The 72089-nt window shown below is 38.0% G+C and overlaps 2 protein-coding genes across 2 annotated transcripts; both read right to left on the reverse strand.

Annotated features, from left to right (window-relative positions):
- Window positions 1–11659: 11659 nt before the first annotated feature.
- On the reverse strand, window positions 11660–12253 carry LOC121972810. Its single transcript, XM_042524436.1, has 2 exons — window positions 12169–12253; window positions 11660–12015 (listed from the first exon to the last, which is right to left on the reverse strand). The coding sequence occupies exons 1-2, from the start codon at window positions 12251–12253 to the stop codon at window positions 11660–11662; spliced, it is 441 nt and encodes a 146-aa protein (XP_042380370.1).
- A 35717-nt stretch (window positions 12254–47970) lies between these two features.
- On the reverse strand, window positions 47971–48390 carry LOC121972811 (mannose-specific lectin-like). Its single transcript, XM_042524437.1, has one exon. It carries the CDS (start codon window positions 48388–48390, stop codon window positions 47971–47973), a length of 420 nt encoding a protein of 139 aa, XP_042380371.1.
- Window positions 48391–72089: the final 23699 nt, after the last annotated feature.

Genomic DNA, 72089 nt, shown 5'->3' on the forward strand with positions numbered 1-72089 from the left:
TGCTACACACTCGCCCATTGCTATGTACTCGGCTTCAGTAGTAGATAAAGCAACATAGTGTTATTTTCTACTAAACCAGCTGATAAGTGATGATCCAAGTAATTGGCATCCACCACTTGTACTTTTATGATCTAGTTTACAGTCGACATAATCTGAGTCAGAGTAACCTTTAGTTCAAAATTAGATATTATAGGGTACCAAATTCCTACATTTGGCGTGCCTTTCAAATATATAAAAATTCTTTTTACATTAGTTAAGTGGGATTCCTTAGCATAGATTTGGTATCTAGCGCACATACTAACTGCAAATAAATATCAGATCGACTTGCAGTTAAGTATAAAAGACTGCCTATGACACTCCTATAGTATTTTAGTTCTATGGGTTTTCCATTTGGGTCATTGTCTAAAGTTGTGTTAGTTGTCATTGGTATTTTTATTTCTTTAGTATTTTCCATTCCAAATTTTTTAAGTAATTTTATGATGTATTTTTGTTAGTAAACATAATTTCTTTCATTTATTTATTTAATTTGTAATCCTAAGAAATAAGTTAGTTTACCTACTAAGCTCATTTCAAATTGTTGTTCCATTAGTGTTATAAATTCTTGCAAAAATTCTGAGTTGGTTGAGCTAAAAATTATGTCGTCTACATATACTTGGGCTATAAAGAAATCTTGTTTGACTAATTTGACAAAATAGAGTTGGATCAATTTGACCTTGGTTGAATCCATTGAAAATTAGGTAGGAGGTCAACCTTTCATACCAGGCCCTAGGTGCTTGTTTAAGACTATACAAGACTTTCTTTAATTTAAAGACATGGTTAGGATGATCTAGGCTTTCAAACCCAGGTGATTGACCTACATAGACTTCTTCCTTTATTAGCCCATTTAAAAAGGTAGATTTAACATCCATTTGATAAAGCTTAAATCCTTTATGGCCTGCATAGCTCAGTAGTATTCTAATAAACTCAAGTCTGGCTACTGGAGCATATGTTTCATCATATTCAAGTCTCTCTACTTGACTAAACCCTTTAGCTACTAGTTTAGTCTTGTTTCTAACAATTTTCCTATTTTCACTTGGTTTATTTCTGAATACCCATTTTGTTTCTATTACCTTTTTATTATCAGATAGTGGTACTAAGTCCCAGACTTCATTTCTTTTAAATTGAGCCAGTTCTTCCTTCATGAATATAATCCAGTCTGTATCAAGTAGGGATTCTTCTATCATTTTGGATTCAATTTTTGAGATTAAGGATATTTGACTTAAGTTTCTAAAGGATGATCTAATCTGAACTCTTAGGTCTGGGCCACCTATAATTTGTTTAATTGAGCGGTCTAAGCTGACTCTTATTATTTTAGGCTCAATTTATGTTTGTTCATTTTCTTGTGATTGATTCTGTTCATCCTCGTATTCACCTATTGGGTTTTCACTTGCTCCCTCTAGATTAGTGCTAGCTCTAATGAAGTCTATTGGTTGATACTAAGGTTGAGTTGAGTTAGATTCTTTTATAATTTCGTTGAATTTTACATTAGTTGTTTCCTCAATTCTTAGAATAATTTTATTATAAATTCTATATCCTCTATTGTTTAGGGAATATCCTATAAAGATTCTATTTTCTACTTTTGAGATAAATTTTTCTAAGTATTCCCTTGTATTTAATATGTAAACAGGATATCCAAATACCTTAAAGTATTTAATATTTGGTAATTTATTATAATAAATTTCAAATGGGATTTTATCCTGTTTCTTATTTATTGTTGTTTTATTTTGTACATAGCAGACTATACTAATAGCTTCTGCCCAGAAATATTTTGGTAATTAGTGTTCATTAAGCATTGTTCTAGTTGCTTCTTGGATAGTTCTATTTTTTCTTTCCACTATTCCATTTTGTTAGGGTGTATTAGGACACGAGAATTCTTAATGGTACCCATTTTTTAAGCAGAATTTAGTAAACCTGTGATTTTTAAAGTCCCCACCGTTATCACTCCTAATCCTTTTGATTTTTAAGTCTTTTTCATTTTTAGTTTGCTTACAAAAATTACTAAATATTTCATCTTTATTTTCAAGAATTTTACCCAAGTGAATCTTGAGTAATCATCAATTTTTACTAGACAATATAAATTTCCATTAACAGATTTTATCCCATGTGTGTCAAATAAATCTAGGTGTAATAATTTAAGTGTTGAATTAGTTGGTTTGTTTTGGTGCGGGAAGCATCTGACGATCGAACCCTAGTTTTGATAATGGCAAAGGGATTCAAAGTTAAGGTTATTTATTATCTAATGTGCTTGAATGAGTTTGCAGGAAAGTCCTAACTACGGTTAGGCAGGAGGAAAATCCTAAGGGGCGATAAACTTAGGTCCTAGGGGGTGGTAACCCTAGGTGGAGGAAAACCCTAAGAGGCGGCAACCTTAGGTCCTAGGGGGTGGTAACCTTAGGTGGTGGAAATCCTAAAGGGGGGGGGGCTAACCTTAGGTCCTAGGGGAAGGTAACCCTAGGTGGCGAAAAACCCTAGGGAGTGGTAACCCTAGGTAGAAAGTCCAGTTGATCTGGAGGACCGGACTGGCATCAGGTATGCTCTTGTGAGTGGAGTAGGTGAGGATGCGTTCCTTGCGGAGGGAATAGTAGGCATCGGTTCAACCTAGGGTTTTTGGCTGGATATTCGAAGTCAGAATCGGACAGTACGGAGGCTGTCAAATACTTCTTTTATTATATTTATATGTGTGCTAACTTTGTCTTGCAGGGCATGTGGGTATTTTATGGACTAACATATTTTGTAGGGACTAAAGTGTATATTTTACCTCGGATGAACAGTATCCAAGGCGTCTCCATGTAGCTTGGAGGTGCCTCGGGTGCAGAAGGTGAGCTAGCTCCGCAGAGGAGCTGGAGGTGCCTCCATAGGACTTGGAGGCGCCCTGGACCGGTGCTTTGAGGTGCCTTGGACTGGCCATGGTGGCGCCTTCAAGAGGATCAGCAACGAAGGTTTTAGCGCTCATCCACGCGGCTGACTCGGCAACCTGAAGGCACCTCGGACAGGCTTGGAGGCTCCTCCAGCAGGCTATATAAGGGGTCTCTACCAGCAGCCTTAAAGGAACAATTCTTAAGTGATCCTTCTAATGCTTGCTACTAACGAGACGCTCCGACCAAGCTATGACAAGTCCCCGACGACCTGGAGCTACAATTCTAAGATTTATTGTTGTCGGTATAAGTTTTTCAGTGCATTTAATTGTAATCATTTATTGTACTCTTTGTGATATTATAGTTGTTGCCCACCGAAAGCGATCAATGATCGTGGGCCTTGGAGTAGGAGTCGCCCAAGGCTCCGAACCAAGTAAATCTTGGAGTCTTCTGTGTGCATGTGCTTTTGTTCTAAATTTCCGCTGCTTAACTCGAGTTTTTCGATTACGAAACACGTGAAAGCCACGAGCGCTATTCACCTCCCTCTAGCACATCTTGATCCAACAATTGATATCAGAGCGGGGTCGATTCGAATAGGTGAAACCACCGTTCAAGCAAATTTTATCGTGGTCTTTTCAATTTTTCGGATTCGATTGGAATTAGTATAATTGCTACATTCCAATTTTTTTGAATCATTTTTTTTCGAAGTTGGTGCAACACCACTCGAGTTCGTTTCTCTTTTATTATACATCCCGCACTGCTAATCCAAGACCAAGTCTTGGGACATATTTTTTCTATTTTTTTTGTGTGCAAGTTTTAAATGGCCCAACAAGAAGGCTACGACATAGTCCGACCCCCGCTCTTCTTTGGCGAAGACTTCGGCTATTGGAAGGGCCGAATGGAGTCGTACTTGTAGACCCAGTTCGAGATGTGGATGATCGTCAAGACCGGACTTGAACTTCCAACTGACGGCGCCGACAAGCTGATACCTTGTAAGAACTGGGATGCAACACTAATCAAGAAGGTAGAAGCAAACACCAAAGCAACCTGCACCCTCTAGTGTGGCCTAACAAAGGAGGAACTCAACAGAGTAGGACCTTTCTCAAGTGCAAAGGAGCTATGGCAAAAGCTAATCGAACTACATGAGGGTACATCAGACACGAAGGTAAGTAAGCGTGACCTCATTCTCAATAAATTATATAACATTAAGTTGTAGAAGGGTGAAATGGCAAGCCAACTACACGCCCACATACAAGACCTATTGAACAGACTCCACGCAATCGGCCAAAGGGTGGAGAACAGGGACGTTATAAGGTATGCACTCAATGCCTTCCCTAGGAATACCTTGTGGGCATCCATGGTAGATGCGTACAAGGTATCCAAGGACTTATCTTCAATTAAATTAGATGAACGTAACTGTTCTCTGAATTTGAATTGCATGAGCAGACTAATGCACGCCCGGTCGAGAAGGGTATAGCTTTGGTTGCAGGTACTGGCACAACACGCGAACCGAGATCGAGGCGCAGAACCGAACCGGAGTCAGAAGAAGAACCTAACTCAGACGATGAATACGACGAGCTTATGGCTGAACTCATCAACTTAGTAAGGAAGCTCTACAAGAAGAAGAAAGGCTTCAATAAGAAGGACCTCAAGAAGGCAATTCAATCCAAGGAGGCTCAATCGAATTCGAAGGTGAAGTTCGAAGTGACCTGCTACGGTTGCAATCAGAAGGGGTAGATCAAAGCCAACTGCCCAAATCAAAAAGATGCAAAGAAGTATCAAAGGAAAAAAGAAGTCTTTAAAGGCCACCTTCGAAGAATCCTCCTCAGAAGATTCCGACGACGAGCGTGAGCAGACGAGTTTCCTCGCATTTACGTCCCGAGATCAACTCAACGAGTCCAAATCAGAAGCAGAATCATAAACAAGCCACGGATCCGTATCCGTTTCATAAGGGCCTGACCCCACTGTAAGTATCCCACGTTTACACAATTTAGCTAATTACTTAATGTGCAAATTAGCTAAATCCAATATTCGGATTAAGTCAGTTCTAAAGGAGGTAACAACCCTTAAAGAAGTGACTAACTCCGAATCCTTGACTAAATCAGTTCAGACTGAAAATTCAACTCAAGTCCAAAAGCTTGAGGAAGAAAATTCCAGCCTGAAAACTCAAGTCAAGGATTTGAAGAAAACGTTGGAACAGTATTCTTTAGGCTCCAAGAACCTTAACCTAATTCTTGGAAAACAAAGAGCCATTTACAACAGATCCGGATTAGGATTTAAAACCAAAAAGAAATATCGATCCTATTTATCTTTAGTGAACAAACCAAATAGAAAAGTAGTCCAAACGTGGGTACCTAAGTCCAACTTGGTTAATCAAGTTGGACCTGGTCAATATTGGGTCCCCAAGGATCAAGTCTATTACCTTGATAAACCATATCAAGGCTATGATCCAGGGGGAGCCAATAGAAAAACTATCTATATTGTTAAATGAACTTGCTTGATGATTGTTTTCCCTGTTTATTTCTATACCAGTTTAGATTTAGGTTAGATAAGGACATAGGTTTAATTTACACTGTAGTTAAACCTAGGAGTTACTGTAAGAAGTTTAAATGTTTAATTTCTTTGAGCGGCTCTGTCTAGAAAGTGGTGGATGATCCCATACCCAAGAAGGCTTAGTGCCTTGCCACTGCTTGGGAGCCAATCCTTGAAATGAATATTTAATCAACTTCGGTAAAACCTGAGTCTAACTTCAACTGTAAACCAATCCTTAGAAATAATCAAAATTAAAGATAATTATCTCACAAAACTACTTAAGATTCCCTGATTGATAACTTAGAATCAGGTGAGATGGATCTAGGTTGAACCTAATTAATTAAAGAAATCAACTTAATTAATCAACTTAATCAAATTTAATCAAATAAATTAATCTAATGTAATCTTTTAAACTTAACTAAGTCAAATATTCTTTCAAAACATATTTAAAAATCTTTAAAAAACTTATTTAAAAATCTTTTTAAAAATTTATTTAAAAAATCTTTTAAAACTTCTTAAAAAAATCGTTTAAAACTTATATAAAAAATCTTTTAAAACTTATTTTAAAATATTTTAAAACTTATTTAAAAATCTTTTAAAAACTTATTAAAAATATTTTAAAAACTTATTAAAAATATTTTTAAAACTTATTTAAAAATCTTTTAAAAACTTATTTAAAAATCTTTAAAAAAACTTAGTTAAAAATATTTTAAAAACTTATTTAAAACTCTTTTAAAACTTATTTAAAAAAAATCTTTTAAAACTTATTTTAAAAAAATCTTTTAAAACTTATTTAAAAATATTTTAAAACTTGTTTAAAAATCTTTTAAAATTTTATTTTAAAATCTTTTAAAAAACTTATTTAAAAATCTTTTTAAAAACTTATTTAAAAATCTTTTAAAAAAACTTATTTAAAAATCTTTTAAAAAACTTATTTAAAAATATTTTAATAACTTATTTAAAAACTTTTAAAACTTATTTAATAATCATTTTAAAACTTATTTAAAAATGTTTTAAAAATTATTTAAAAATCTTTTAAAACTTATTTTAAAATCTTTTAAAACTTATTTAAAAATCTTTTAAAAAATTTATTTAAATTTTTTTAAAAACTTATTTAAAAAATATTTTTAAAAAAGTTATTTAAAAATCTTTTAAAACTTATTTAAAAATATTTTTAAAAACTTATTTAAAAAATCTTTTAAAACTTATTTAAAAAGCTTTTAAAAAACTTATTTAAAAAATATTTTAAAAACTTATTTTAAAATCTTTTAAAACTTACTTAAAAATCTTTTAAAACTTATTTACAAATCTTTTAAAAACTTATTTTAAAATCTTTTAAAAACTTATTTAAAAAATCTTTTAAAAATTTATTTAAAAATCTTTTTAAACTTGTTTTAAAAAAATCTTTTAAAAACTTATTTAAAAATCTTTAAAAAACATATTTAAAAAATCTTTTAGAAAATTATTTAAAAAATCTTTTTAAAACTTATTTAAAAATCTTTTAAAAACTTATTTAAAAATCTTTTAAAAAACTTATTTAAAAATCTAACTTGGTTTTTAAAGCTTTTCAAAGTTTAATTAAATATTTTTTCAAAAGCTTAGTATTTTTCAAATGCTTATTTAAATTTATCTGAGTACTTTTCAAAAGCTTTTCATTACTTTTCAAATGCTTATTCAAATTTGGCTAAGTTTTTTTTTCAAAGGTTTTCAAATCTAGCTTTATAACTTTATTCAAACTTGGTTTTGATTTCACTTAGCTAAAGTTTTACAAGAAAATTTAATCTAAAAAGCGAAGTGTTTATCAAACTCTTTTTACCCTCTATTTAAAAGTTTTTACTATCTTTTTTAAGCTAGGTCATCTTTTCAAAATAATTTTTCAAAACAAACTAAGGCCTATACTTATTTTTCTTTACTCTCTCTTGTTTATTTTGATATATGGCAAAAGGGGAGAGTAAAGAAAATTCAAATAAAAATAAATTCAAAGAAAAGAAATTTTGAAATTTAAAATTCAAGGGGAGCTTTTATTAAGAGGGAGTTTTTGTATCTTCTATTTAGGGGGAGCTTTATATCTAAGTTATGCTTACCAAATTTATGCTTATGATAGTGATGCTTTATAAACATTTCTTTATTATATCTTTTTGCTTAACTTTGAATTTCAGTTGCCATAATCAAAAAGGGGGAGATTGTTAGTGCGGGAAGCATCCGACGATCGAACCCTAATTTTGATAATGGCAAAGAGATTCAAAGTTAAGGTTATTTGTTATCTAATGTGCTTGAATGAGTTTGCAGGAAAGTCCTAACTGCGGTTAGGTAGGAGGAAAATCCTAAGGGGCGATAACCTTAGGTCCTAGGGGGTGGTAACCATAGGTGGAGGAAAACCCTAAGGGGCGGCAACCTTAGGTCCTAGGGGGTGATAACCCTAGGTGGTGGAAATCCTAAGGGGGGGGGTAACCTTAGGTCCTTGGGGGAGGTAACGCTAGGTGGCGGAAAACCCTAAGGGGTGATAACCTTAGGTCCTAGGGGGTGGTAACCCTAGGCAGAAAGTCTAGTCGGTCTGGAGGACTGGACTGGCATCAGGTATGCTCTTGTGAGTGGAGTAGGTGAGGACGCGTTCCCTGCGGAGGGAACAGTAGGCGTCGGTTCGACCTAGGATTTCCGGCTGGAAATCTGAAGTTAGAATCGGACAGTCCGGAGGCTGTCATACTTCTTTTATTATATTTATATGTATGCTAACTTTATCTTGTAGGGTATATGGGTATTTTATGGACTAACATATTTTACAGGGACTAAAGTGCACATTTTGCCTCGGATGAACAGTATCCGAGGTGCCTCCATGGAACTTGAAGGCTCCTCGGGTGCAGAAGGTGAGCTAGCTGCGCAGAGGAGCTGGAGGTGCCTCCGTAGGACTTGGAGGCGCCCTGGACCGATACTTTGAGGTGCCTTGGACTGGCCATGACGGCGCCTTCAAGACGATCAGCAACGAAGGTTTCAGCGCTCATCCACGCGGCTGACTCGGCAACCTGATGGTGCCTCGGACAGGCTTGGAGGCTCCTCCAGCAGGCTATATAAGGGGTCTCTACCAGCAGCCTTAAAGGAACAATTCTTAAGTGATCCTTCTACTGTTTGCTGCTAACGAGACGTTCCGGCCAAGCTACGACAAGTCCCGAACGACTTAGAGCTGCGATTCTAAGATTTATTGTTGTCGGTATAAGTTTTTCAGTGCATTTAATTGTAATCATTTATTGTACTCTTTGCGATATTATAGTTGTTGCCCACTGAAAGCGATCAACTATCGCAGGCCTTGGAGTAGGAGTCACCCAAGGCTCCGAACCAAGTAAATCTTGGAGTCTTCTGTGTGCATGTGCTTTTGTTCTAAATTTCCGCTGCTTAACTTGAGTTTTTCGATTATGAAACGCGTGAAAGCCACGAGCGCTATTCACCCCCCCTCCTCTAGCGCATCTAGATCCAACAGTTTGTGGGTTGATTTGGTGTGCTTTTTTTGTTGACAAGCATTACAAAATGTTGAGTCTAAGTTATGTAGTTTTGGTAGTCCTCTAAATAAGCCATTTAGTTTGGTGAGGTTTCTAAAGTTGATGTGGGACATTCTCCTATGCCACAGTTAGGTTTTCTCTTTTTGTGTCAAGTGACACTTAAGTGAGGAGTTGGCTAGGTTAATTGTATAAATATTATTATTCCTAAGTCCTTTTAATCTTATTGTAGGGTCTTTCATATGTTTAATTAAGCATTCAGTGGATGTAAACCTAATCTTATATTCTGAGTCACACAATTGACTAATACTGAGTAAGTTGAATTTGAAATTTTTAATAAGGAGTACTTTATTAATAACGAAATTGGATTCTAATTCAATGTTACCTATTCCAATTACCTTCAGTTTGCTGTTGTTTCCAAAGGTAACTGTTCCTAGTCTTTTGAAGGTTAACTTTGTGAATATTGTTAGATCTCCGGTCATGTGTTGGGAGCAACCACTGTCCAATATTTATTTAGATTACTAAAAAAAATTAGGAGAAACAAAATTTCAGCTTAAGTGTGAACTTATTTTAACTTGATTTATTTTAATTTTAATTTAATTTAACTTAATTTAAATTTTATCCTTATTCATCTCACCCAGTCTAAATTTTCAGAGAAAGAGATTCTATGGTTTTGTGAGATGAGTTAGGTTGAATTTCAAAGTTTGGTTTAACTTGTGTTAGATTTAAGTTTACCTTTGGGTTCAACAAATATACATTCTTTGGATAAAATTCTAAAGCATGGTAAATCACCTGGATATCATTAGAGTAACTACGTCTTTAAAATTTTTAAATAGTCCTATCCACTGAACTTAATAACAAAACCTTGGTTTAACTAGTTAGGATTGGTAAGGAGTAGCTTCAGTTAGTTCCACTAAGCCAAATGCACCAGGTCAAAATCATATTTTCCTAGACATGTATAGACATAGTTTCCCTAACCTACTATCATCGAAAACTTCTCCAGTGCTATTTTTCAAGTTAAATTTTTATCTATTTTAATATAATCCTAATTACCCTGCCAGGTAAACTGTTGTTTTGGAGGTGCTAACTAATTTGGAGTCTCCCCCTGAATTATTGAACTTTTAGATTTAGGTTTTAGATTTATGTCAATTATTTTTATAGTTATAATCAACTTGATGATAATTTAAATTAGCTTTGTAGTTACTTGATTTGAATTTATTTTTTCTATTTGAGTTTGTATTGCTTGATTTCATTTTACAAGCAGTGGCGGATCTAGGAATTCAAGCATGGAGGGGAGATTTTTAGGCGTAACAAGAGGCGGTATCCTCTATCTCCACTGGTGGAACCCATAGTACTAGGGGTTCCACCTCCGGCAAAGGGGGGAGGGGGGTGACCGCCGATGCTAAGTGATTTATTCAGAAATGAATCCTTTTCAGTTATCTTTACATCACTTGTGCCTTTGTGGAGTTCTATCAGTTTGTCCCAGAGCGTTTTAGCATTCTCGAATGGGCCGACGCGGTTCAGGTCTTCCTTGGTAAGTCCATACTAGATGATGTTCATGGCCTTGAAGTCGATCTGGGCTTTTTTCTTGTCTTCTAGATTCCATCTTTCTGGTTCAATCAGTACTTTTGTTGCTTCGTCCATCGGTGCCTGGTATCCTCGTCGAATTGTGAACAATTGATCGATGTGGGTCTTCAGGTACACCTCCATTCACTTTTTCTAGTACGGGAAATAATCCCCGTTGAAGAGGGGAGGACGAACAGTGTTGTATCCCTCATTTATAGTGTTTGCCAAAAATTACGACTAAAAATAGGTATGCAACGAAAGAATAAAGGAGGAAAAGAAACAGAGAAACTAAGCACTAACACAATTAGTTTTACTTAGTTTAGAGTCTTCAACGACTCCTACTCCAAAGCCTGTACTCTTCGAATGTTTTCATTGGGCAATTCACTAATAGCTCGAATGATTACACAAGTTAATACAAGAACTAAAAGCAATGTTACAGACAACAAAGAAAATAAGAAAGTCTTGATCGTCGATTGTCGGAGGAGCTTCACAGTATCGTAGGAGCTTTTTCGGAGCACCACACAAGAGTAAAAGACGTAGCAGTTGATTTCTTGAAGCTCCTAGTTGAAGGCCTTTATCTAGGCCCATTTTGGGTGCCTAGAACCCCTCCGGGTGCCTGAACCACGTGGCTCGACCAGTCGACATGCTCCACCTCAACTTCTGGATGAGTTTTCGAGTCCGGACGCCTGGACCAACTCGGGGCGCCCGCGGCACCCGCTCGGGCGAGATGGTCAACGCTCGACCACTGATGACGACAAGGTTTTAAGGTTGCTTCTTAACCGTTTGTGAAGATTGGGGTTTAAGGTTGCCGCTTGACCGTTGGTGAAGACTGGGGTTTATAGTCACCGCTCGACTTCTAACTTGGCCGATCGCTCAAGAGTCTGGAAAACTTCCATTGTTTATTTATGTCTGTCCTGCATTCAGAAGGCATATACACAAGTACACTTATATTTGCTCACGTACCTCTCACCCAGCCTTATAGGGTTGGAGATGATTTGCACTCCATGGCCACTCGAGTTGTCTTCCATCTTCGTCCTCCAAATAGTAGGCCCCCGAACGGAGTTTCTGCATAATTTTGTAGGGTCCTCCCCATGGTGCCTCGAGCTTGGTGACGTCGCCGACCAGCTTAATTTTCTTCCATACTAGATCTCCAACCTGGAAAGACCTCGGGATCACCCTTCAGTTGTAGTTCTGCCTCATCCGCTGTCGGTATGCCATTAGCTGGATAGTGGCTTTATCCCATGATTCATCCACCAAGTCGAGCTCCATTAACCTCCGCTTGGAATTTTCTTCATCATAGAGTTGCACCCGGTCGAATTCTACTCCAACCTCTATGGGGAGTACCGCTTCTCCTCCATACACTAGTTGGAATGGTGTTACGCCGGCCGCCTCTTTTGGAGTCGTGTGAAATCCCCATAAGACACTCGGGTGCTCGTCGACCAAGCTGCCCCTGACGTGTTCGAGCCGAGCTTGTAAGCCTTTAAGGATCTCCCGATTTGCGACTTCCACCTGCCCGTTGCTCTGGGGGTAGGCCACTGAGGTGAAGGCCTGCTAGATGCCATAGCCTTCGCACCACTCCCTGAACCTCCGACCCACGAAGTGCCTCCAGTTATTCGAGACGAGCAGGTGGGGGATACCAAACCGACACAAGATGTTATGCCAGATGAATTTGATGACCATCTACTCACTTATCCTTGCAAGTGACTCGACCTCCACCCATTTTGGGAAGTATTCCACCGCGACGAGCAAGAGCCTCCACTGACTAGTTGCCATGGGAAACGGTCTCAAGATATTCATGCCCCATTGGCCGAACGGGCAAGATATCGTGGATGCCTTCATCTCCTCGGTTGGTAAATACAGGATATTGTGATACCATTGGTAGGACAAGTATGTGGCTACTGTCCGAGTGGCATCCTCTTGGAGAGTTAGCCAAAAAATCCAGCCAGGAGGATCTTTCGAGCAGTGAACAACCGCCCAGATGACTTCCACAGGAGTCAAGATGTACTTCTTGGAGTATATACTTAATATCCTACGAGCACACACATTTGAGCATCGACCTTGAGAAAGATCTCTTATAAAGTTGGTCTTTGATTAAGGTGAATCATCTGGCCCTCTTCTTTAATAGTTGCGTTGCCTCCTGGTCGACCGGAGTGTTACCCGATCGGAGGAATTCCTATAGCATTGTTCTCTAGTCGCTCGAGAAGACCACTCTCTCCATCCGGTTGATGTGCACTACCAATGAAACTTGTTCGATTGGCTGGTTGATCACGACCGACGATAATGAAATAGCTAACTTAGCCAGTTCGTCCGCTACTTGATTGTCTGATCGGGGGATTTTCTGTACAGTGACCTCTTGAAAATTTATCTTTAATTTCTCGAAAGCTTCTACATATAACTTGAGTTAGGAGTTGCTAATCTTGAACGTCCCTGATAGCTGTTGGGCGGCCAATTGAGAGTTCAAGTGAATGAGGACTTTTGTGGCTCTGACATGTCGTGCTGCTTGTAAGCCGGCTATCAAGTCTTCATACTCAGCTTCGTTGTTGGTGGCCATATAATCAAGCCAGACGGAAAGTTGCATCCGGTCTTCTCGTGGTGAAATGAGTAGAATGCCGATTCCGCTTCCTTGTTGGGTGGACGAACCATCAACATATATTCTCCAAGTCCAAGTTGCTTCTTGCTTGGCGTTCTGGACTTCCGTGACGAAATCAGCCAAGACCTGAGCTTTGATCGCCGTTCGGGGTTGATATTGAATATCAAACTCACTTAGTTTGGTTATCCATTTGATCATTCGCCCGGACGCCTCCGGGTTGAGGAGGACTCTTCCCAGGGTGATGTTGGTCATCACAATGATCGGGTGAGACAGGAAGTACGGGTGAAGTCTCCGAACGGCTAACAACAGTGCATAAGCCAACTTTTTAAGACAGGTGTAGTGGGACTCAACATCTTTCAATATATGACTCAGAATATACACGTGCTACTATTCAGGGTCGTTCTGCTTTACTAATGCCGAACCAACCGCATACTCGATGGTCGACAAATAGATCTAGAGTGTCTCTCCAGCGCTCAACTTAGCTAATACAGGCAATGAGTTTTGGTAATTCTTGAACTCTTCTAACACCCGATCACACTCTACATCCCATTGAAACTTTGTAGCTCGGCGTAGAACCTTGAAGAATAGATGACTTTGGTCGGATGACTTAGAGATGAACTTGGATAGTGCAGTGATCTCTCCGGTTAGCCGTTGGACCACCTTCAAGTTGTGGGGCAGGGACATGTCTTGTAGCGCCTTCAGCTTACTTGGATTTACCTTGATACCCCGTTTGGTGACAATATATCTGAGGAAATGTTCGCTGTTAGCGTCGAACAGACACTTGCTCGGGATCAGCTTCATCCCGTATGTCCTCAAGGTTCGACATGTTTCTTCGATATCTACACATAGATCAGCAGCTCAGATTGACTTTATTAATATGTCGTCGACGTATACCTCCAAGTTGCGGCTGATCTGCTTCCGAAACACCTTGTTCGTGAGCCTCTAGTAGGTGGCGTTGACGTTCTTCAATTTGAACGGCATGACGTTGTAGCAAAATGTTCCGTCGGCCATGATAACGCTAACTTTTCCTGATCTTCTTTGGCGAGCGGCACTTGGTGATGATAGCTTTGATATGCATCGAGCATGCAGATCAGCTTGTAGCCCACCATAGAGTCCACCATCTGGTCTATCCGGGGCAGTGAATAGAAATCCTTTAGGCACGCCTTATTCAAGTCGCGGAAGTCGATGCACACCCACCATTTGTTGCCTGGCTTGGAGACTAGCACGATATTAGCGAGCTAGCTCAGGAATTGGACTTCCTGGATGTGGCCGACTTCTAGTAATTTCTCCATTTCCACCCAGATGATCAGGTTCTGCTCCGCGCTAAAGTCCCTTTTCCGCTGCTTCACGGGCTGAGCGTCTGGTTGGATATGAAGCTCGTGCTAGGTGATGTTCGGTAAGATTTTGGGGAGCTCGTGGGTCGACCAGGAGAACATGTCATGGTTTCGCTTAAGGCAGGTAGACAGCTCTGCCTTTTTCTCATTTTCCAGATCGACGACAATGAAGGTGGTTTCTTCTAACTGGCTTAGGTGGATTTGGACCTCTTCCTTTTTTTCATAAACCAGCGTAGGGGGCTTCTCAATGATGGCGTTCACCTCCAGGTGCGGGTTTTTTCAAGCGGTCCTCACTTCTAATATGATCATCTCGACGTAGCATCGCCGAGTGATCAATTGGTCACCTTTAACTTCTCCCACCTTGTCGTCCACCGAGAACTTAATCTTCTGGTAGTAGGTGGATGTTACCACTCGGAACTCGTTGAGGGTCGGTCAGCCTAAAATAATGTTGTAGGCTAACGGTGCGTCTACCACAATGAAGTTTGTGGTCCTTGTCCTCTTCAGGGGCTCCTCGCTGAGTGAGATGGCCAACTTGGTCTGGCCGATTGGCAACACTTCGTTGCTAGTGAAACCATAGAGCGGGGTTATCATCGGTAGCAGTTCGCTCCGGCTGATTTGCAACTAATCTAATGCCTTTTTGTATATGATGTTCACCGAGCTCCCTGTATCAACAAAAGTTCGATGGATTGTATAATTAACAATTACCACTCGGATGATTAGTGCATCATCGTGAGGAACTTCCACTCTCTCTAAATCTCTAGGGCCAAAACTGATCTCGAGTCCTTTAGCTCTCTCCCTACTGCAGCAAATAGTGTGGATCTCGAGTCGCCGAGCATGCGAATTGCTTGCTCGGTTAGAGTCTCCACCAATCGGCCCACCGATTATCATTCCTATCTCTTCCCAGGTGACATTACTCCTTTATCTTCCTCCTGCGCCGACGGTTTGTTCCGCTCGGCAGAGACTCGGGAGAGATTTCAATTGCTCAAACGCTGAGGTCGATGGTGGCGAGGTTCGGCTGTTGTCTTGTCTTCTTCCCATCGGCCAGTTGATTGACACCTTTGTCGTTGATCAGGTGATGGGGATCGACGACGATATCCCCGCAGGGTCGGCTTCCTAGCTACCAAGTCATAGCAATCCCGGGTGTTGTGCATTGCTGATTGGTGGAAAGAGCAGAATATCGACGTCCACATCTTGCCTTTTGCAGCCTTTGGACGAGTGGTCGCCACATGCTACATGGCATGTGTCCTAAGCTCATTCGGTGGGGCTTCTCCTGATCGAGGCCCCTTGGGGGGTTGATGACTGCTCGGCTATCGCCATTCAGACACTCCTGCGGGCTTGGCGAGCATCTCCTTCTTCCTTGCCACCTAGGCTTCTTCCACGTTGATGGATTCATTGACCTTCTTTTGTAGATGGCCAAAGTCCCTCGGCAACCTTTGAATGAGCGACCGGAAGAACTCTCCTTCGGTGAGCCCTTGGGTGAAGCGGTTCACCAACACGTCCGAGGAGACTGCCAGGATGTCCATCACCACCTGATTGAAGCACTGAATATAAGCCCTTAATGCCTCTCGGGGCCTCTGCTTTAGTGAAAATAGATTCACACTCGTCTTCTGATGGCAGCAACTGCTAGCGAAGTGATGCAGGGAGGCCGTTTTGAAGTCTTTGAAGTTGTGGAGTTGCTCAACAACCGCTTGAACCAACGTTGCGCCGATCCAGATAACATGGTGAGGAAGACTTGACATTTCACCCCATCCGTGTACTTGTGGAGTGTGGCCGCCTTATCAAACTTGGCCAAGTGGTCATTGGGGTCGGTCGCTCCATTATATTCTCCGATCGTCAGTGGGGTGTAATGCTTCGGCAGAGGGTCATTTAGAATCCCCTTCGAAAACTATTGATTGACTCGATCAGGCGAATTATCCTCTCTGGGTGTCTTCCTTTTCCTTGTGTCTCGAGTGGGTGCCTTATCTGAGGAAGATCCTTGGTCTCTGTCCGCTCGGGCCTTCTCTTCTGTTGGAGTCCATAACGGCGCTTGATGGAATGGGACCGGCGCATGAGGGGCTTCCCCATAGGTGCTGATCGGCCTCTTTTTTGGTTCGCGAATGGAAAGTTGTTTCACTCGGTCCCCTCGCTCATTCTGGTGACCTGTCGCGGAGGCTGAGGCTCTTGCACTTGACGCTCGACCAACTCTTGTTGCTGTTGTTCCACTATCTTCTCCACTCGGGTCTGTATCAGCTTGTTGAGCTCCTCTTGTGTTAGCGTTACCGTTGTGAATCGTCTGACATCTTCCATCTTCTCGTTCAGATGCAGGTGATGTTTCCACAGACGACGCAAAAATGATCCTGTCCGAAAGCGTGAAGCTGGAAAGCCGGGGATGTGGTAGTTCTGCTGATTGGATGAAGACCTCGCTCCTATCTGCAAAACAAATCAAACCAGGGAAGGGGTCACTGGCGTTAGCCCTTTGACGCTCGGCCCACTCTCCTATCAACCAGGATGATCAGACATTGGTTCATCTAAACGGTCAACCGAACAGTGCTTCCTCCGATCGGCTGATGTAGCCACTTCCCGCTCGGGTTATGCGAACGAGCCTTGCTTACATCCTAGTGTTAACTACCTTGACTTTGACCTATACCGTGATAATTGATCTGCACCAGGTGGACTCCTCCTTATCCCTGTATCAAGTCCATTCATGAGTACAATGAATACCGCTAGTGGATTGATATTAAAAGATTAGAAACGAATATAACAAAATAAAATTTTAAACTATATACTTATCATCCATTTTTTAATTAAATAGTCATACCACCACATAAGATTTTGAATTTTTACTAGTACAATTAATTGAATTGGGAAGGATTTTTTATCGACCATCAGGATAAATAAAAAAAGTGTTTATAGCGGACAATTCAGAAGATCAACATCCCTTGATTATGAGTCTTATTTTAAGAAAAAAATTTCTATAAATATATTATAACTGAAATCAAACTGTGAATATCTGGATGATAACTAAATACCTTTTCACTAGACCATAACACCGGAGCTGAATCTCTACTGTACAAGCACCACATCACATGGAACGAACTTAATTAAAATAATTTACGCTCACGTACACCATCCTCCACTACTTTCTTATCCTACAAGATTTGCTCCCGAAGACCGTTGAAAGGTTTAATTATTTGTTAATTATATTTGACCTTCATTGTAATTTAGATCATGATCCGTAAGATTAGAATTAAGTTAAATACTTTTCTATAAAATAATTTATGATATAATTAAAATATTTTTATTCAAGCTGTGTGGGAGACAATAAATATTTAGAGAAAAAAATTAAAAACTATTATCTCGAGATGATTGCACACGAATGGTAGAATTAATATTTGCTCTCACTCGAATTGGTACTGGAATGGTAGAATTATTTTATTCAATAAGAACTAATTCTCATGGAGTTCATTCCCTTGAATAACTGTCCTCTGTATTAATTCCAATTAGAGATGGTCTCTAAAATTTTAATTAAATCTTCTCATCCAAAATCACAAATATTAGCCAATAATATTGTTTCATATTAATTAATTAATTAATTAGATTCCATGCCTTGTATTAATTTTATTTTTTCAATTGATATGTGTTATTGCCTATTAGATTTCTTTAATTAATTGTTTTTCTTTCGTTATTTTTTCAACGCAATTTAACTTTTAAAAATACTAATAAAAGAGCAGAGCAAGTAGATACTTAATTAATTAAGCTGATCGATGACGGAAACCAACTTAACAGTAGGTACGTACAACATAAAAACATAAAAACGAGGCGACGTACCATGCATGCATGCATATCGCTAATTATTTATGCCTCGCTACCTTTTATTCTGTTTTATTTAATAGCTAGCGATCCATGCATGGTTAACTTACGACAGTGGTGAAGTCAACTAATTTTTAGTCACCATGGCGATCTTCCTGTTCGTGGGTTCACCCTCAGGGATAATCCATACAGGCCTGCTGTAGATGACGACGTGGCCGTCGCGCTGCAGGACGAGGATGGAGCCGGGGATGGTGTTGAACTCGCTTTCCGTGTCACCGTTTTCGTTGTAGATGCGGAAGTTGCCGTCGGTATCGAAGAAGGCGTAGCAGACTCGGCCGTTGCCTTGGAAGGACCACACTTCATTGCCGTTGTCTTTGAGGACGAGCATGCAGTGGTCCTGCATGATGAATTCATAGGTCCCTTCGGTGAGGGATTCGCCGGGTAACAGCTTGTCGCCGCGTAAGAGAACGTTGTTGTTGGCCATGGCGGAAGGCAGGAGGAGTCCGAGGAGGACAGCAGCAGCAGAGAGCGTGACAAGGGCAGCCATGGATATATCACTCGCTAATTCACTCAAGTGATCGCTTGTTTAGAGTATCACTCGCTAATTCACTCAAGTGATCGCTTGTTTAGAGTATCATGCCACTCCCATCTATTTATAGATATATGAGGATATATAGGAGGAGGTAAATTTAAAATACAGTTTCAAGAATCATTAATTGCTTACAAATTCCTAGTATACGATAGCATTCAGTTTCCTTTACTACAATCAAATTATTCATATCGAGTGGTTGTGCTGTCGATAATCAAAGTAAATAATTTATCATTGATTTATAGCTAGAGTAGTATGACAAAACTAGCTAGCTAGCCAATAAATGCCCTCAGGTTTAGGTTCTATAGGAAATGAAACTCATATATGCTTCTAACCGTTCATGTTACGTTCATATATATCGATAAGATATACAGAAAAAGTTATTAACAAAAGACCAAAAAAAAATTATATATTTAAAATTGATGATTGTGATTTATGTAGTAATTATCAGAGCCGTACCTATGTTCGATGGGGCCTGAAGCGAAAATAAAAAGTGGCCCTTTTGTGACGATAAATAAATGTAATGCTCAATGTACACATAACAATACACTAAATACATAAATAAACCAAAAATAATATATTATATCAATAAAAAGGTAATACATATTTGAAATAATTACATAAAAATTACTCGTCTAGCTGTTTTAGAAGCAAAAATATTTATCAAATTTGCATAATCTAATTCTCTGACTATTTCTTTCTCAATCGACAACATTGCTAGCCCATTTAGTCTATCCTGTGACATTGTTGATCGAAGATAATTCTTAATTAACTTCAACTTCGAGAAACTTCTTTCTGCCGATGCAACTGTTACTGGTATTGTTAACAAAATCTTATAGGCAATGTAAGTATTTGGGAATAAACCATTCAGTTTTGTCAAACATTGTAGCATATCAATTGCTCTTTTCTCATTTGTTAAATAGCATCTCACGACCATCAACTCTGAACACAACTCATCACCATTAATATCTGAACGTCTATCGTGACTCAAAAATTGTTGAAGCTGCATACAAGACTTCATCAGGCTTGTTAAAGGCTCACTCTTTAACTTTTCCAAATTCAATAAAAACCCAAAAATCTCTTGATATTGTTTAAATTGTTCAAATCGAACTTGAAGAGAAGATCGAGCTTGATCAATTATAAACAGAAAATATTCAACTCTAAAAGATTCTTCACCTGATCGTGTCACATCATCATTGTAACTTTCATCAAATTATTTCTTTCTTCGAATGATACATTTTTCTCGAAATTTAGGTTCAATCCCCATTTCACTTGCGATTTGCACGGCTTCATTCATGGAACTAGCAAACCCCTCTTCTCTAAACTTATCAAGAAATTGATCAAGTCCTTGTAAAAGGTTGATCGCAATATCAATATCCATATCTTCAGATTGAATAAACTTACTCACAGTATTTATTGCTCGTAACAAATTATACCAAATTACCATTCCAAGCAAGAACTCAAAACTCTCAAGATCATATAGTGCTAAGGTCTCCGCATCACTCTTTGTTTTAGAATCTTCAGCAACTTCTGCCAAGTCAAGTAAAGCATCTCTTATATTTACAATTTGCTCTTTTATGGCTTTAACACTTTCAACATGACTTTCCCAACGGGTATGTGACAATGGCTTAACGGTCAAACCAGACACCTTATCTTTAAAAATTTTCCATCTCTTTGTAGAGGAAGAAAATAATGTGTAGATGCGTTGCACCACTCCAAAGAAGGATTTGGCTTTAGGACAACATTCCACCATATCAACTAAAGCCAAATTAAGACTATGACAACCACATGGTGTGTAAAAGGCTCTCAGATTTATTTCAAGCAATCTTTTTTGTACACCTTTGTGTCTTCCACTCATGTTAGACCCGTTGTCGTACCCCTGTCCTCTTATGTCATCAATGTCAAGTCCAACTCTAGTTAACACATTTAGAAGTTCACTTAATAACCCAAGACCTTATGTGTCATCCACCTTCAAAAACTCAACCCAATATTCTTCTACTTTTGGTGTGCTCGTCGAATCATCCAAACATCGTAGCACTAGAGACATTTGTTCTTGATGACTTGCATCTGGAGTACAATCAAGTATTACTGAAAAATATTTTGCATGTTTAACTTTTGCAATGATTGCCCTTTTCACTTCATTTGCCAAAGTCTCTATCAGTTCATTTTGAATTTTTGGACTAAAATATGTATATTAAGATTCTCTTGCTTCACAACGTCGAACATGCTCCTCCATCACTGGATCAAACTCAGCAACCATTTCTATTATTTGCAAAAATAGCCCATTGTTCTCGACATAAAGTTTCTCATCATCCCCTCGAAATGCCAAAGTATTTTTGGCAAGTGTTTTCACAATGGAAATTATTCTTGTTAACACTTGCCTCCAATGTTGTCTTTCTTTATTGATTTGAAGTTGCATACTGTAATCAATTGTTTAATTTTTTTTCAGCCTCTTTTCTAATTCAACCCAAACAATCATGCAATCCATATGGTCTCTACTAGCTTCATGTTGTTTAAGACTTCTATGCATATTACGCCAGTCTTTGTATCCATCATTACCCAAATTCCCCATTCTACTCATCATTTGTTCAGTCTTGAACAACTTGCAACAGAAGCAAAATATTTTATCCAATAAAATAGAATATACAAGCCATCTTCTATCTAATGTTTGTCCATTTGCCATTACTCGTGTATAATGTGATGAATCAAAATGCCTATTGTTACTATCCTTAGGAAACAAAAAATCATTCACTCTTTTTGGACCCATTTCAATTAAGTAATCTCTCAATTTTTGATCAATGTTATTCCAATTTCCAGGATCCTCCAAATTCATAGTCGAATTTAATTTTTCAGGTTGAGAGTCTTCTTCTACGTTTTCATTCGACTCAATCAAATTAGCAGCTTCAACCAATTCTTCATTTTCATTGTGGCTTTGTTCTTCAATCACCAAATTATCCCCAAATTCTTCTCTTTCTATTCTGCTATTTTTAATAAAATATTTGTTAATATCACCGGCTTGACTTTGAGTTAATGCTTCCTCCCTTTGTTTCATTTTTCTCTTTTGAGCTCCAGATAGATATTTAGGAGGCATTTTCAATATTCTTTTATTATTCCTGCAAATTATTAAAAGAGTTCCTAATAATTAGAGAACAATAAAATACTTTTGCAATTTAGGTTCAACCTTTACCAGAAAAAAGACAAAGTTTATTAAATTTAGTATTCGACAAATAAAATAAAGTGCCTAATATCAATATCAAACTTCACATGACTACCAAAATTAAATAATTAGAGAACAATAAACAAGATGGAGATAAGAAAAAACAGAATCAATTATCAAAAATCAAAATCCCATAAAGTGAAGGATCATGAGAAATACACCCAACACAAAAGTAAAGCAGAGATAGGAAGATTCATATTGTTTAGAAAATGATGCAAAAAGATAAAACTTAATGAAGATTCAACTTAAATGTTTAAAACTGATGCAAAAAGTCAAAAAGATGCCTAACCAAATCCTTCACGGCACTGCTCCCAATGACCCAATCTTTTCGTTCTTTTTATGCCTCAGTGGGATTTGGGAAGAACGCTGGAGAAGAGTTAAAGAAATTGTCTGCTCGTGTTGCAACGTCGGTGTGTGCCGCCTCCGTGAGAAACTGAGAATCGACGATGTTCTCTGTAAAAATAGGGTTTATCGGTATGGCCTTATATTTTATAATTTTTTTTTGTAAAAAATGGGCCCTTTCCTGTGATGGGCCCTGAGGCGACCGCCTCCTTGGTCTCATGGAAGGTCCGGCCCTGGTAATTATAAATTGAAGACCAGCTAAAGTGCATGTTTTTTAAATGTCAGTATAATAACACATATATGAGAATATCAAAAAAATCAATCGTGCTAGATATTGACACTAAATAATAACAAATAAATGGATGCACAAAAAATAGAAGAGGATCCTCAGTGATTGATGAATACTTATCTATCTTATTAAAAGCATTAAAATCTAACCCATCAATTGATCGACATACTAAAAATCTCAATAGTCACATGTCCCTTTAACCAATGGGATATGAATATTATAGGACAATTCCTAATGGCACCCGGTCAGAGACTATTCCAGCTTGTGGCGATGGATTACTTTTTTAAATAGATGGAGGCAGAAGTTCTTTGAAAATATTTTTAAAAAACTTAGATAAGTACATGAAAGCTTAATTAAAAGAACCTTTTCAAACACTGATTTTTTTTAGATTGGAATATTTAAATTTCCTTTTTCAAATATTTAAAGTTGTTTTTTTTTCAAAAATAGTTAGGTTTTCTTTTCAAAAATAATTAAACCAAAAGAAACTAAAAAAATTAACAAAAAATACTTTAACTTGAAAGAATATTTAATTTTGAGAGTAATTATAAAACTTTAACTTTGAGAAAATATTTAACTAAACATATTTAATTGAACCTAAGTCCTTTCACTCCCCCTTGATTAATGATAAAAAAAATATAAAAATTATTTAAGTTTTGAGGGTCCTAGAGTCGAAGCAAATAAAATAAGGTAAAAGTAATTATCTATTTTTCTGATTTTCCATCTCATCCTTTCTAAGTTATCAAACATGTTAAACTTATGAGTTGACGTGAGATTGAGAATTCTGAAAGATATTTAAGTCTAAGAAGAATAATTTAATCAAAATAGATTAAATTTAATTTTTTAAGTTTAAATTTTGATTCAAAGAATAACTAAGTTTTAATTTTGAAATTTATGTATTGAAAAATAATTAAATTAATTATATTTTTGAAATTATTAGGATTAATTATTATTTTTAAATTGATTAAGAATTTGAAATTAATTATACTTAACAATTTGAAATTAATTATACTTAAGAATTTAAAATTATTGGGATTAATTATTCTTTTGAAATTATTAAGAATTTGAAATTAATTATACTTAAGAATTTAAAATTAAGTATACTTTTAAAATTAATTAATAATTTGAAATTAATTATACTTTTGAATTAATTAATAATTTAAAATTAATTAATAATTTAAAATTAATTATACTTTTAAAATTAATTAATAATTTAAAATTAATTATACTTTTAAAATTAATTAATAATTTGAAAATTTTTGAAATTAATTAAGCTTTTGAAATTAATTAAGACGACTTCAGTTAATTGAATTAATTTTAATTAAATTAATTGAATTGAGTTTAATTAATTTGAGTTAACTACTTTTTATTTTAAATCTAGGTCCATCTCATCCTTTTTTAGAGTTTTAATCAGGGAAGTTTATAAGTTTTATGAGATGGTTAATTTTAATCTTTAATTAAAATTTAAATCTAAGATTGATTTATATTTGAGTTAAACTAAGGTTTAATAGTTAGTCAATTAAATATTTATTTTAATAATTAGCTTCCAGGCTCTAGCGAGATACTAGGCCTTCTTGGGTATTGGATCATCAACCACTTCTAGACAAAACCTTTTAAAGAAATTAAATATTTTATTTCCTTTCTGAAAATCCTAGGTTAACTAGTCAAGTATATATCAAGTCTAAATTCTTATCTATCTTAATCTAAGCATGCATAAGAGAAAAACAGTAAATCAAGCATCAATCAGGTTTATTTATAAAGATGGTCTTTCTATTGATTCCCTTGAATCATAGTCTCGATAAGTTCTATCAAGGTAATAGATTGGATCTTTAGGAATCCAATATTAATCAAATCCGACTTGATTAATCAAGTTAGACTTGGAGACCCATGCTTGGACTAGGTTATTAGTTGATCGATTCACTAAAGACAAGTAAGAATTGAATCGATTTCTAGCCTTGTTTCCAAGTTCGGTTCGGTTGTATACGACCCTTTATTTTTCAAGAATCAGATCAAGGTTCTTGAAACTCAAGGTAAACTGTTCCAACGTGTCCTTAAGTTTCTTTACTTGGCTTTTCAAATTGGAATTCTCTTCCAAAAGTTGTTGGACTTGAGTTGAGGTTCCTTCTTAAATTTGCTCAGTCAAAGAACTCGAGTTAGTCACTTCCTTAATGACTGTTACCTCCTTTTGGAGTGACTTGACCCGGAGATTGGATTTAGCCAATTTTCTTAACGAGTATTCAATTAAATTTTGTAATTCATCTATTTGAGTACCAGAGAATAGAGAACTTACAAAGTGGTTTGGCCCTTCGGAAATGGATACGGATCCGTGACTTCTTTCGGACTCGATTTCTGATTCCACACCGGTTTCAGACTCAGACTCGGTTTCGATAATATACGCTTGTGCTGGTCGAGCAACGAAGTTTTCTTGCTCGTGTTCTTCTTCGTCCGACTCTTCCGATGACTCAGACCATGTTGCCTTCAACACCTTACATTTTCCTTGCTTCTAATTTGGGCATTCAGGCTTGTAGTGTCCCTTCTTGTTGCAGCCGTAGCAGGTAATTCCAAACTTGGCTTTCGTATTCAATTGAGTCACCTTCTTCTTCTTAAGTGATTTTCAAGCTAGTTTAACTAGTTCTGTGGTGATTTCATCTTCTTCTGAGTCCGATTCATCTTCGAACTCAGATTCGGTCGGGCCTTAGGCTTTGACTTCTTGTTCACGAGTTTCCCTGTAAGTAGCACAATATCTTTCTCGGCCTGAGTAGTATTAATTTGTTCATGAAGTTCAAATTCGGAAAATAACTCGTCTAATTTAATTTACGAAAGATTCTTATACACTTTGTAAGTATCTACCATGGATGCCCACAAAGTGTTCCTTGGAAATGCATTGAGTGCATACTGACGACGTCGCAATTTTTCACCTTTTGTCCAATTGCGTGGAGACTGTTGAGGAGGTCTTGGATGCGTGTGTGAAGTTGTCTTGCCGATTCATCTTCCTGTATTTTTATATTATAAATTTTATTTAATATCAAATCATGTTTGCTTACCTTCATGTCGGAAGTTTCCTGTGCAGCTCAATCAACTTTTCCCATTAGTCTTTCGTGCTAGAAAATGGGACAACTCGGTTCAGCTCTTCTTTGGTTAGTCTATATTGTAGAGTGCATGTTGCTTTGGCGTCTACCTCGATCTTCTTCATTATATTTGTGTCTCGGTTCTCGCTGTTGGTGCAATATCCCTTGGGTCAAGGCTGACCAATTTGACTAAGCTTGAGTTGGCTCAAGCTTAAGTCTTGTTATTTGGATTTCGATGTTTGACAATACATGGAGACTGACAAAGCGTGAAGATTGCACGTGCAATCGTCTGACTGGGGAGATTGTTGGAGCAATTCCCCTCTGGTCAGGGTTTGACCAGATTGGTAGGAGGAAGAGTCAACTAGGTCAAGGTTGACCGGATACTTAACTGGGAATTCCTGGTGAGTGAAACCAGGCGGTTGGGAAATCCTGGTGAATGAAGCCAGGTGAAAGACCTAGTGAGTGAACTAGGCAGTTGGGAAATCTTGGTGAGTGAAGCCAGGTGAAAGACCTAGTGAGTGAAGCTAGGCAGTATGAAAATCCTAGTGAGTGAAGTTAGATGAAAGTCCTGGTGAGTGAAGCCAGACAGATGGGAAGTCCTAGTAAGTGAAGCTAGGCAGAAGTTAAAGTTCTGGTGAGTAAAGCTAGGCACGGGAAATCCAGGTGGATCAAGGCAGATCGGACACCTGGTGTTGGTAAGTCCAAGTGGGTCAAGGTTGACTGGACACTTGGCACGAGGATAAAAAGTCCAAGTGGGTCAAAGGGATTGACCGGACACTTGGTGAGGAAATCCTGACAGGTCGAGGGTGACCGGATGCTAGGCATGGTGTCCCAACAGGTCATGATTGATCGGATGTTGGGTTGTTAAGGGACTTAGGACTTGATTAGGACAAATCAAGTTGAGTCAATCGTTCACCCGATCGATTGACTCATGCCCAATCGATCGGGTGATCGATTGGGTGAGTCCCACGGCAAAACTTCCTCCTAATCGATCAACCGAATGATTGGAAAGGAATCGCTGATGCATAGAAGCACTCCCAATTGATCAGCCAATCGATTGGGAGCCTCCAATCGATCGGGTGATCGATTGGGAAGCTGAGAATCACGAACAGAAGCTGGGAATCATGCGAGAAGCTGTGAATCGATCATGCAATCGATTCAAGTGATTTTCAGAGAGCACAGAGGCGCTCTGGACCGATCGACCTATCGATCTGAAGCCTCCCCAATCAATTGAGAGCTATTCAATCGATTGAGATCTAATCGTTGCACAAGTTATAGCCGTTGGCGAGCATTTTTCTGGGTGTTCTTCTTTGACTTTCTTCTCCACGCGGTAGCGACGATTTTCTAGGGTTTCTCTTCACACTCACAGCCAATTCTTGAAGCTTCTTGGAGTAAGGTGTTTGTTGCACTTCCAAGGTCAAGAGGCATCCCAAACAAGAGGAGAAGCTTAGAGGATTTACTTATATAAGATCTTGTATGATTTACTTGTACTTGCTTCTTCTTTACTTCTTGTTTATTGTGTGAGTTTGCAAATGCTTCTTCGCATTCGGTAGTTACCGTAAAGAGGGTTTTGCTTAGAGGATTGTATGTCGCATGTGGATCCTTGTATTAGTCACCTCTTCTTGAGGTGGATACCAAATAAATCTTTGTGTTAGCGTTGTATTTTTATTTCTTATGTTTTCCGCTGCATATCATCACCAAGAAGCAAGCAACGACGAGTGCAACGACCTATTCACCCCCCTCGAGCTACATTTTAACCCTAACAAGTGGTATCAGAGCAAGGTTGCTCTTCACCAGAATCATCGCCGGAAGGGGCAACAAGGCTATTGGGTGAAGAAGTTGAAACAACTTCATCAAAGTCAAAGGATTCAAAAAGTTCAACTTCAAGATGAAAATCCGAGATGGACTCAGATTTGACACGAGAGTGCTCCACCATATGTATCCATGAGTTTCGATTCTTGGAAATCAAGAATCGAAAATTTTCTTATGATGGAGATAGAGCAATGATTTACTCTAATGGAAGGCTTCGAAGCTCCAAAGAATTCAAAAGGCAAGATCCTAAAGAAGAGCAAATGAAGCCAAAAGCAAATTCAAAGGAGCGAGGCAAATGACAAAGTGACCAAGCTATTGGTCAATTTATTGTCAATCAATATTTTGGCTTAAGTCGGAGAATTCAAAGATGCCAAGGAGCTTTGGAGCAAATTGACAACGATCCATGAGATCCCCTCCACTATACCAAATCAAGAAGAATCTAAAGAGGGCGACTCCGTGGATCAAGATCAAGAGGAAGAGGACTCTGAAGTTGAGAGATTCTCAACTTTCGAAGAAAAAGTCCAAGAAGCTTCTTCTTCAAAGGAATGCAATGAAAAGGGCAAAGAGGGGAGCATACTCTTTGTTCCATGTACAAGATGAAGATGATGAAGCCTCCACCTCTAGGATTGAGGGGGAGCGATCTTCGTTGACACCGGATCAAGAAGAAAAAGAAGCCTCCACATCCGAGTCAAGAGGAGAAGAGGATGAAGAAGCTTCCACATCCACAAGTCAAGTCAAATCTATTGGAGGAGCATCATTGTCGGATTAAGAGGAAGCCTCTACCTCCGGATCAAAAAGAGAAGATGTCATCCCTACATGTGAAGGTATAAATGTTTCAATTAAAAATAAAAATCACATTATATATTTTGAGTGTAGGGAGCATGGGCACTACAAGAGTAAGTGTCCTAAATTAGCCAAGAAGAAGGGCCAAGTGGCATCAAAGGACAAGGAAAAGCCCAAGAAAACCGTCCCCACAACAAAGAAGAGCAAGGAGCATATTGTGTGCTTCTTGTGTCATTAAAAAGGACACTATCGGAGCCAATGTCCAAAGGAGAAGAAAACGGTCAAAGTCAAGGGGGGAAGCACAAGTCAAGGGAGACCTTTCAAGGCAAAACCCAAGGTATTATTTATTGAACTCATTCCCTTGACTAATGGTAAAAAACATGTTAGTTCAAGGTTATATCATTTTAATGCTATTTACCATAAAAATAGGAGGCATGATAGACTTAATGAAAATCATGTAGCTCTTCATGCTAAAACTGTCTCACATAAGGTTAGGAAGGTAGATAATCACTTAGGCAAAAATTCTAAGGACCATAGCTATAAGTCTAAAAATAAAAATGCTCAAGGACAAAATGAAAAAGTAAAATCTAGGGATTTATGGAAAGAAAATCAAGTTTTGAGGTCAAAGCTTGATAACATGGAAAAGACTTTAAAGAGAATTGAAAATTTTCTTAAGCGCCAAAATGAGCAAAACCTAAGCCTAGGAGTTCAAAAGTCATCCAATGGCCGTAGAGGTTTGGGATATAAACCTAAGGCTAAGAAAGATATAACTTCTTACCATAGGGTTCCATATAACTATGGCACCAACTCTAGGTCTAGGAGTCAAGGGAAGCAATCCCTAGAATTGATCTAGAAAAAGTGACCAAGGCTTCTAAGAAGCCTAACAAAGTCACTAGGAAGGTATCTAGGGAAGTTATCCCTAGTGAGTACATAGAGCATCCAAGCAGCACAAATAGGTTTTGGGTTCCTAGGAGCATTTTCTCTACCCCTTAGATGGATTAGAGAGTGTCAACTCAAATTGGAAGGGTAATTAACCCAACTTTGATGAAGTTGACACTTAGAGGGCATTTTCAAGGTTATTATTAACCTTTGAAAATGAAATAGATTTTTCATTTACTCTTAAAAAGAGTAAAATGTGTCAAACTTGAGGAATTGAAATTCAAATTAAATTGGCACAATTGAGAAAAGCATAAGAAATACCTAGTTGAGACTTGGGTATTTTCTTAGGAAGGTAAGGCTCAATCTAGGCCTTAATATAAATTTATTCACTCTTTAGAAGAGTAAAGTGTTTCAAATCTTGAGGAATTATGCTTAATTTAAATTGGCACAATTTAATCATGGGACAAAGAAATGCCAAGTTAGGTTTTGACATTTTCTAGAGAAAGTGAGGGCAAGCTAGGATGTAATTTTTAATTAGCTAAGGTTTAAGGATCTTAGTGTTAGTTAGAGCCCTTGAGCCAATCATTTGATGATTGTATTATGGACTTGTTGTATCATATTCTTATATAAATAAAGACATTTGTTTTTGGTTATTATACTTGTTGGGATCTTAGATGGCTAGAGGGGGGGGGGGGGGGGGAATAGCCTCTTTGAAAAACACTAAACAACAATTTCTTCAAGAACTTTGTTAGCACAGCACAGCGGAAGTAGAAAAACTAAAACGAAAGAAAACAAACACACAGCAGACACAAGGATATACGAGGTTCGGGGATAACTTGCCCCTACTCCTCGGCGTGTCCGTAAGGAGGACGACGCCTTGATCTTTTGGTAGATCACACCCCGGACAAGATCCGGCTAAAGATGTCTCCTTCTCGGTGGAGCAACCTCTCAACAAAGTCTCAGATGATTATAGATTTAAGCACAAGACTTACAGTGGCTGAGAAAGATATTAAGATGAGCTTACAGCCACGCGGAGAAGAGAACAGAGCAGAGAGCGCACAATCAACCTTCTCAGCAAAGAGCTCACAGCTTCACCAACTGGCTTTCTCGAAGGCTTGATCACAAAAGACAGAGAATTCAGAATACCCTTTCTGAACTCCTCTTCTTCCTTCTTATGTCTCTCTGCTTCACTGGCTCGAATCACCGCCGTCTGCAGAATCGCTGCTGCCAGCCAGGCGTAGCCAATCACACCTCCTCCTCTTCTGATTCTCTGAACCCATGCCAATGGAAATCACTGGCGTCTCTGGATACGAACCAATAGCTAGAGGTCAAACTGAGCAGCCCAATCGTAATCAGATTTCGCCAGTGAACGTTGATGCCTCAAATGCATCTGTTGCAGCAAATTACAGTGAAAAGGGTACTTGTCTCCTTCTCTTAATGAAGCTTAATTTGAATCCAAACATGAGAATGTGACCTGCAACCTGCAAGCTAGAAAGACTCACAGCAAATGGTTAAAAACAGATAGGTGAATACAAATACGGCAATCAGAAAAAGTGCATGCAAAGCAAACAATACCGTGGGTCGGTCTGCAGACCGAACCACGCTTTCTGGATCATCTCTGATCGGTCTACGGACCGATCAGGAACTAATCTGATCGGTCCCCAGACCGATCAGGCGTCGCTCTTTCCGAAGGTGCGCAGCTTCTGATCGGTCTGCGGACCGATCAGGCACTAATCTGATCGGTCCCCAGACCGATCAGATGTCGCTCGTCCCAGTGCTTAAAGCCTCCTGATCGGTCTCCAGACCGATCAGTAAAATCTCAGTAGGCTACTGATTGATTTCTGATCGGTCCGCAGACCGATCAGTAAAATCACAGTGAGCTACTGATCGATTTCTGATCGGTCTGCAGACCGATCAGTAAACGTTCAGTAGCCACTGATCAATTCCTGATCGGTCGGCAGACCGATCAGGTATAAAGGTTTCACTGGATCGGTCTGCAGACCGATCCAGCTTCTTGACTCAGTCCGGGTCGAGCCCTCTCTGACTCCGCATGCCAAGTTTCCTTCTTGGACTTTTCAACACCAGATGTCCGATCACCCTTGATCCATCTGGATTTTCCCTTGCCCGGCTTCACTCACCAGGACTTGCACCTAGCTTCACTCACTAGGGTTTTCACCTGGCTTCACTCACCAGGACTTGCACCTAGCTTCACTCACTAGGGTTTTCACCTGGCTTCACTCACCAGGACTTTCCAACTGCTTCAATCAGGTCAACCTAGTCAACCTGGATTAGTAATTAATCTGAGTTAATTATCTGATACAAACTTAAATTAGTGTCAACAGCAAAACAACATCCAGGTCAGACTGTATCAACAATCTCCCCCTTTTTGTTGTTTGACAACACGATTTAAGTTTAGATCAGAAATGCTCATATACCCATAATTTTAGGGAAATCAGGATCCTCCCCCTAAGACGGATACACCACCAAGTCAAAGACGGGAATCCTCTCCCCTAAAATCAAGCTTTCATACATTTCTAAACTTAGGTATCCTCTCCCCCTTTGTCAAACACCGAAAAGGTGCAAATGAGGTGACAAAAACTAAAAGGGCTCCCCCTTAATCCATACTGCCTTCTTTTAACTGACCTAGAGTTCCCTCTAAGGTCACAATACGACAGTAAGAAAGACAAAAGATACAATCAAATCATGGCATAGGAACAGCATATTAAAAAAAAAAAAACATAGAAAATGAAGCATAATAAGGAGCAAGCAAATATAAAATCGAGTAGCATAAATATATGAGTAGCATCAGAAGTGCAAACATCCAGATCAAACTAACAAATAACATCCAAAATACATACAGACAAGGTGACACACAGACTATATCAATCAACGTCCTCAACATGAGGAGCATCATCATCATCGGCAGGAAGGGTGAAATCCTGAGGCAGCACGCTGGAGGATGAATAGCCTGGGTAAGACTGCGGAGGCGGGTAGCGTGCCATCCATCCGAGTAGCAACTGCTGTGTCACCACCTGATGACTGCGCATATCATCGAAGCGCTGGTCAATATGCCCGCGCAGGTCATCGTAGCGCCGGTCAATCCGTATGCGTAGTCCATCGAACTCAGCAGCCACCATCTCCTCGTGACGATCAAATCGGCTCTCCAACTCAGCGATCTGCCAGCGCAGGTCTGGATCTACCTCGCCAATGTCAGCAGGAGGAGCAGCAACAGGAGCAGCTGCAGCCTGTCGTGGTAACTCACCTAAAGCTCTCCCATCCTTCCACTGAACATCCCCATTTCGCCCTATGATTCCAGACTTGGAAAATGCCCGTTTCCCAAGTCGGCAATCCTGCCTGACCATTTTGATTATTCTACCCTTAGAGACATCAACCTGAAGGGTCTCAAGCCAATCAGTAATTATATGCCCATAAGGCATATAAATAGTGAAGCCGCTAGGCTGAGAATATGATATGATCGAGGAGTAGATGCTCGACATGATATCAAAATCGAGACGCCGACGCAAACCATAAAGCATAAGACAATGATATGATCGGATCTCAGATAATGGTTTAGATGTGATAGGTAGAAGGCAGTTCGTGACAATTTTAAAAAGAATGTAATCTTGAGGAGATAATCTCAAGGCTGCAAAAGTAGGGAAGTCAACATCTAGCTCATCTAGCCCTTGTCTAGGCTGTCTGAAGAAGTACTCATATATATCGTCAGGTGAGATATCAAACGGTGGAAGTAATTGTTCTGGTAAGTCAGGAAATATCGAAAAGACATCACCGGAACACCTCCGACAATTGAGATACTCAAAGAAAGATGAGATACTGAAATCAAGAGTCCGCTTAGCAACTCTTGTTTTAAAACCTTGATCATTAGTCTCATGAAGGTTATTATAGAACTCAGAGACCAAGTCATAGTTGATATCCCGTTCCAAGTAGACTAGTGAATCGAGTTTGTAGTATGCTATGATTTCGGACACTTGTGGGCAAAATTCATCCATGAATTTTCTATCCACGGACCTACAAGGGAGTAATTTGAATGTCCTTTGTTGAAAAGCTTGCTCAGACTGGCGGTTTGGGAATCTACTGGAACTAGCTGGTTGGGGTCGAGAGGGAGCAGCAGGAGCTTTGGATTTATCTTTGGACTAGGAAGTACCCTCTCCTACTGGTTTCTTCCTAAGGGGACACAATGGGGTAAAATGGGGCAATGAGTGAGCACCGGAGCCACCAACAAATAAGAACCGAGACAACAATAACAGAAGATCCAGTGAGAAATGAAAACACAATGCCAAGTTTAAGAGAGGTAAGAAGTTACCTTGGTGCCATTGAACTCACGGTTAGAGCTTCGGAGGGCTAGAACTGGACTAGTGTTCCGGCGTGCAAAGAGAAGAGAAAGGGTGAGCTGGTGGGAAGAGTCGGCTAGGGTTTCGTGTGAATGAGGGAAAGAAGGGATCGGGAGGTTTTAAGGGTTTAGATGGGTGTACAGTGAAGAAATGATTGGACGGTTGTCCGATCAGAAGGTATCAGAAGCCTCCTGATCGGTCCCTGGACCGATCCAGGATCATCCTGATCGGTCCACGGACCGATCAGGAGACGATCAGTACTCACTGATCGGTCCCCTTGACCGATCAGCAAGATTCCTGATCGGTCGGTAGACCGATCAGAGATTGATCAGTGACTTTTCTGCCGAATTGATCTGATCGGTCTCCGGACCAATCAGGGAACTCTCTGATCGGTCTGTAGACCGATCAGAAAGAGATCAGTAGCGGGCTCGAGCGTGCCAGGCTGACTTGATCGGTCCGTAGACCGATCAGTGTCTGATTTCTCCCGTAATTTCAGTAACTGAAAGTAGTAATTTCAGTAACTTGTGTTTGATAATTCGTGGGAGTTTCTCTAGGAAAACTCCCAAGTTCAGCACCTAGAACATGGAGGATCTACAAGCATAGCTCTTACCTAAAAGTTATGGTCTGAACATGTTTATAGCCCTAAAGTTTCAGATTCTCATCAAACAAAAACTCACACTAACTCCAAACATATGGAGTTCTGTCTTCTTGGTCCTTAAGAGTTCAAAACATATTTTTGCTAAACTCGTCTCTATGATCAGGTTCAAGTTTGTCAAAATATAGACAACTTGTCCTAATTTGCAATCAAGGCATGAAAGCTGAAATTCTTGATTCTTGTTATGTTTAGTTTCAAGTTTGTCAAAATATATCCAATTTATTATTATTTCCTTTAATAACCTATCGTTTTATCAATCAAAAGTCATGACATGAACCAAACAACAATACCAATCAACACATCACCCATCAACCATGATTAGAAAAATTTCTAGGCAAAAGTCCAACCAAGATTCCTTGGTTGGAATATATGAGTAGGATCTAGGAACCAAATACACATGAATTATGTAATGGTCTTCCCCATACTCAATTAATGTCTCTTCAACCTAATTATTCAAGGGATGCATGATACATTTTGAATAATTTGGTTGTTCCTAGCATCTCACCCCATTTCTAGCAAACAAAAATATTTTGTTAAACCTTATAGTTTGTGTGAGATGTTCCCAAGTTGCCCAAAATCATTCCCAATTTCTTTTGTCATTTTAATTTGTCCTTATTGATCATGATGAAGTCCTAAGGACCTAAGGAGCCAAACACATCCCCAACTCCCTCCTTAAATGACTAAATTCATTTTCCGGAAGGGGTCTGGTGAAAATGTCGGCTAGGTTTGACTTTGACTCCACATATGTGAGCACAATGTCACCCCTAGCTACGTGATCTCTAATGAAGTGATGACGCACTTCAATGTGCTTGGTCTTTGAATGATGGACTGGATTTTTAGTTAGGTTGATCGTGCTAATGTTGTCACATAGCACTTGTACACCCTTATAAGAAAGTCCATAATCCTCTAGGGTGTGTATCATCCACAACAACTGTGATACACTCTCTCCCATGGCAATATATTCGGCCTCGGTCGTGGAGAGAGCAACACAATGTTGCTTCCGACTTGACCAACTAACTAAAGATGAACCTAAAAATTGGCAACCCCCACTAGTGCTTTTCCGATCCAATTTGCACCCAGCATAGTCGGAATCGGTATAGCCTATCAAGTCAAAAGACTCTGTACGAGGGTACCATAGACCTACTCGAATTGTGCCCTTAAGGTATCTCAATATTCTCTTAACTGCAATTAAATGAGATTCCTTGGCACAGACTTGATATCTAGCGCACATGCCCACAGCAAAAAGTATGTCTGGTCGACTAGCTGTGAGATATAGAAGACTACCAATCATGCTTCTATATTGCGTTAGATCAATTGGTTTTCCACTCTCATCATTGTCAAGGCGAGTGCTTGTCGCCATTGGAGTGGACACTTCCTTAGAGTCACTCATATTGAATTTTCTAAGCATCTCTTGAGTGTATTTTGCCTGATGGACATAAATTCCATCTCGAGTTTGTTTGATATCAAGTCCAAGGAAGAATGTCAATTCTCCTACTAGACTCATCTCAAACTCACTTTCCATGTGAGAAATAAATTCATTCAAATAGCCCTTGTTATTTGAGCCACAAATTATGTCATCGACATATACTTGGGCTACAAAAATATTTTCACCATCTCTTCGCAGAAATAGTGTTGGGTCTATTTGGCCTCTCACAAAACCCTTTTCTAGTAAATATGTTGACAACCTTTCGTACCAAGCTCGTGGTGCTTGTTTAAGCCCATAAAGTGCTTTCTTGAGCTTGTATACGTGGTTTGGAGCTTCGGCACTCACAAACCCCGGTGGTTGTTCAACATATACCTCTTCTTTAATGAAACCATTTAAGAAGGCAGATTTAACATCCATTTGATAGAGTTTGAAACCTCTATGTGCAGCAAAAGCTAGCATCAAACGAATGGACTCTAATCGTGCCACGGGAGCATAAGTCTCATCATAATCGAGACCTTCGACTTGACTATAGCCCTTGGCTACAAGTCTTGCCTTGTTTCTTACAACTTCTCCCTTTTGATTTAACTTATTTTTGAAGACCCATTTAGTTCCAATAATGGTGGTCTTTTTCGGTCTAGGAACCAAGTCCCACACTTGGCTCCTTTCAAATTGACCTAATTCGTCTTGCATAGCTATGATCCAATCAGGATCGTGCAATGCCTCATCAACTAATTTTGGTTCAATCTCTGAAATCAATGCAACTTCATTAGACTCATTTCTAAAGAATGATCTAGTCCTAACCCCTTGTTGGATGTCTCCCACAATTTGGTCTTGGGGATGACTAGAGGCTATCCTAGATTGTCTTGGTGTTGATGGTGCCTCATGAATGGTCTCACTAGGCACAGGCAAGGACTCAATATCTGGCAAAGGATCAGATTGAGTTCTTTGTTGCCTTTGCTCATCAACATCAAAGTCAACTTCGACTCGTTCTTCATTTTGATCATTCAAACTTAGATTTCTAAGTTCAAATTGAATTTCTCCTACATCCCTTGGTTGATCATTTAAGTTAGGGATTTCTTCAAAGGCTACATCAGAGGACTCTTCAATCAATTTGGTCCTATTGTTGTAGACTCGATAGGCTTTGCTGGTAAGAGAATACTCGACTAGTATCCCTTGATCAGCCTTAGCCGTGAACTTCCCAAGATGGTCCTTGGTGTTCAAAATAAACACCTTACAACCAAACACCCTAAGATGTTTAATTGTAGGTGGTTTCCCAAACCAAAGTTCATGGGGAGTCTTTCCTAAAAACCTATGTATTAAAACTCGATTTTGCACATAGCAAGCTGTATTCACAGCTTCAGCCCATAAGTAGCTCGGTAGTGAGTACTCATTGAGCATGCTTCGTGCAGCCTCTTGTAAGACTCGGTTCTTTCTCTCCACAACCCCATTTTGCTGTGGGGTCCTCGGAGTAGAGAACTCATGCCTATATCCCTTTTCTTGACAAAACTCTAAAAACCTATGATTTTGAAATTCCCCACCATGATCACTTCTAATGGTTTTAATTGTTGTCGATTTTTCATTTTCAGTTCTTCTACAAAAGGAAATAAAAATATCTATAGTTTGGTCCTTATGTTTCAAAAAGAAAGTCCATGTGTATCTAGTAAAATCATCAACGATTACCAAGCAATATCTACTTCCATTCAATGATATTACACTACTGCAATCAAATAGGTCCATGTGCAATAAATCTAAAGCAGTAGATGTACTTACAATGCTTTTACCTTTATGAACACCTTTTGTTTGCTTACCCTTTTGACATGCATCACATAGTTTGGTCTTGTGGTACTTGATGCTGGGTAAGTCTCGCACTAATCCTTGGTTGGCCAACTTCCGGATGTTCTTCATATTGACATGTGCCAACCTTCTATGCCATAGCCAAGACTCTTCTTCTTTTGACATGAAACACTTAATCAAAGTATTAGTAGCACTTTTAAACGATACTTGATAAATATTATCAACCCTTGTGCCTACTAGTACCGTGTTAAGTGTGTCAATGTGTTTAACCAAACATTAACTTGAATGAAATTCAATTGTGTAACCCGTATCACACAATTGACTGACACTTAGGAGATTAAAAGTCATCCCCTTGACTAGAAGAACATTCTTGATGTGGAGACATTCGGATATATGAATGTCTCCAACCCCTATAACCTTAAGACTACCATTATTGCCAAAAGACACATTACCTCTATTTTTATTTTGTATGGTAGAGAATAGTGACTTGTCCCCTGTCATGTGCTTGGAGCATCCACTATCAACAAACCAAGTTGATAGACGCTCCCCCTCGACCAATGCCTACAAGACACGAAAGACGGATGTTTTAGGTACCCAAATTCTGGGACCTAATGCATCTACAATGAGAGACTTAGGCACCCATGCCTTAGTCACCTTCTTCCTAGTCTCATGAACCCTAGAAACATGTGTTCTATGAAATTGGGTTCTTGACACTAAAGAAATAAAGCTAGACTCCTTAGGTTGGTATCCTAATCCAGCCTTGTTGTAAACCGCCCTTTGGGCATTTAGAATCATGTCTAAGGTCTTAGAGCTGGTTGAGAATTTCTCAAGCATTTTCTTGAGCTTCTCAATTTCACCCTTCAAGGTTTTGTTTTCATCCTCTAGGGCCTCTTGATAAAGGTCATCGACCTCATCTTCCCTAAGGGCCCTTAATTTCTCTATTTCATCTTTTAGCAGTTTAGTTTCTGTTTTTGATTTTTTAAGGGAAGTAGACAAATGTGCAATTGTTTTATAACACTTTTCTAAATGGGGAGATGTTACCTCTTCATCATCCGAAGATGATGAAGTCGCGGCTGAAGAGCTTGAGTCCTCACTCTCGGACTCGGACTCCTCTCTTGCCATGAGGGCTAACTGCCGTGTACTCTTCTCCCTCTTCTCTTCCTCAGATGAACTTGAAGAAGACTCATCCCATGTAGCTTTTAGAGCCTTCTTCTTCTTGACTCTTTCCTCCTTCTTTTTGGCTCGTTCCTCCTTCCTTTTTAATTTCGGACACTCGCTCCGATAGTGTCCCTTTTTGCTGCACTCATAACATGTAACATTAGTTTTGTCAATATTTTGTTCACTAGGTTTACCTTTCCCTTTGTATCTTCTGCTCCTTCTCATGATTCTTCTCACGAAGTTGGCCATCTCGCTTGATGATGATTCACCTTCATCATCGGACTCGGAGGAGGATGAAGATGAAACAATTTCTTTCTCCTTCTTCTTTTCTTTCTTCCTTCTTCCCTCCTTGCTCTTTTCTTCTGCAACCAAAGCAATACCTTTCTCTTTTTGCCCTTTGTTAGCAAGTTCATGTAATTCCATTTCACAAAAAAATTCATCTAACTTAACAATGGAAAGATCCTTGGATACCTTGTAGGCATCCACCATAGATGACCACAAGGCATTCCTAGGAAAAGCTTTTAGAGCATACCTTACGAGGTCACGGTTTTCTACTCGTTCATCCACCGAATGGAGACCATTGATGATCTCCTTGAACCTTCCATGTATCTCACTTACAGTTTCATTTTCCTTCATGACAAGGTTCTGTAGTTGGTTTAGGAACAAATCCCTCTTGGCGATCCGAGAGTCTCGAGTCCCTTCTTGGAGCTCGATGAGCTTGTTCCATAGATCCTTCGCACTTGTGAAAGGACCAACCTTGACAAGTTGATCCTTGGCTATCCCACATTGCAAAGTGACAACCGCCTTGGCATCGGCTTGTCCCTTGCGAGTTTGCTCGGTTGACCATCTCGATGAGTCAAGTTCCTTACCTTCTTCATCCTTTGGAGGTGAGAATCCCTCCTTGACGGAGAACCACATGGAGATATCGGTCTTGAGGTAATACTCCATGCGGCTTTTCCAGTATTGAAAATCTGCTCCATCGAAATAAGGTGGACGGTTGGTGCTGAGTCCCTCCTTCATGGCCATTGTTTAGCTCTTTGGGTTGTTAAGCCGTAATGAAGAGCACCAGGCTCTGATACCACTTGTTGGGATCTTAGATGGCTAGAGGGGGGTGAATAGCCTCTTTGAAAAACACTAAACAGAAATTTCTTCAAGAACTTTGTTAGCACAGCACAGCGGAAGTAGAAAAACTAAAACGAAAGAAAACAAACACACAGCAGACACAAGGATATACGAGGTTCGGGGATAACTTGCCCCTACTCCTCGGCGTGTCCGTAAGGAGGACGACTCCTTGATCTTTCGGTAGATCACACCCCGGACAAGATCCGGCTAAAGATGTCTCCTTCTCGGTGGAGAAACCTCTCAACAAAGTCTCAGATGATTATAGATTTAAGCACAAGACTTACAGTGGCTGAGAAAGATATTAAGATGAGCTTACAGCCACGCGGAGAAGAGAACAGAGCAGAGAGCGCACAATCAACCTTCTCAGCAAAGAGCTCACAGCTTCACCAACTGGCTTTCTCGAAGGCTTGATCACAAAAGACAGAGAATTCAGAATACCCTTTCTGAACTCCTCTTCTTCCTTCTTATGTCTCTCTGCTTCACTGGCTCGAATCACCGCCGTCTGCAGAATCGCTGCTGCCAGCCAGGCGTAGCCAATCACACCTCCTCCTCTTCTGATTCTATGAACCCATGCCAATGGAAATCACTGGCGTCTCTGGATACGAACCAATAGCTAGAGGTCAAACTGAGCAGCCCAATCGTAATCAGATTTCGTCAGTGAACGTTGATGCCTCAAATGCATCTGTTGCAGCAAATTACAGTGAAAAGGGTACTTGTCTCCTTCTCTTAATGAAGCTTAATTTGAATCCAAACATGAGAATGTGACCTGCAACCTGCAAGCTAGAAAGACTCACAGCAAATGGTTAAAAACAGATAGGTGAATACAAATACGGCAATCAAAAAAAGTGCATGCAAAGCAAACAATACCGTGGGTCGGTCTGCAGACCGAACCACGCTTTCTGGATCATCGCTGCGGACCGATCAGGAACTAATCTGATCGGTCCCCGGACCGATCAGGCGTCGCTCTTTCCGAAGGTGCGCAGCTTCTGATCGGTGCACTAATCTGATCGGTCCCCAGACCGATCAGATGTCGCTCGTCCCAGTGCTTAAAGCCTCCTGATCGGTCTCCAGACCGATCAATAAAATCTCAGTAGGCTACTGATTGATTTCTGATCGGTCCGCAGACCGATCAGTAAAATCACAGTGGGCTACTGATCGATTTCTGATCGGTCTGCAGACCGATCAGTAAACGTTCAGTAGCCACTGATCAATTCCTGATCGGTCGGCAGACCGATCAGGTATAAAGGTTTCACTGGATTGGTCTGCAGACCGATCCAGCTTCTTGACTCAGTCCGGGTCGAGCCCTCTCTGACTCCGCATGCCAAGTTTCCTTCTTGGACTTTTCAACACCAGATGTCCGATCACCCTTGATCCATCTGGATTTTCCCTTGCCCGGCTTCACTCACCAGGACTTGCACCTAGCTTCACTCACTAGGGTTTTCACCTGGCTTCACTCACCAGGACTTGCACCTAGCTTCACTCACTAGGGTTTTCACCTGGCTTCACTCACCAGGACTTGCACCTAGCTTCACTCACTAGGGTTTTCACCTGGCTTCACTCACCAGGACTTTCCAACTGCTTCAATCAGGTCAACCTAGTCAACCTGGATTAGTAATTAATCTGAGTTAATTATCTGATACAAACTTAAATCAGTGTCAACAGTAAAACAACATCCAGGTCAGACTGTATCAACAATACTTACTTGTATTGGTGCCAAATAAACTAAGTATAATAGCGTCCTTGAGTAGAAGGTTCTTACCTATATCAATCGATTGGTTAAATCGATAGTGAGATGATATAGGGAACACTACTCTAAATCATTCCTAGTCGAGTATTAACATTCAGGGACAATGTTAATACAATAAGACTAGCATGTAGGTCAACTCGATGACTTGATCTCACAAGTCATGGATATTGAGATATCAAGTTGACACATGGGTATGCATTGGAGAATTATACTGAATGACCCGCCATGAGAAAGTATCATGGATCGTTATATGAGTGTCATATACTTTCTCATGTGGCTATTAGTATGACTATTAGTCCTTAGACCTGAAGTCATCATGGTTCCCTACATAAGGAGTTATGTATTTTGGTTTCGTCAAACGTCACCCGTAACTGGGTGGACTATAAAGGTGATTACTGGGTATGTAACAAATTATACAGAGGGATGTGAGTGATGTAGATGGGATCTATCCCTCCTATATGATGGGAGTGACATCGATATTTTTGATAGAGTGAGACCACGAAGTGCATGGCCATGCCCAAATGAGTCAATATGAGATATTGAGCTCATTTGATCGAGTGAGTCTACTTGGAGTTCAAGATTTAGATTGATTAGAGGATGACACGGTCTATGCCTCACATTGATCAATCTAGATGTCTAGGATAGAAGGACACTTGTCATATATTGTGAGGAGTCACAATTAGTAGTCACAAGGTGATGTTGTATCTCAACATTCTTGTAACTTGGGTAGTAATGATGTGTTACTAGATACCGCTCATTACTTATGCTCCTAAATGAGTTTAGGGTCATTGCCAACGTTACAAGAACCTATAAGGTCACACACTAATGACAATTAGATGGAGATTAGGTTCATATGATAAACCAAGAGGATTAGATTCATGTGATGAATCAAATTGGATTAAGAGTAATCCTAATTGGGCTAATTGAGTTGGACTCAAGTTGATTCATGTGTTCAATGAGTCTAATTTAGATTATGACTCATTGAATCAATTTAATTAAATGAATTAGATTCATTATATTAAATTGGCTTGAATTAAATGGTTGGATTAGATCAACCATGAGAGAGATTAAGTCAAGTTTGACTTGACTTGAGAGGAAGAGGAAGAGTCAAGTTTGACTTGACTTTATGCCACATCATTTGTGACTTGGCATTAAGTGGACCAATGATGTTACTCCACATCATCATGGTGTGCCACCTCATGGAGGTTACAAGTCTCCTTTACATTTAATGTGGTCGGCCACATTAAATGAGTGGGAGTTACTCATGTGGCCGACCACTCAAGGAGATGACTGGGAATGAATTTTTCATTCATGTGCATTCACTTCATCTTCTTCATCAAGCTCTCCCTCTCCCTCTCTTCCTCTACCATTGCCGAGACCCTTTGGAGTGCTAGCACACTCTAAGGCTCTCCCTCCATTGAGTTGTTCGTGTGGATACGTATAGAGAGTTGTCTACGTTGACAACTTCGAGATCCGGCGAACCGTTGGACGAGCGGGATTGCGAAGGGCATCGCATCAAGAGTAACTTTCTAAACATGTAGATCTAAGTGTAGATCTAGGTAAGAAACTCGTACTCGTAGTTTTTCAAAAAAATTTCTTCGCACAGATCCTTTAGCTAGGGAGTTTTGGGGTTTTCGCGATGTGAAAAAGTGGTTTTCGCGGCCCGAAAAACCTAACACTTAGGTAGGTAATCTAGGTAAATTTTATTTATGCTAACTTGCCATGATTATTTGCCCATCATATGCCATGACATCATATTTTCCATTCATGTTTTATTATGAAAAATATAAAAATATCATGTCATGTCATATATACATCATGTAGTTATAGTTTTTTTTTACAATCATTTATATTGATGTATGCCATTACACATCATGCATTAATTTTAATCCCTTGCAATTAAGGATAATGACATTTACTAGCAAGTAACATCCTAGGTGGATGCTCATAATCCCAAATTGCCTAGGTAGATATGCATGATCCCTAGTTTAGGGCAAAACCAAACTTTACATCTCACAAAGACCTATAAGGTGACTTGTATGTATTTTAGTACATATTAGATACAAGTGATATGTTAGGATGATGAAAAAAACTCAAGATGTTGACTTAGTGCATTCCTTTGAGTTTTAAGTTCATCAAAACACATAGTTATGTGTGTTCCAATCATTGGGAAAGCTAATGTATAAGTCATGTGCATTGATCCCAAAGAATATGGTTGGATATTAGTTTTGAAAATCATTTAAAAATGTTTTTGGGGAACCTTGATGAAGCCTATCTTTTGATAGTAATCATCATTGAAAAGTTAAACACAAATTAGAAGAAAACATTGAAGTTTTTATAAGTTTTCAGGTTTGCGCCAATCTTTGAAAATATGAAGTATTTTCATAAAAAACTATTTTTCAATGATAGTATATACCCTAAATAATGTCTACACCAATTTTCATGATTTTTAGATTTTTGTAGAATATTTGGGGAGTTTCTGAAATTGACTGAAATAGAATTTCAGAAACTCAGTGCTCCAATCGATCACCCGATCGATTGGAGGCCTCAATCGATCGGGTGATCGATTGAGAGGGGTTTTCTCGAGAGAAGAAGCTCGCTAGATCGATCATTTAATCGATTCAAACACCCTGAATCGATCCATGGATCGATTGAGCAGGGTTCAATCGATAGGGAACCAACCTCAATCGATTGAGAATGCTGATTTTGGCTAGGAAACCTTAATTTCAGCATTTTAAATCATTTTTAGTCTAAGTAACCATTTCTCACCCCTTGAAATGCATTTGTATATACTTAGGGGGAGTTTTCATGATGAAAACAAGGATGGATTGGTTAAGAGAGACTAAGTAGAAGTTTATGTTGAGGTTTGGTTTCAATATTGAGTTTTTTGAACCATCTAAACTTCTGAATTTGGGTTCCTAAAGATTTAGGGATTCCAAGTTATTGTTGGTGCAATGACAAAAGTTACGAGCGTGTCTTCAGGGGGAGTTACTCTTTATGGACATGAAAATTTATTTTGTATACACCTTGGAAGGTGGTCAACCTTCTTCAGTATAAATGCTGAAGGTTGAGCATTTAAACACAATGGAGAGTGGATATCTTCATTGTTTAGTGGTAAATGCTCGAGGATGAGCATTAGATACAAATAAAGGGTATGAGACTTTCATATCGTGTTGAACACAACAAGTGGAGTTGTGACCAACGGTGAGTAACTCTTCAGGGGGAGAGTTTTTTATGTGTGCCAATAAGGGGAGAATGTGTGGTTTAAGTTAGGCCTTCATTACCTAAAGAGGGAGTTTGCCCTCTAGGAAAGGGGGAGAATGAAGGAACCCTCATTCATATATTGGCACATGAAGAACGTTGAGGCTATGAGACTAGCCTAACTTAAAGGTATTGTCAAAAATCAAAAAGGGGGAGATTGTTGGTGCAATATCCTTTAGGTCAATGTTTACTAAGCTTGAGTTGGCTCAAGCTTGAGTCTTGTTGTTTGGGTTTTGATGTTTGACAATACATGGAGACTGACAAAACGTGGAGATTGCAGGTGCAATCGTCTGACTGGGGAGATTGCTGGAGCAATTCCCCTCTGATCAGGGTTTGACCAGATTGGTAGGAGAAAAAGTCAAGTAGGTCAAGGTTGACCGGATACTTGACTGGGAATTCCTAGTGAGTGAAACCAGGCGGTTGGGAAATCTTGGTGAGTGAGCCAGGTGAAAGACCTAGTGAGTGAAGCTAGGCAGTTGGAAAATCCTGATAAGTGAAGCCAGGTGAAAGACCTAGTGAGTGAAGCTAGACAGTATGAAAATCCTAGTAAGTGAAGCTAGGTGAAAGTCCTAGTGAGTGAAGCCAGGTAGATGGGAAGTCTTAGTGAGTGAAGCTAGGCAGAAGTTAAAGTGCTGGTGAGTAAAACCAGGCACGGGAAATCCAGGTGGATCAAGGCGGATCGGACACCTGGTGTTGGTAAGTCCAACTGGGTCAAGGTTGACTAGACACTTGGCACGAGAAGAAAAAGTCCAAGTGGTTCAAAGGGATTGACCAGACACTTGGTGAGGAAATCCTAGCAGGTCGAGGGTGACCGAATGCTAGGCATGGTGTCCCAATAGGTCATGATTGATCGGATGTTGGGTTGTTAAGGGACTTAGGACTTGATTAGGACAAATCAAGTTGAGTCAATCTATCACCTGATCGATTGACTCATGCCCAATCGATCGGGTGATAGATTGGGTGAGTCCCGCGGCAAAACTTCCTCCTAATCGATCAACTGAACGATTGGAAAGGAATCGTTGATGCACAGAAGCACTCCCAATCGATCAACCGAACGATTGGGAGCCTCCAATCGATCGGGTGATCGATTGGGAAGCTGAGAATCACGAACAGAAGCTGGGAATCATGCGAGAAGCTGTGAATCGATCATGCAATAGATTCAAGTGATTTCTAGAGAGCACAGAGGCGCTCTGGACCGATCGACTTATCGATCTGAAGCCTCCCCAATCAATTGAGAGCTATTCAATCGATTGAAATCTGATCGTTGCACAAGTTATAGCCGTTGGCGAGCGTTTTTCTGGGTGTTCTTCTTCGACTTTCTTCTCCATGCGACAACAACGATTTTCTAGGGTTTCCCTTCACACTCACAGCCAGTTCTTGAAGCTTCTTGGAGCAATGTGTTTGTTGCACTTCCAAGGTCAAGAGGCATCCCAAACAAGAGGAGAAGCTAGCTAGGGCTCATTGTATAAGATCTTGTAAGATTTACTTGTACTTGCTTCTTCTTTACTTCTTATTTGTTGTGTGAGTTTGTAAAGACTTCTCCGCCTTCGGTAGTTACCGTAAAGGAGGGTTTTAACTTAGCATGGAGTGTGTGTCGCGTGTGGATCCTTGGATTAGTCACCTCTTCTTGAGGTGGATACCAAGTAAATCCTTGTGTTAGCGTTATATTTTTGTTTCTTGTGTTTTCCGCTACATATCATCACCAAGAAGCAAGAAAGGACGAGTGCGACGAGCTATTCAACCCCCTCTAGCTATATTTCGACCCTAATGCTCGCATGATACTGGTTTTCCAATGTCGTCGAGAGGGAGGACGAGGCTTGTTTGGATATTATTCACATCTCGACTTGTGTCTTGAGGTGGTACTCCATTCAACTCTTCCAGTAGCCGAAGTCTTCACCGGAGAAGAGGGTAGGGCGTGCAGTGCTATACCCTTCTTGATGGGTCATTTATTGAATAAATCTAGCACACAACAAAAACAAGTAGATTTGTCCCAAGGTTTGGTCTTGGATTAACAGTGATGGAGAAAAATAAAATAGTATTTCATTAATTTCGAGAAAAAAAAATTAAATTACTATAATTAAGTTTTGCACTTATAATTCTGCGATTTGTAAAGTTTTTCTAAAATATAGTGATTTTTCAATGAAAACAATCAACGATCGTAAAACTTGGAGTAGGAGTCGTCATAGACTCTGAACCAAGTAAAAGTTGGTCTTGTTGACATTGTTTCTCTTTTCTTTCTTTCCGTTACGTTATTCTTTATTTTTAAAAAAGTGTAAATAAACCATGAGTGTTATTCATCCTTTGTCCTCTAGCACACATCGATCATAAGTGCTAGACTATGAAAAGTTGAATTTTTACCTCCCCGTACACCAAAACAAAAAAGTGGATGATGCTCCACTCGTTAGATAAAAAGTCACTGAGAAGGTTTTAAAACTGGAGGATCAGTTTTAAAATCTTTTACAATGCCACAAAAATAAAACAAAATTTTAAATCTTTTTTCATCAGTTGAATATGAAAATGGAAGGTAAGGATAACGATAAACACTAAGTGAAATATAAAAAATTAAACATATTACAAGATTAGAATTAAGTTAAAGTAGATTTATATAAAATAATTTATGTTATAGTCAATATAGTTTCATTAAAGCTACGTGGGAGATCATAAATATTTAAACAAAAAAAATTAAAAAACTATTATCTCGAGATGACGACGTACTCTATCCGTAACCATAATATTTTTTAATAATGATGACACACTATCTTCATTATCGCTACGAGGAGGAGGATGACGTTGAAGGATACTAAGATGAACGGAATCATCTTTTACTTTATAAATAATAATTATTTATTATATTTGAATAACTATCCACGCTATTCCAATTAGAGATGGTCTCAAAAATTTTAATTAAATCTTCTCGTCCAAAATCACGAATATTAGCCAATAATATTGTTTCATATTAATTAATTAATTAGATTCCATGCCTTGTATTAATTTTATTTTTTCAATCGATATGTGTTATTGCCTGTTAGATTTCTTTAATTAATTGTTTTTCTTTCGTTATTTTTTCAACGCAATTTAACTTTTAAAAATACTAATAAAAGAGCAGAGAAAGTAGATAATTAATTAAGCTGATCGACGACGGAAACCAACTTAACAGTAGGTACGTACAACATAAAAACATAAAAACGAGGCCACGTACCATGCATGGTTAGTCACCATGGCCATCTTCCTGTTTTATTTAATAGCTAGCGATCCATGCATGGTTAACTTACGACAGTGGTGAAGCCAACTAATGTTTAGTCACCATGGCCATCTTCCTGTTCCTGGGTTCATCCTCAGGGATAGTCCATATAGGAACACTGTAGATGACGACGTGGCCGTCGGGCTGCAGGACGAGGATGGAGCCGGGGATGGTGTTGAACTCGTTATCCATGTTACCGTTTTCGTTGAAGATGCGGAAGTTGCCGTCGGTATCGAAGAAGGCGTAGCAGCTTCGGCCGTTGCCTTGGAAGGACCACACTTCATTGCCGTTGTCTTTGAGGACGAGCATGCAGTGGTCCTGCATGATGAATTCATAGGTCCCTTCGGTGAGGGATTCGCCGGGGAACAGCTTGTCGCCGCGTAAGAGAACGTTGTTGTTGGCCATGGCGGAAGGCAGGAGGAGTCCGAGGAGGACAGCAGCAGCAGAGAGCGTGACAAGGGCAGCCATGGTTAAGCTAGCTACGGATATATCACTCACTAATTCACTCAAGTGATCGCTTGTTTAGAGTATCATGCCACTCCCATCTATTTATAGATATATGAGGATATATAGGAGGAGGTAAATTTACGTTACTTGAAACTCAAGAAGCAATGCTAATTAATGGGGAAAAAATTAGTTTCAAGAATCATTAATTGCATACAAATTCATAGTATATGGTAGCATTCAGTTTCCTTTACTAGAATCGAATTATTCATATCGAGTGATTGTGCTGTCGATAATCAAAGTAAATAATTTATCATTCATTTATAGCTAGAGTAGTATGACAAAACTAGCTAGCTAGCCAATAAATGCTCCTCCGGTTTAGGTTCTATTGGAAATGAAACTCATATATGTTTCTAACCGTTCATGTTACGTTCATATATATCAATAAGATATACAGAAAAAGTTATTAACAAAAGACCAAAAAAATATTATATATTTAAAATTGATGATTGTGATTTATGTAGTAATTATAAATTGGAGACCAGATAAAGTGCATGTTTTTTAAATGTCAGTATAATAACACATAAATGACAATATCAAATAAATCAATCATGCTAGATATTGACACTAAACAATATCAAATAAATGGACGCACAAAAAATAGAAGAGGACCCTCAACGATTGATGAATACTTATCTATCCTATTAAAAGCATCAAAATCTAACTCATCGATCGATCGACATACTGAAAATCTCAATAGTCGTATGCCCCTTTAACAAATGGGACATAAAAATTGAAGGATCGTTCCTAATGGCACCTAATCAAAGACTATTCCAGCTAGTGGCGATGAGTTACTTTATTAAATAGATGGAGGCAGAAGCTCTTTGAAAATATTTTTTAAAAACTTAGATAAGTATCTGAAAGCTTAATTAAAAGAACCTTTTCAAACACTGATTTTTTTAGATGAGAATATTTAAATTTTCTTTTTCAAATATTTAAAGTTATTTTTTTTTCAAAAATAGTTAGGTTTTCTTTTCAAAAATAATTAAACTAAAAGAAACTAAAAAAATTAACAAAAAATACTTTAACTTAAAAAAACATTTAATTTTGAGAGTAATTATAAAACTTTAACTTTGAGAAAATATTTAATCAAACATATTTAATTGAGCCTAAGTCCTTTCACTCCCCCTTGATTAATGTAAAAAAAAAATATAAAAATTATTTAAGTTTTGAGGGTTCTAGAGTCGAAGCAAATAAAATAAGGTAAAAGTAATCATCTATTTTTCTAATTTTTCATCTCACCCTTTATAAGTTATCAAACATATTATGCTTATGAGTTTATGTGAGATTGAGAATTCTGAAAGATATTTAAGTCTAAGAAGAATAATTTAATTAAAATAGATTAAATTTAATTTTTTTTTAGTTTAAATTTTAATTTGAAGAATAACTAAGTTTTAATTTTGAAATTTATGTATTGAAAAATAATTAAATTAATTATATTTTTGAAATTATTAGGATTAATTACTCTTTTGAAATTGATTAAGAATTTGAAATTAATTATACTTAAGAATTTGAAATTAATTATACTTAAGAATTTAAAATTATTAGGATTAATTATTCTTTTGAAATTATTAAGGGCTTGAAATTATTCAGGCTTGCAGTGTCCCTTCTTGTTGCAGCCGTAGCAGGTAATTCCAAACTTGGCTTTTGTATTCAATTGAATCACCTTCTTCTTATTAAGTGATTTTCAAGCTAGTTTAACTAGTTTCGTGGTGATTTCATCTTCTTCTGAGTCCGATTCATCTTCGGACTCAGATTCGGTAGGGCCTTAGGCTTCGACTTCTTGTTCACGAGTTTCCTTGTAAGTAGCACAATATCTTTCTCGGCCTGAGTAGTATTAATTTATTCATGAAGTTCAAATTCGGAAAATAACTCGTCTAATTTAATTTACGAAATATCCTTATACACTTTGTAAGTATCTACCATGGATGCCCACAAAGTGTTCCTTGGAAATGCATTGAGTGCATACCGACGACGTCGCAATTTTTCACCTATTGTCCAATTGCGTGGAGACTGTTGAGGAGGTCTTGGATGCGTGTATGAAGTTCGCTTGTCGATTCATCTTCCTGTATTTTTATATTATAAATTTTATTTAATATCAAATCATGTTTGCTTACCTTCATGTCGGAAGTTTCCTGTGCAGCTCAATCAACTTTTCCCATTAGTCTTTCGTGCTAGAAAATGGGATAACTCGGTTCAGCTCTTCTTTGGTTAGTCTATATTGTAGAGTGCATGTTGCTTTGGCGTCTACCTCGATCTTCTTCATTATATTTGTGTCTCGGTTCTCACTGTTAGTGCAATATCCCTAGGGTCAAGGTTGACCAATTTGACTAAGCTTGAGTTGGCTCAAGCTTAAGTCTTGTTATTTGGGTTTCGATGTTTGACAATACATGGAGACTGACAAGTGTGAAGATTGCACGTGCAATCGTTTGACTGGGGAGATTGCTGGAGCAATTCCCCTCTGGTTAGGGTTTGACAAATTGGTAGGAGGAAGAGTCAACTAGGTCAAGGTTGACCGGATACTTGACTGGGAAGTCCTGGTGAGTGAAACCAGGCAGTTAGGAAATCCTAGTGAGTGAAGCCAGGTGAAAGACCTAGTGAGTGAAGCTAGGCAGTTGAAAAATCCTGATAAGTGAAGCCAGGTGAAAGACCTAGTGAGTGAAGCTAGGCAGTATGAAAATCCTAGTGAGTGAAGTTAGGTGAAAGTCCTGGTGAGTGAAGCCAGGCAGATGGGAAGTCCTAGTAAGTGAAGCTAGGCAGAAGTTAAAGTTCTGGTGAGTAAAGCTAGGTACGGGAAATCCAGGTGGATCAAGGCAGATCGGACACCTGGTGTTGGTAAGTCCAAGTGGGTCAAGGTTGACTGGACACTTGGCACGAGGAGAAAAAGTCCAAGTGGGTCAAAGGGATTGACTGGACACTTGGTGAGGAAATCCTAACAGGTCGAGGGTGACCGGATGCTAGGCATGGTGTTCCAACAGATCATGATTGATCGGATGTTGGGTTGTTAAGGGACTTAGGACTTGATTAGGACAAATCAAGTTGAGTCAATCGTTCACCCGATCGATTGACTCATGCCCAATCGATCGGGTGATCGATTGGGTGAGTCCCACAACAAAACTTCCTCCTAATCGATCAACCGAACGATTGGAAAGGAATCGCTGATGCACAGAAGCACTCCCAATCGATCAACCAATCGATTGGGAGCCTCCAATCGATCGAGTGATCGATTGGGAAGCTGAGAATCGCGAATAGAAGCTGGGAATCACGCGAGAAGCTGTGAATCGATCATGCAATAGATTCAAGTGATTTCTAGAGAGCACAGAGGCGCTTTGGACCGATCGACCTATCGATCTGAAGCCTCCCCAATCAATTGAGAGCTATTCAATCGATTGAAATCTGATCGTTGCACAAGTTATAGCAGTTGGCGAGCGTTTTTCTGGGTGTTCTTCTTCGACTTTCTTCTCCACGCGGCAGCGACGATTTTCTAGGGTTTCTCTTCACACTCACAGCCAATTCTTGAAGCTTCTTGGAGTAAGGTGTTTGTTGCACTTCCAAGGTCAAGAGGCATTCCAAACAAGAGGAGAAGCTAGCTAGGGTTCATTATATAAGATCTTGTAAGATTTACTTATACTTGCTTCTTCTTTACTTCTTGTTTGTTGTGTTAGTTTGTATATGCTTCTTCACCTTCGGTTGTTACCGTAAAGAGGGTTTTGCTTAGTGGAGTGTATGTCGCATGTGGATCCTTGTATTAGTCACCTTTTCTTGAGATGGATACCAAGTAAATCCTTGTGTTAGCGTTGTATTTTTATTTCTTATGTTTTCCGCTGCATATCATCACCAAGAAGCAAGCAACGACGAGTGCAACGACGAGTGCAACGACCTATTCACCCCCCCTCTAGCTACATTTCGACCCTAACAAGTGGTATCAGAGCAAGGTTGCTCTTCACCAGAATCATCGCCGGAAGGGGCAACAAGGCTATTGGGTGAAGAAGTTGAAACAACTTCATCAAAGTCAAAGGATTCAAAAAGCTCAACTTCAAGATGAAATTCCGAGATGGACTTAGATTTGACACGAGAGTGCTCCACCATATGTATCCATGAGTTTTGATTCTTGGAAATCAAGAATCGAAAATTTTCTTATGATGGAGATAGAGCAATGATTTGCTCTAATGGAAGGCTTCGAAGCTCCAAAAATTCAAAAGGCAAGATCCTAAAGAAGAGCAAATGAAGCCAAAAGCAAATTCAAAGGAGCGAGACAAATGGCAAAGTGACCAAGCTATTGGTCAATTTATTGTCAATCAATATTTTGGCTTAAGTCGGAGAATTCAAAGATGCCAAGGAGCTTTGGAGAAAATTGACAACGATCCATGAGATCCCCTCCACTGTACCAAATCAAGAAGAATCTAAAGAGGGTGACTCCGTGGATCAAGATCAAGAGGAAGAGGACTCTGTGATAGGATCGAGTAGCGCGATAGAGGGGGGGTGAATATCGCTTTTTTTTTAAAAACTATTCTTTTCGTATTTAAATCAAAGTCGTGCAGAGCGGAAAGTAAATAGAGACACAAATGTTTTACTTCGTTCGGAGCCTAGCTCGACTCCTACTCGAAGGCCCGCGGTCTTTGACCGCACCGATAGGCAAAGCACTAAAACCCTTCTCTCCGAACTCCTCGGAGAGAAGCAGATCGTACAAGTACAATAGAATAAGATAGTAACAAACCTACTATCTTATTAGCAATTAAGTATAAAACAAAAAACAAGTATACCGACAAATGAATCGAAGATGTAGTGTAGGTCGGTTCTTCCAAACGACGTAGCTTTGCACTGAAGATGAGTCGCTTGCAGAGTAGTAACTTGTGATCGGAAAGTTGTCCTTGGCCTCTGACCTCGAGCCTCAATTTATAGGTGCACTAAGGTTCGGTCGACCGATCCCTCTGTTCGGTCGACCGAACCAGCTCCGATCACCCACAGCTGGAGTCTGACGCTGGCTCGTAAATTCTGCATTAACTGGCCTTCAATGGTTCGGTCGACCGATCCATCTGTTCGGTCGACCGAACAAGCTCCTTCCCTGTTCGTCGAGATTTGCCGTGATCTGCATTTACTGCCCCTTTAATATTGATGGTTCGGTTCACCGATCCTCGGGTTCGGTCGATCGATCAGCTTAACTTCCTTTTGCTTCTGATCGTTGCTGACATAACTGATCTGTGCTGAGTCAACTTGGTTCGGTCGACCGATCCTCTGGTTCGGTCAACCGATCCGGCCAAACCTGCAACACAGTTTTAAGCAAAGTATTCCTGCAACACAAAGGTTAGAACAATAATATATAATGCATGAGTAATATAAAGACAGTAGGACAGTCTTGATCTCAACTTGGAAACCTTCCCGGTTTCTTTAGTTGGATCAGCGACCATAGGTTGTTCCCTTTGGGAACCCGACCTCACAGTCGCTCCTCCAGTTGTTTACCTCAACTTACCTGCCAAACATGCTCCTCCAGACATGTTTGGACTTTTGTCTGCTCAGTGTCTGATCGCCTGATCTACTAAGACTTTTCCTGCAATACTACATTAGCCAACAGCAATAATAGTAATACAGAAAACAATAGTAAACCTAAACCTAGATTTATCGAGATCCGCTGGTCCGGTCGACCACGTGCGGTCGACCAGAAACCATCCAATCAACCTTGCTTGGAGTTCACTCCTCCAAGACTTCTCGTTACCTAAGGTTACCACCCCTTAGGATTTTCTCCACTTGACTTCACTCACCAAGACTCAGTATTCGGCTACCCAGGGATCAAGTCCTCCAGACTTATCCACCTGGCTTCCACTACATACCGAGATTTCCCTTACCTAGCCTACAACTAGGACTCAGTATTCGGCTACCTAGAGATCAGGTCCTCCAGACCTATCCACCTGACTTCCACGATATACCGAGATTTCTCTCCTTGCCTAGCCTACAACTAGGACTTCCCTAGATCAAGCTCCATACTAAAACAATCTTACTTAAACATATTTGTCTGACATTAAAACCTAGGAGGTCGATTGCACCAACAATCTTCCCCTTTTGATGTTTGACAAATATGTTTAAGTTAGGTCAATTCAAAAAGATTTAGATTTCTAACTTAAACCCTTCTTCTCCCCCTTTTGTCATACAACAAAAAGAACCATTCCATAAATGATTTTAATTGCTAAGGATCCCTAAGTTTCGCACCAACAATGATGAAATACTTGTAAATATTTTCAAGATATGCCTAAGGTATTCCCTTATCCATTTGATGTATAATAGAGTTTTTTTAAAAATGATTCATAGCGATTTTGAAAAAGCCTCATTCCGAAAAAAAAATTGAGTAAATATGCAGTATCTCTTTCAAAATAATTTTGAAGAATGCACTAAGTAAGAATATGTTTCAAAAAGTATTTCAAGACTTAAAGTATTTTTGCAAAAACATGATACAGAAGTTTTAATGCTTGCAAAAATTTCTTAGAACTTCTTTCAAAAATACTTTTCTTATGCACTAAGTATTTTTTTTTATTTGTAAAGAATACTTCAAAGTATGAAAGTTGTAGAGAAATTTTCAAAGTATTTTTGAAACTATGATTTTTCAAAAAGCGTTCAAAAAGCTATGAGTTTGAAGAATATGATTTTGAGTTATATTTAAAGGATAAACTTTTGTAAGCAATTTTTCAAAAATATTTTTAAATTAATGTCAAAACTAGAATTCTTTAAATAAGTTTGTAAAAGTAATTTTCAAAAAGTATTTAAGTAAGAGATTTTAAAGATAATTTCAAAAATATTTGTAAAAAAGTATTATCAAGCAATATTCAAAAAGTGTTTTAAAACATTTTTTTTTTTAAATATGTTTTCAAAAGCATGAGTTTGAATAAAAAATATGTCCTTCAACCAAGTCTCTCCCCCTTAACTAGACACTATTTTTAGATATCCTTGTTACCCACAAGGAAGACTTTTCTATGTGTGTCTAAGGGTCACGAATGACTTAAGGTTCTAAAGACTTAGGCAGTGAACAATAATTTATATATATAATACACTCAATCAACCATCAATCAAAATTTTAAAATAATTCTTAAGAAAAATAGATATATAAGTTTTCAAAACATGTTTAAAATAATTTTAAATTTTAATTCTCTTAGCATCTCACCCATTCTAAATTTTCAAGTATGGTAATCCTATAATTGTGTGAGATGGCTTTATTGATTTTGAATTTGGGGAAACTTAAATTTTAGTTAACCTTTGATTATTGTAAGTTAAATAGATGGTAACATTTATTTTGTGAATTAATTGAGTTAATGTTTAGTTTAGAAATTGTAAAATTATTAAGTGGATTTGGCTAAGAATTGTTTTTAATAGCTGTGGTTATAGGTTGATTGCTAGATTATTGATTGATTTAAACATAATTTAAATTTAGTTTCAATTTAATTTAGTATTATTATTAATTAGAGTAAGAATTGATGATTAAAGTTTCATTATTAATAGTTACAAATTAATTGATTATGAATTATTATTAATTTCTTAGGAATTAGGTAAAGATTTTAAGATTAGTTATAAAGACTTAATTTTGTTAAGGTTAAAGTACTTTATTCATTGATTAAAGTTAAGATTTCAAGTTGAGATTTATTAAGAATTAATTAAGTATATTAAGTTTTAAAATAATTTTAATTAATTTTTTAAAATAATTTTAATTAAGTTTTAAAATAATTTTAATTAAGTTTTTAAAATAATTTTAATTAAGTTTTTAAAATAATTTTAATTAAGTTTTTAAATAATTTTAATTAAGTTTTTAAATAATTTTAATAAAATTTTTAAATAATTTTAATTAAGTTTTTAAAATAATTTTAATTAAATTTTTAAATAATTTTAATTAAGTTTTTTTAAATAATTTTAATTAAGTTTTAAAATAATTTTAATTAAGTTTTTTAAAATAATTTTAATTAAAATTTTAAAATAATTTTAATAAAATTTTTAAATAATTTTAATTAAAATTTTAAAATAATTTTAATTAAAATTTTAAAATAATTTTAATTAAAATTTTAAAATAATTTTAATTAAGTTTTAAAATAATTTTAATTAAGTTTTAAAATAATTTTAATTATGTTTTTAAAATATTTTTAATTAAGTTTTTAAAATAATTTTAATTAAGTTTTAAAATAATTTTAATTAAGTTTTAAAATAATTTTAATTAAATTTTTAAATAATTTTAATTAAATTTTTAAAATAATTTTAATTAAGTTTTAAAATAATTTTAATTAAGTTTTAAAATAATTTTAATTAAGTTTTTAAAATAATTTTAATTAAGTTTTTAAAATAATTTTAATTAAGTTTTAAAATAATTTTAATTAAGTTTTTAAAATAATTTTAATTAAATTTTTAAATAATTTTAATTAAAATTTTAAAATAATTTTAATTAAGTTTTAAAATAATTTTAATTAAGTTTTTAAAATAATTTTAATTAAGTTTTTAAAATAATTTTAATTAAAATTTTAAAATAATTTTTATTAAATTTTTAAATAATTTTAATTAAAATTTTAAAATAATTTTAATTAAAATTTTAAAATAATTTTAATTAAAATTTTAAAATAATTTTAATTAAAATTTTAAAATAATTTTAATTAATTTTTTAAAATAATTTTAATTAATTTTTTAAAATAATTTTAATTAAATTTTTTAAATAATTTTAATTAAGTTTTAAAATAATTTTAATTAAGTTTAAATAATTTGGTTTGAATTAGATTTTATTGAAAAAGGTTATTGAACCCATGTTAGATTTAAACTTAGCTTTGAGTTAATCAAGCAGACGCCCTAAGGATAAGTATCAGTTCAGTGGTGAGGTATATGACCTACTTGAATATCATTAGACCACTTGCTGAAAACTTTCCAAACTATTCCTGCCCAAAAAACTTAATACTAAGCTTTGGTCTAACTAGCCCATGTTTAATTGGGGTAGCTTCGGTCAGATCCACTAAGTCTAGTGCACCAGGTAGAATTCCATATTCAGCCTAGACATGCCTTCGACAAAGTTTCCTTGATGTACTATCATCCCAATCTATTCCGGTGCTATGCTGTTAGGGTTTGGTAAACCTTTTTAACTAACTGTTCTAAACTAGTAGCATATAGAAAAGATGCATGACATGTTAAATAATAGATAAGTATGCATGAACATGGCAAGTCATATAATTCAAACAAGTCATACATGATTTATTATTGTTTAGTTATTTATTTATTGTGTTATTATTGTTATTTTATTATTATTATTATTATTATTATTATTATTATTATTGTTGTTGTTGTTTTATTATTATTGTTATTATTATTATTGTTGTTTTGTTATTATTATTATTATTATTGTTGTTGTTTTATTATTATTGTTATTATTATTATTGTTGTTATTGTTTTATTATTATTGTTATTATTATTATTATTATTATTATTATTATTATTTAGTTTTATAATTAAAAGGCACATTATTAAGTTTATGAAAGTTTTGTTTTAAATTTGGTTTTGACTTATAATTTAAATCTAGATTTTGTGAGTTTATAAAATTATTAATAATGTTTTCTAATTTATTAATTTTATTTTGCAAAACATTATTTTATTTTTCTAGTTTTCTAAAGTTTGATTTATAGTTTAAATTCTTATTTTTACTTTCTAAATTTTTAGTTAAATTATGTTTACTATTAGTTAATCTTAGATTATTATTATTTTGATTCGAATTATCTTGAATATATAGATTAAATAGATCTGAGTCTTGATTAAGGTTTGGGTTAATTTGGTCAATTTTAATTTGATTAATTGAGTTTTTATTATTTTTGTTGAGTAATGTTAATATAGGATTTTCATGCTTTTTCAAATTCAAATTCAAGCAAGAAGGATCTAAAGCATTCAATTTTTCATGTAACATAAATTTATTTACCATATTTGCTCCCCCTAAATCCTTGGGTATTCTCTCTGGACATTGAGATTTGTAATGCCCCATCTTTTTGCACTTGAAACATTTGATGTGGTCCTTCTTTTTCCGGACTTCAGGCATCGATTCCTCCTTTGCCTCCGGTTGTGCGGATTTATTCATTGGACATTTATTTTTGTAGTGCCCCTTTTCACTGCAATTAAAACATATTATGTGTTCTTTAAATTTTGTATTTACAAGATTACCTTTTGAATCCATATTAGGATTCTCCCTCTTGACCATTGCCATTACGGATTTAGGCTCGAGTGTTTGGTCCGACTCAGGTTCGAATCCATCAGCCTCCTCTTCAGCCACTAGTGCGATGAAGCTGATTTGATCTTGTTCTTCTAGATCTGGTTCTGAGGATAACTCTTCGGATTGGGATTCAAGTTCGAATTCGTTTTCTCCTTGATCTTCTAGCCTCGACGAAGTCTCGTGAAGCTCGATCAATTTGGTCCACATCTCGAATGCGTTCTTGTAATCTTGTAATTGACACAAAACATTATTAGGCAAAACACTAATTAAAATATCTATTACCCTTGTGTTTGCTTCTGAGTTTTGAGAAAATTGTCTCAGTGCGATCCAGTTGTCGAAATCATTGCTTCCAATGAAGCATTCCATCATTTGCCTCCATGAATTGAAGTAAACTTGATTGTACAGTGGAGGGTCGTAGATACTTCTCCCTTCTTGATAAGATGTCAACATTCTTGCAAGAAAGAAAATAACAAACCGATTTCCAAGACTTTCGTCTTGGGATTAGTAGTGCTTAAAAAAAATATTCTAAAAGAATAATTTGAAGAAAAGAAAAAGTTTTAAAAATGCTTTGAAAAACGGTTAAGTTATTTCAGAGCTAACGAGGCTCTGATACCAATTGATAGGATCGAGTAGCGCGATAGAGGGGGGGGGTGAATATCGCTTCTTTTTTAAAAACTATTCTTTTCGTATTTAAATCAAAGTCGTGCACAGCGGAAAGTAAATAGAGACACAAATGTTTTACTTCGTTCGGAGCCTAGCTCGACTCCTACTCGAAGGCCCGCGGTCCTTGACTGCACCGATGGGCAAAGCACTAAAACCCTTCTCTCCGAACTCCTTGGAGAGAAGCAAATCGTACAAGTACAATAGAATAAGATAGTAACAAACCTACTATCTTATTAGCAATTAAGTATAAAACAAAAAACAAGTATACCGACAAATGAATCGAATATGTAGCGTAGGTTGGTTCTTCCAAACGACGTAGCTTTGCACTGAAGATGAGTCGCTTGCAGAGTAGTAACTTGTGATCGGAAAGTTGTCCTTGGCCTCTGACCTCGAGCCTCAATTTATAGGTGCATTAAGGTTCGGTCGACCGATCCCTCTGTTCGGTCGACCGAACCAGCTCCGATCACCCACAGCTGGAGTCTGACGCTGGCTCGTAAATTCTGCATTAACTGGCCTTCAATGGTTCAGTCGACCGATCCCTCTGTTCGGTCGACCGAACAAGCTCCTTCCCTGTTCGTCGAGATTTGCCGTGATCTGCATTTACTGCGCCTTTAATATTGATGGTTCGGTCGACCGATCAGCTTAACTTCCTTTTGCTTCTGATCGTTGCTGACATAACTGATCTGTGCTGAGTCAACTTGGTTCGGTCGACCGATCCTCTAGTTCGGTCGATCGATTCAGCCAAACCTGCAACACAGTTTTAAGCAAAGTATTCCTGCAACACAAATGTTAGAACAGTAATATATAATGCATGAGTAATATAAAGACAGTAGGACTGTCTTGATCTCAACTTGGAAACCTTCCCGGTTTCTTCAGTTGGATCAGCGACCTTAGGTTGTTCCCTTTGGGAACCCGACCTCACAGTCGCTCCTCCAGTTGTTTACCTCAACTTACCTGCCAAACATGCTCCTCCAGACATGTTTGGACTTTTGTCTGCTCAGTGTCTGATCGTCTGATCCACTAAGACTTTTCCTGCAATACTACATTAGCCAACAACAATAATAGTAATATAGAAAACAATAGTAAACCTAAACCTAGATTTACTGAGATCCGCTGGTCCAGTCGACCACGCGCGGTCGACCGGAAACCATCCAATCAACCTTGCTTGGAGTTCACTCCTCCAAGACTTCTCGTTACCTAAGGTTACCACCCCTTAGGATTTTCTCCACTTGGCTTCACTCACCAAGACTCAGTATTCGGCTACCCAGGGATCAAGTCCTCCAGACCTATCCACCTGGCTTCCACGACATACCGAGATTTCCCTTACCTAGCCTACAACTAGGACTCAGTATTCGGCTACCCAGGGATCAGGTCCTCCAGACCTATCCACCTGACTTCCACGATATACCGAGATTTCTCTCCTTGCCTAGCCTCCAACTAGGACTTCCCTTGCCTAGCCTACAACTAGGACTTCCCTAGATCAAGCTCCATACTAAAACAATCTTACTTAAACATATTTGTTGTTGGAGTGTATACTGAAAGCCTAAGCTTTGTAAACATTCATTATGAATAAAGAATCACATTTGGTCAAATTGTCTACATTTGTTTGTAGTTGTTCAATTAATTTATATTGTAGATAACATAGTATGTGGTGTCACATACAGAAGATAATGTTATCAGTACCTTATAAATTATAAACAGTGGCTCACGACCAAAATGGAAAGGAATAAACCATTAGAAGGTCGTAGTGTAATTAGGTATTAGTTTATCTTGACTATATAATTACACTAGTACACTCAGAGTGTATTGAGTAGGACCATTAGAGGTCGTTTCTTTTATACTGACTTTATAAAGGAACAAAGACCTCAGTTATTATGGAAGTGTGTGCTCTTAATCCTAATATAATAACAAGCACATATGTTTGATATTTATTTCTTTAATTTATCAATGGGTGAGATTTAGTTCGATGAATCAATAAACCCGATAAGTTAGGAAATGGTATCACTTATAGTGTGTGTTGTTGATTATAGAAGGAAACTGTGTCCTAGAGATACTAGGTTGATAATGTCCTCAAGAGGAGCTCATAAAGATTGTCATGTTAAACCCTGCAGGTGGACTTAGTCCGACATGATAATAAGGTTGAGTGGTACTACTCTTGGACTTAGATATTAATTAAATGAGTTGTCAGTAACTCACTTAATTAGTGGACATTCGATATCTTAAACACAGGGAGACTAACACACTCATAATAAGAAGGAGCCCAAAAATGTAATTTGGGATTGGTGCGGTAGTTCAATAATAGTTCTCTAGTGGAATGAATTATTATTGATAAAATTAAGTTGTGTGTTCGGGGCGAACACGGGATGCTTAATTTTATCTGGAGACCAAAACCAATTCCTCCTCTCGGTCCCTACCGTAGTCTCTTATTTATAGAGTTCTATACCCACCTATACCCACCTTTTATACCCACCCAATAGGGGCCGGCCAAGCTAGCTTGGGAACAAGCTAGGGCCGACCTAGGTATAATATTGGGTGGCCGGCCCTAGCTTGAACCCAAGCTAGTGGGGGCCGGCCAAATTAAATTACAAAGGGATTTTAATTTTAATTTTTATTATGTGGAAGAAATAATTTATTAAAGAGAATTAAAATTAAAATATCTCTCTTGTAAAAGATCTACAAAAGATTAAAGAAAGAGATTAGATCTCTTTCCTTATTTGTAGATTGGTGAGATATTTTATTTTCTCTTTAAAATTATTCACATGTTGATAAAATTAAAATTATAGAAATTTCCTTTTATCAACCATGAAGAGATTTTTAAAGAGAAATTTTATTTTTTAAAATTTCCGGAAACAAATTAGGAAGTTTTAATTGTTGATTAAAACTTGTCTAATTTTTCCTTCATTGATTGTGGCCGGCCATCACAAGTTGATTGGGAAATTTTATTTTATTTTTCTCAATTAATTCATGTCAAGGAAAATTAAGGAAATTTTATTGTAATTAGATTTCCTAATTTGCCTAGGCCAAGGAATATAAAAGAAGGGGTGAGGGTGTCTTCATGAGACACAACATCTATTATTTCTCTCCCTCTTTTGTTCCTTGGTGTGGCCGGCCATCCTCTCCCTCTCTTCCTCTTGTGGTGGCCGAACCCTTCTCTTCCATTGGAGCTCTTGTGGTGGCTGGATACTACTCGGAGAAGAAGAAGAAGAAGGAGAGAAAGCTAGCATCTCTTGGAGCTTGGTTAGTGTTTTGATTTCTTCCTTGGTGAAGCTTCCTCTTTGTTGGCCGAACCTAGCTAGGAGGAGAAGAAGGTGATTGGTGGTTTCTCGTCTCGGAAGATCGTTGCCCACACAACGTCCGAGGTTAGAAGAGGAATACGGTAGAAGATCAAGAGGTTTTTCTACAAGGTATAACTAGTAATTTTTCTTTCCGCATCATGCTAGTTATTTATGGAAATAATACCAAATACAAGAGGCTTACGTTCTAGAATTTCGAATATGGTTTTTCGATGTTGTGTTCTTTTGTTTTTTCTTTTCTTTGTGATTTGATTGTTCTCTTTGGTTAACCTAAAGTTATTTTAGGAAATTAAATATTAGCTTTCTATAAAAGGTTTTGTCTAGTCGGTGGTGGTTGCTCCCATATCCAAGAAGGCCATGTGCCTCGCCACGTCAGTACTGGGAACCAATTATGGAAATTAATATTTAATGGAATTAATAACTTAAGGAGACTTGGGTCGAACGTGTTAAGTTTCGCAGGAGATCCAAGTCAAAACCTAAAAGAACAAATAGATTAAGTTTTGGATCAAACGTGTTAAGTTCCGCAGGCGATCCAAAATTTAATTTAAAAGAACACATGGTAGCTAGGAAAAGGTTCAGACCTTTGTACAAAATTTTTGTACAGTGGAACCTATAGGTTTTCCGAGTAGCAACCAACAATTGGTATTAGAGCTAGGGTTTTGCCTCTGTGTATTTGGTATTTACTTTAATTATGCACATGTCATACATAATTTAGGCAGGTTAATAGAAGGATGTGCTAACTTTGTGGATGCAGGATCCAACTATTATGACTTTTAGTTATTATGTGTGTGATTGGACCCTTGGACATGTCAAGGGCATTTATATGTGTGTGCATGATTGTATTAATATACAGCAGGAGCTGTATTTAGTTTTATTAGGATTTTATTTTTGATCTAGATACATGTACATTCCTTTTATGGAATATAGTATCAAAAATGTAAAATTCTATTTATGTCGCGGATCGAATCTTGCAAAGCGTGGAACCTTCTAAGGACCAGAGGCGCAGCGGAACTAGGAGCAAGATGGATGCGACAGCTAGACCCGGTGGCGGTGGCCAAATATGGCAGCAGCTTCGGATGACAACACACGGAGGACAACTAGAGATAAAAGCCATAATAGTTAAAAATTAGATTTTCTATTTATTGCTTTTATATTATGCTGTGTGTGCATGTTAGGCTAGCATAATTAAAATTCCTCATTTATAAATAACTAAGTGGGAGAGGGATTTTTAAGTAAATCCCATGGTCTCCATTACTGGTTTGTAAGTGATGCAAACAAGCTTGCGCGTTGGCTCTGAGTGCCTTCCTCCATAACGGATGAGCTTGTTTGCGGATCACTAGAACAGACTTCCATTTTTGGATGACTATAGGAAGTTAATTAAGAGCGTGTGATCTTCCCCAACGGAAGGGGCATAATCTTATTAATGAACTTAGTGTCAAGTAATGGTATACACTTAGACACATCTAATAGTATCCTCCCCAACGGAGTCACTACTATTATTTGTGTGACCAAATAATACCAACTATTAATTTTATTTGTCAAAAAGTTAGGTTGACAAGATAATAAAATTAATGGGTTAAAACCCTCCTTTTACAAATGTTGAATTTGTATCGTCCACACTAACGTGGCATACAAAATTCACGGTGTTATGAGGTGTTGGTTAATTTAAAATAGTATTGTTTGAGGAATCAATATTATTCTAAATTTAGAGTTCGACCAAAAGTTATTTGTGATTCTTAGGATGACTTTCAACCCTTGTCCATCATACTTCAACAAAATAGACTTACTGGACCTAATTACATAGATTGGAAAAGGAACACGGACATTGTTCTTACTGCTGAAAGCTATAAATTTGTCTTGATGCACCTACTGGTGAATCTACCCAAGAGGAGATTGAATATCATAAGAGATGGGTAAAGGCAGATGAGATGGCGCGGTGTTACATTTGACTTCAATGTCAAATGTATTGCAACATCGACATCAAGATTTACCAACAGCTTATGATATTATGAACAATCTCAAGGAGCTCTTTGGTCATCAGGATAGGGCTTCTAGACAAGAAGCTATGAGAAAGATAATGACAGCCACCATGCAAGAGGGTACTCCTGTAAGGGATCATATCCTAAAGATGATGGCTTATCTGAACGAGATATAGATCCTTGGAGGAGAAATTGATGGGGAAACCCAGATCGATATGATCCTCCAAACGCTACCTAGAAGTTTTGAGCAGTTCCGCCTGAACTATAATATGAATAAAAGGATTTATTCATTAGGGAAACTACTGACAGAACTTCAAGCAGCAGAAGGATTATTTCGTCACAATTCTTAAATTCACTTTGCTGAAAATGGTTCTGCTTCTAAACCGAAAGGAAAGAAGAAGAAGAAACAAGCTGGCTCAGCAAAGAAAGTGAATAAATCTCAGAGTACGGGATTTAAAGCTGGAGTGAAGAAGCCGAAGGGCAAGTGCTTCATCTGCAAGCAGGCAGGACATTGGAAGGCGGACTGTCCTCGTAGGAACCAAAACAAAGGTACATCTCATGCTCTAGTTGTTGAAACATGTTTAGCGGTGTTATCTACTAGCACCTGGTGTGTAGATACGGGAGCCACTGATCATGTCTACAATTCTTTGCAGGGGTTCCAGGAAACCCGACGACTATCTGAAGGGGAGATTACCGTCTACATGGGCAATGCTACTAAGGTGGCAGCTGTTGCAGTGGGAGACGTCTACTTATCTTTTAGTAGAAATAAAAATTTGGTTTTAAGAAATTATCTTTATGTACCCAGTTTTAGAAAGAATTTAATTTCAGTTTCTAAACTGTTTTTAGATGGATATTCAGTTTCTTTCAGTAACGATGTAGTTATTAAAAGAAATAAAGTGATTATCTGTTCTGGTACATTAGTTGGCAATTTGTATACTTTAAATCCAATTTCTTCCACAAAGCAAAACATGGAAATTTATAACTCATCTTCTAATTCTAATAAGAGAAAAGAACCTTCGGAAATGAACCAAGCATATCTTTGGCATCTAAGGCTTGGTCATATTAACTTAAGTAGGATTCAGAGGCTTATAGCCGATGGACTTTTGAGTTCATTAGAGTTGGAAAATTTTCCAACTTGTGAATCCTGCTTAGAAGGTAAAATGACCAAAAGGCCGTTCAAGGCCAAGGGGTATAGAGCCAAAGAAGTGTTAGAATTGGTTCACTCTGATTTGTGTGGTCCTATGTCTATCCAGGCAAGAGGAGGTTTTGAATATTTTGTCTCTTTCATAGACGATTATTCAAGATATGGATACATTTACCTTATGCGCCGCAAGTCCGAGTGCTTTGATAAGTTCAAAGAATACAAGGCTGATGTGGAGAAGCGATTAGGTAAAAGTATCAAGACACTACGGTCTGATCGTGATGGCGAATACCTCTTAGGAGAGTTTAGGAATTACTTATCAGAGGCCGGGATTCAATCCCAATTGTCTGCACCTGGAACACCCCAATGGTGTGACAGAACGAAGGAACAGGACTCTTATGGAGATGGTTAGATCGATGATGAGTTATTCAGAATTACCAAATTCGTTTTGGGAATATGCTCTGGAAACAGCAGTATACGTTCTGAACTTAGTACCTTCTAAATCAGTTTCTTCTACTCCCATAGAATTGTGGAATGGGCGAAAACCCAGTCTAAGACATATTCAGATTTGGGGTAGTCCAGCATATGTGCTGAAACCAGATGCTGATAAGTTAGAATCTCGTACAGAAGTTCGCGTGTTTGTAGGGTATCCTAAAGGAACAAAAGGTGGTTTATTTTATAGTCCTAAAGATCAGAAGGTCATTGTTAGCACCAATGCCCAGTTTTTAGAAGAAGACTATATAATGGATCACAAGCCCAGTAGCAAAGTTGTTTTAGAAGAACTTAGAGAGGACACGTCTACTTTAGTACCAACAGTACAATATGAAGTACCACAAGAGACTGCAACACGTGTCACACATGATACACAACCACAGACAGTGCCTCGTCGTAGTGGGAGGGTTGTAAGGCAGCCTGAAAGATTCATGTTTTTGGGAGAGTCTTCGGACTTGATCCCGGGTAAACATGAACCTGATCCACGAACATATGACGAAGCACTCCAAGATATAGATGCAGCATCTTGGCAAAAGGCAATGAATTCTGAAATAGAGTCTATGTACTCTAATAAGGTCTGGGAGCTTGTAGAACCACCTGATGGTGTAAAAGCCGTTGGATGCAAGTGGATCTACAAAAGGAAAAGAGGGACAGACGGGAAGGTAGAAACCTTCAAAGCTAGGCTTGTTGCGAAAGGGTACACTCAGAAAGAGGGAATCGATTATGAGGAAACCTTTTCACCGGTAGCCATGCTTAAGTCTATTCGGATACTCTTATCCATTGCTGCTCATATGGATTATGAGATTTGGCAAATGGATGTCAAGACAGCTTTCCTTAATGGAAGTCTTGAAGAGAACATCCATATAAAGCAACCAGAAGGATTTATTGAAAAAGGAAAAGAGCATCTAGTGTGCAAGCTCAATCGGTCCATTTATGGATTAAAGCAAGCTTCAAGATCTTGGAACATCCGGTTTAATGAAGTAATACAGTCATATGGATTTATTCAAAGTCCGGATGAGTCTTGTGTATATAAGAAGTGTAACGGAAACGTGGTGGTATTTCTTGTACTATACGTAGATGATATTTTGTTAATTGGCAACAATGTCAAGGTATTATCAGACGTAAGGGTATGATTGTCCAAACAATTTGATATGAAGGACTTAGGAGATTGTGCACACATTCTTGGGATCAAAGTTATAAGGGATCGTAAGAAAAGAATGTTGTGTCTATCCCAAGCTTCATATATAGATACAATCCTTGCTCGTTTTAGCATGCAGGATTCCAAGAAAGGTTTCTTACCTTTTAGACATGGAGTAGCTCTATCTAAAGAGATGTCTCCAAAGACATCGAAAGAGATAGAGGACATGAAAGCAGTTCCTTATGCTTCGGCTGTAGAAAGCCTAATGTATGCAATGCTATGTACGAGACCTGATATCTGTTTTGCCGTGGGCATGGTCAGTAGATATCAGAGTAACCCTGGACAAGGACATTGGACTGCGGTAAAGCATATATTAAAGTACCTGAGAAGGACTAGAGATTATATGCTAGTTTACCAAGCAGACGATCTGCTCCCTGTGGGTTATACGGATTCAGATTTCCAATTAGATAGGGATAACAGTAAGTCTACATCAGGCTATGTGTTTACTTTAGGAGGTGGAGCCATTTCATGGAGGAGTGTTAAGCAGAAATGCGTTTCGGACTCAACCATGGAAGCTGAGATGTAGCAGCCTCTGAGGCAGCTAAAGAAGCAGTATGGCTCAGGAACTTTCTAATGGACTTATATGTGATTCCTGGTTTGCCCAAAATCATCACAATTTATTGTGATAATAGCGGTGCAGTTGCAAACTCGAAGGAACCACGAGCCCATAAGGCAAGTAAACATATAGAGTGCAAGTACCATCTGATACGAGATATCATGAAGCGAGGAGAAGTTGTCATCGCCAAGATTGCATCAGCGGATAACCTGGCAGATCCTTTCACTAAGGCCCTTTCGGCGAAAGCTTTCGATCGACATGTGGAGGGAATGGGAATCAGATGTATGGTAGAAGATATGGCAGCTTAGTCATTAGTATAAGTGGAAGATTGTTGGAGTGTATACTGAAAGCCTAAGCTTTGTAAACATTCATTATGAATAAAGAATCACATTTGGTCAAATTGTCTACATTTATTTGTAGTTGTTCAATTAATTTATATTGTAGATAACATAGTATGTGGTGTCACATACAGAAGATAATGTTATCAGTACCTTATAAATTATAAACAGTGGCTCACGACCAAAATGGAAAGGAACAAACCATTAGAAGGTCGTAGTGTAATTAGGTATTAGTTTATCTTGACTATATAATTACACTAGTACACTCAGAGTGTATTGAGTAGGACCATTAGAGGTCGTTTCTTTTATACTGACTTTATAAAGGAACAAAGACCTCAGTTATTATGGAAGTGTGTGCTCTTAATCCTAATATAATAACAAGCACATATGTTTGATATTTATTTCTTTAATTTATCAATGGGTGAGATTTAGTTCGATGAATCAATAAACCCGATAAGTTGGGAAATGGTATCACTTATAGTGTGTGTTGTTGATTATAGAAGGAAACTGTGTCCTAGAGATACTAGGTTGATAATGTCCTCAAGAGGAGCTCATAAAGATTGTCATGTTAAACCCTGCAGGTGGACTTAGTCCGACATGATAATAAGGTTGAGTGGTACTACTCTTGGACTTAGATATTAATTAAATGAGTTGTCAGTAACTCACTTAATTAGTGGACATTCGATATCTTAAACACTGGGAGACTAACACACTCATAATAAGAAGGAGCCCAAAAATGTAATTTGGGATTGGTGCGGTAGTTCAATAATAGTTCTCTAGTGGAATGAATTATTATTGATAAAATTAAGTTATGTGTTCGGGGCGAACACGGGATGCTTAATTTTATCGGGAGACCAAAACCAATTCCTCCTCTCGGTCCCTACCGTAGCCTCTTATTTATAGAGTTCTATACCCACCTATACCCACCTTCTATACCCACCTAATAGGGGCCGGCCAAGTTAGGGCCGGCCTAGGTATAATATTGGGTGGCCGGCCCTAGCTTGAACCCAAGCTAGTGGGGGCCGGCCAAATTAAATTAAAAAGGGATTTTAATTTTAATTTTTATTATATGGAAGAAATAATTTATTAAAGAGAATTAAAATTAAAATATCTCTCTTGTAAAAGATCTACAAAAGATTAAAGAAAGAGATTAGATCTCTTTCCTTATTTGTAGATTGGTGAGATATTTTATTTTCTCTTTAAAATTATTCACATGTTGATAAAATTAAAATTATAGAAATTTCCTTTTATCAACCATGAAGAGATTTTTAAAGAGAAATTTTATTTTTTAAAATTTTCGGAAACAAATTAGGAAGTTTTAATTGTTGATTAAAACTTGTCTAATTTTTCCTTCATTGATTGTGGCCGGCCATCACAAGTTGATTGGGAAATTTTATTTTATTTTTCTCAATTAATTCATGTCAAGAAAAATTAAGGAAATTTTATTGTAATTAAATTTCCTAATTTGCCTAGGCCAAGGAATATAAAAGAAGGGGTGAGGGTGCCTTCATGAGACACAACATCTATTATTTCTCTCCCTCTTTTGTTCCTTGGTGTGGCCGACCATCCTCTCCCTCTCTTCCTCTTGTGGTGGCCGAACCCTTCTCTTCCATTGGAGCTCTTGTGGTGGCCGGATACTACTCGGAGAAGAAGAAGAAGAAGGAGAGAAAGCTAGCATCTCTTGGAGCTTGGTTAGTGTTTTGATTTTCTTCCTTGGTGAAGCTTCCTCTTTGTTGGCCGAACCTTGCTAGGAGGAGAAGAAGGTGATTGGTGGTTTCTCGTCTCGGAAGATCGTTGCCCACACAACGTCCGAGGTTAGAAGAGGAATACGGTAGAAGATCAAGAGGTTTTTCTATAAGGTATAACTAGTAATTTTTCTTTCCGCATCATGCTAGTTATTTATGGAAATAATACCAAATACAAGAGGCTTACGTTCTAGAATTTCGAATATGGTTTTTCGATGTTGTGTTCTTTTGTTTTTTCTTTTCTTTGTGATTTGATTGTTCTCTTTGGTTAACCTAAAGTTATTTTAGGAAATTAAATATTAGCTTTCTATAAAAGGTTTTGTCTAGTCGGTGGTGGTTGCTCCCATATCCAAGAAGGTCATGTGCCTCGCCACGTCAGTACTGGGAACCAATTATGGAAATTAATATTTAATGGAATTAATAACTTAAGGAGACTTGGGTCGAACGTGTTAAGTTTCGCAGGAGATCCAAGTCAAAACCTAAAAGAACAAATAGATTAAGTTTTGGATCAAACGTGTTAAGTTCCGCAGGCGATCCAAAATTTAATTTAAAAGAACACATGGTAGCTAGGAAAAGGTTCAGACCTTTGTACAAAATTTTTTTACAGTGGAACCTATAGGTTTTCCGAGTAGCAACCAACATTTGTCTGACATTAAAACCTAGGAGGTCGATTGCACCAATACTCTGAAGTTGAGAGATTCTCAACTTTCGAAGAATAAGTCCAAGAAGCTTCATCTTCAAAGGAATGCAACGAAAAGGGCAAAGAGGGGAGCATACTCTTTGTTCCATGTACAAGATGAAGATGATGAAGCCTCCACCTCTAGGATTGAGGGGGAGCGATCTTCGTTGACACCAGATCAAGAAGAAAAAGAAGCCTCTACATCTGAGTCAAGAGGAGAAGAGGATGAAGAAGCTTCCACCTCCACAAGTCAAGTCAAATCTATTGGAGGAGTATCATTGTCGGATCAAGAGGAAGCCTCTACCTCTGGATCAAAAGGAGAAGATGTCATCCCTACATGTGAAGGTATAAATGGTTCAATTAAAAATAAAAATCACATTATATGTTTTGAGTGTAGGGAGCATGGACACTACAAGATTAAGTGCCCTAAATTGGCCAAGAAGAATGGCCAAGTGGCATCAAAGGGCAAGGAGAAGCCTAAGAAGACCGTCCCCACAACAAAGAAGAGCAAGGAGCACATTGTGTGCTTCTTGTGTCATTAAAAAGGATATTATCGGAGCCAATGTCCAAAGGGGAAGAAAATGGTCAAAGTCAAGGGGGGAAGCACAAGTCAAGGGGGACCTTTCAAGGCAAAACCCAAGGTATCATTTATTGAACTCATTCCCTTGACTAATGGTAAAAAACATTTAAGTTAAAGGTTATATCATTTTAATGCTATTTACCATAAAAATAGGAGGCATGATAGACTTAATGAAAATCATGTAGCTCTTCATGCTAAAACTGCCTCACATAAGGTTAGGAAGGTAGATAACCACTTAGGCAAAAATTCTAAAGACCATAGCTATAAGCCTAAAAATAAAATTGCTCAAGGACAAAATGAAAAAGTAAAATCTAGGGATTTATGGAAAGAAAATCAAGTTTTGAGGTCAAAGCTTGATAACATGGAAAAGACTTTAAAGAGAATTGAAAATTTTCTTAAGCGCCAAAATGAGCAAAACCTAGGCCTAGGAGTACAAAAGTCATCCAATGGTCGTAGAGGTTTGGGATATAAACCTAAGGCTAAGAAGGATGTAACTGTTGGGTTTTTCGGGCCGCGAAAACCATTTTTTCGCGTCGCGGAAACCCCGAAAGCCCCTAGCCATGGATCCGTGCGAAGAAAATTTACGAAAAACTTACGAGTACGAGTTTACTATCTAGATCTACACTTATATCTACATGTTTAGAAAATCTTTACCCTTGTTGCGTGCCCTTTTGCGTATCCCGCTCATCCTCGGTACGCCGGATCTCGAAGTTGTCAACGTAGACAATTCTCTACACGTATCCACACGAACACACTAGGTGGAGGTGACCAAAAACCAAGGTGTGCTAGCAC

This window comes from Zingiber officinale, chromosome 4A (assembly GCF_018446385.1).
Source record: "Zingiber officinale cultivar Zhangliang chromosome 4A, Zo_v1.1, whole genome shotgun sequence".
Classification (NCBI taxonomy): Eukaryota; Viridiplantae; Streptophyta; class Magnoliopsida; order Zingiberales; family Zingiberaceae; genus Zingiber; species Zingiber officinale.

What these genes read in the sequence shown, in the direction of transcription:
- LOC121972810 (XM_042524436.1), bottom strand. Translation starts at nt 12,253, where the DNA reads ATGGCAACTAGTCAGTGGAGGCTCTTGCTCGTCGCGGTGGAATACTTC. An exon ending in CGAGTCACTTGCAAGGATAA is followed by an intron (nt 12,016 to 12,168) that starts GTGAGTAGATGG and finishes CCTTCACCTCAG; the next exon opens with TGGCCTACCCCCAGAGCAAC.
- LOC121972811 (XM_042524437.1), bottom strand. Translation starts at nt 48,390, where the DNA reads ATGGCTGCCCTTGTCACGCTCTCTGCTGCTGCTGTCCTCCTCGGACTC.